Genomic DNA, 72,089 nt, shown 5'->3' on the forward strand with positions numbered 1-72,089 from the left:
TTGGCCTATCGCAGCTAAAGATTCCAAGAAAAAACTGTAAAACACCTAGTTGTTGGCAGATTTTCATGAAATTTGGTGTACCTCGGTATATCGATCTAGGAAATTCGAATTTGACGTTACTTTCAGTCTGAATAAAAATTCAAGATGGCGGAAAAAGGATGGCGGCAATAATTTGTTAGATACTTGTTTATCGACTGATTTGCATGAAACTTGGTATAACCCTGTATTTAGCCCTGGAGAATTTGAATTTGATGTCGAATTTAACCGGAATTGAAATCAAAGGTGGTGGGAAGAAGGTGGTGGCCATAATTTTTTTAAAATTAAAGATGGCGGGTACAATTTGAAAACTACCTATTTATCGGCAGATTTTCATGAAACTCGGTGTATCCTGATATTTTGATCTGGTAAATTCGAATTTGACGTTACTTTCAGTCTGAATCAAAATTCAAGATAGTGGAAAAAAGATGGCGGCCTTCATTTTTAAAATATCTGTTTATCGGCTGATTTTCATGACATTGAACATTACCTAGTATTTTGACTAAAGTTTGTCGGTTTTGGTTTGAAAACTTATAATATGAGGTAATAAGACAGGGTAAAAAAGTAATTGAGGGGCTCGGAGGACAAGGCACATAAGTGCAGATTTCGAAAAAAATGACACATTGGTGGTTCCAACTAATTCTAGGTTTAAAATAAAGTCTGTGAAAAATTCACCGGAAGCATCCAATGCTTAAGTGTGAGTTTGAACTCTCTTTCTGCCATAAGGCTGTGTATAATAGTTAGCAACTTTAAACATGTTTTTCTCGAAATAGCTCGACGAGGTCCACCTATACACCTCGTCCTCCAAGCTGTTTAATTGAGAGTATAAGTGTTAAAACGTAATTTTTTCAGTATCGTCGAATATTTAATTGACACAGATTAAGAAATACAAAGCCGAGTATTGAAATAAAATATGTACTAACTTTTTACTTGGTCTATTGAAAGCTAAATAATCTCTTATATAAAGTTATACGATTTACCCCGCGACCCCCAGAACATCGGTCCCCGCCACGCCGTCCCAGCGCGTCCCGCGCCCTTGATGTTCGTTCGGCGGACCCCCCGCGGCCGGGTCTCCGTTCTCCCCGCGGGTTTTCCTGTTCCCACCTCCAGGGGGGTTGCTACGGGCCCCGGGGGTGCTTCCGTTTTTCGCCCGTCCCTCGGCCTGGCGCGCGTCTTTCCGGTATCGCTTCCACGTGCGGTCGCGTCCCGGCTATCGGCTCCTTGTCCCTCCGGCTGTTTCGTTTTTTTGCGAATCGGGGGGGGGGGGGGGGGCGCGGTGCCCCTCGGACCGTTCCGTCGGCCGATTCCTTGTAAGGGTCACTTCGTACCTCCCCGTTCGTCCCCCGGGCTCGGGGTTCCGTCTGCGGACGGGTCCTACTGTGCCGACGTCCGATAAGGTCGGATTTCGGATCCGGCGACCCGGGAGGGGCGCTGGGGCCCCGCGACCGTTTTCGGAAAAACCGCCACCGCTCCCGTCACGTTCGGCCCGCGGCCTGGGGTTTCGGTCAGCGCGGGCCCCCTAGGGTGCGTCAAAAAAAATGAAAGTCTGAAATGTTCAGCTCCCCAGGCGGCAATCGATGACGTTTGGTAAAAAAACATGTTTGCCAAAATTTGGGCCAATTTCAACCATTTTAAATGGTGCCAAAGGTCAATTTTGTGATGAAATTATGATATTTTGGTTTAGACCTCGATTTCGTACAAGAAACTCGATTTTACGCTGAAAGCGTGCGTTTACGAGAAAAATGCCAAAGAACTCGACTTGTAGAGGATGAAATTCTACACTAGGAAGACGTCTTTGTAACCGATAAAAATCAAATTGAACTAGAAAAACTCAACTCGGTATTTATTTTTTTGGTCCTCAGAATTTCCGAGGTCTTAGAAAGTAGAGGTTTAAAAGACTCATTTTTCACGAAAATAAGTCGAAAGAGGGTATAAATGAACTGGAGGCAAGTGTTGAGGATGCAAATGTCATCAGAACTTCCTCAGTTTCAAAAAAAGTTCCAACTATTTTGCACAATCCTCCAAAAAGTGCACGGCTCGAGAAGCAGGATCGTGCTATAATAGTAAGGGGAAAGTGCGGTTTGACCGGGAAAAATTGCGTAACAAACTTTCCCTATGTAGCCGTCATCAGTATAGGTCCCCCTGAACAACTTCCTAAAAGTTAAAAATGGCCCGATCCCGGAATACCCCTCAAAAAAGTTAAAATTGAAAATGGCGGCCGTAATGAGAGGGTCCGGGAAATCGGTATTTTAAAATGCTCATTCTGTCTCATCATGTGAGGTATCATTTCCTATGTAATTTTGGTCGTAGATTTCATAAATGAATTCCACAAGGCCCTCCGGCCAAAGGGGGCACTCTAAATCAAAGATGGCGGCCAAATGTGAAAGGCAGGAGGTTGCATTTTTTTAAATATTCACCGAAGGAACAAGGAAAGTGAATTGTCTTTATTTTCATGTATTTATGGCCCAGAAACTTAAATTTGATGTTATAAGTGTATTTAATAAATTAAAATAAAGGAAACATACGACTACCGAGAGAAACGTAAGCTTAGAAGGGGCCTTGCGGAATTCATTTATGAAATCTACGACCAAAATTACATAGGAAATGATACCTCACATGATGAGACAGAATGAGCATTTTAAAATACCGATTTCCCGGACCCTCTCATTACGGCCGCCATTTTCAATTTTAACTTTTTTGAGGGGTATTCCGGGATCGGGCCATTTTTAACTTTTAGGAAGTTGTTCAGGGGGACCTATACTGATGACGGCTACATAGGGAAAGTTTGTTACGCAATTTTTCCCGGTCAAACCGCACTTTCCCCTTACTATTATAGCACGATCCTGCTTCTCGAGCCGTGCACTTTTTGGAGGATTGTGCAAAATAGTTGGAACTTTTTTTGAAACTGAGGAAGTTCTGATGACATTTGCATCCTCAACACTTGCCTCCAGTTCATTTATACCCTCTTTCGACTTATTTTCGTGAAAAATGAGTCTTTTAAACCTCTACTTTCTAAGACCTCGGAAATTCTGAGGACCAAAAAAATAAATACCGAGTTGAGTTTTTCTAGTTCAATTTGATTTTTATCGGTTACAAAGACGTCTTCCTAGTGTAGAATTTCATCCTCTACAAGTCGAGTTCTTTGGCATTTTTCTCGTAAACGCACGCTTTCAGCGTAAAATCGAGTTTCTTGTACGAAATCGAGGTCTAAACCAAAATATCATAATTTCATCACAAAATTGACCTTTGGCACCATTTAAAATGGTTGAAATTGGCCCAAATTTTGGCAAACATGTTTTTTTACCAAACGTCATCGATTGCCGCCTGGGGAGCTGAACATTTCAGACTTTCATTTTTTTTGACGCACCCTAGGGCCCCCGGCTGGCCGGCGTCCCGTCCCCGCTGAATTTTCGACCCCGAACTCCCGGAGTGGACGCGGTGCCCCTCGGACCGTTTCGTCGGTCGATTCCTTGTAACGGTCACTTTGTACCTCCCCGTTCGTCCCCCGGGCTCGTGGTTCCGGCGGCGGACGGGTCCTACGGTGCCGACGTCCGATAAGGGCGGGTATCGTGATCCGGCGATCCGGGGAGGCGCTGGTGCCCTTCGAACGTTTCTGGGAAATTCGTTTCTGCGCCCTCCTCGTCGGTCGATCGGGGCCGCGTTTTTGCCGTGCGGTCCCTTCATTCGTTGCGCGTTCGGCGGAGCTGGCCTTCGGCCGGCTTTGGTGGGGGGGGGGGGGGGGGGGCGCCGCGAGTCCCTCCGCGTAGGCGTCGCGGCTACTCTGATGGTCTACTCTGAAACGACGACCGGAGCTCGGTCGCCCTTTTGTTGTATACGGAACGAGCGTTTCTACGGCTACCGTTCCGATTGTTCGAGTGTTGCGGTGTTGCCGGATCTTTCTCAGCGGTCGGAGAGTTCTGTTCGTGCACATCGTGTGGAAACGGGAAATTCCGCAACTGCTCACATATGTTTTTTTTGCCATTTTATTTTTACGTTATTCATATGGAATTTCCATCCTGCGAATTTCCATCGCCAACTGTTTGGTGCTCAGTCGGGAACATCGAGGTTTCCTTTCTGCAGACTCGCCGCACTCCCCACGCGCCGAAAGATTTTCTGTCAACCCTAGTCTTTCGTGCCAAGCAGGAATCTTTTTAACTCAAACCAACTTTAACGCCCTTATTTTAAAAAATAAAATCAATAATATTGTCACACCCCGCCAAGAAAATCATTGTTGAACAATTTCTGGCAATTCTCATGGAATATTCACGTTAATGTTTAGGGCCAATGCGGGCGGGACCCTTAAAAATTCGATTTTAAAGTTGACATTTTGCATAGGGCTTTTCAATGGTCTATAAAGTGATTTCAGACCGGAGGGCACCAATTTTCTAAATTCGTTTTTTGATATTTGTTTTGTATGAAGCTGATTCGTCTAAATTTGAAGATTTCCGAATAGTATCTCAAGATGATGTCGAAGCCATTCACATATTCGGTAGGGATGGATTTGTATGTGAATGTTTCTATGTGGTCATTCTTTTTTTATATATATGTTTTTTTTCCTTTTGGAATTGCTCGGATTGCGAACGGAAATTTTTCCTTGCAGTATGGCAATGAAAACGTCCTTACGTCATTGCCGTACTTCTCTGCTTTAACATGATTTTTTGGAGTAACTATTTCTACGAATCACCTTAACTAAATAAAGTGCCAACATTTTCATTTATCAAACTATCAAACTATCAACTATCAAATTTCAAACTATCAAATTTCAAACTATCAAAATTTCCAACAATGACAAAAATGATTATATACCTATAATGTAACAAAATATACACGCTCTAATCATTTAATTTGTATTACCTTTATGTTATGTACCTACATGTTATACTATTTTTGTAATAAATTTTGCCAACATGCTTTTCAATTCATTCTGCAATTTCATTCCCACGTGGTAATAATGATTTATAATGCCTATAATCCATTATAATGCATTATAATAGTAATGCCGCATTATAATGTCGTATAATACATCGCAACGATTCATGTCCTACTGATTATTGATTATTGTGAGATGAATTCTGTTTTCTCTGATTGTATGTTTCATACGTGCGAAGCACGTACGGGTCGCTAGTATTAAATAATGTGCGAAATGATGCCGCATATTCGGCTGACAAGATGCCGAGGGCAGTAAAATTTTAATGTTTTTATTATTTTCCTTCTTATTTACTTAGATTTCACCATTTCACACGAGCCTGCGGTACGTCACGTAAAGCATAGGTGTGCATACCCCTCTCCCCTGTTGACAACCCCGCCCCCCGCTGACATCTGTGCTTTCGTTATAATCCTTGTTCGCGCTTACGCTTGAGTTGGCCGCCCAAAAGTTCCAAACCTTCAACGGTGTGTTGAATGTATCATAATAATAATTAGTTTTACTATTGATTCCTCCGACGCAAAAAGACTCGCTCCCCGAGCTGCCGCCATTACACAGCCCAATCCCTCACGTACAGCGCTTCCCGGCGGCGCGGCGGCTGTGCTTGCATTGTAACTTCCCTCATATGTGAGATGTCCCATTCCGCAATATTTTTAAAAACCCTTAAATGTACAGATTTCGCCAAGCTCTGTCCTATTCGTTTATTTTTACGTGATTGTATGCATAAATACGATGAAATTTGTCTTCACTTTGTATGCGTGAAGTATCTGTTACTTCCGTACTGGCGGTCATAATATATCCATTTGCGCTCTTTGTAGAAAGCAGGGAGGAGGAGGTGGGTCAGTTTCCCCTCCTATTATTTATTTTATATTACGTTAATTAATTTTTGCTCTCCAGAAATTATTTAAATAACTTCTCACGATTGATGGAATATTTGCTGTATTGATACGACCTTTTGAGGGATGGTGTTTTGGATAGAAACTCAACTTTCTGTAAATATCGTCATTTTTTACAATTTTAAATAAAGCCGTGTCAAACCCAAAAATTATGGAAATTTTTGAAACAAGGTACCCTATCTTATTGTAAATTTTATGTACTTTCACGTGGTTATAAAGGTTTTTTGATCAAACACTTTTAAAATGCTTAAAAATTAGGAAAATGGAGCTAAAAACGGACTTTTTTCAGAAAAGTGTCATTTTTGATCCCAGAAGAAATTATCCTACCGGCAAATATAATTACTTAAAAGGATGTTGAACATACTATTCTATACCAAAATTTAACGTACTTTTCAGTTACATCATTCACTTTAACTTTAAAGCTCATTTTAAAGCAATAAAATCTCAAAAATAACAAAAAAGTTAAATTTCATCATTTTTTTCTTAACTTTTTTTAAACCAAAATTCAGTGCTAAGACCCCGCAAAAAGGTTTTACGGCAAGTTTTAATAGCCCTAGGTTATGGGAAATTTCATGAACTTTTCATTTCACACCTTGTTTTTTTTCTTAAACGCCTTTTAACACGTAAAAAATAAGAAAAACCGCGGGAAAATTGTTTTCGGACAAATTGCAATTTTTTTCAACATTATTGCCTCCGTATTTTCACGAGGGACGCCAAAAATACAAATAAAGGTATAATTCTTACACAAAATTTTACTAGCTTTTCGATGATTACCATGGTTTGATTGAAAAAATTGTTTGCAGCCATGAAAAACCACAAGAACATGAGACAAAGCCTTGTTATTGAACAATTTGTACATTTTTAACGTCTCAAAAATTGGCTTCTAAGTACACTTAAGTATCTTCAAAAATGCATTCATTAACATTTTTTTAACTTTTATGTGCTACTACATTGGTACCATAAAATTTACTTCAAACAAAAATGACAAAACTTGAAAATTTTGGGTATACGTTAAGAAAAAGGTTCTAAACACAGCAGCCGGGTTTTCCAATAAACAACTTTAACGCCTTATCTAACTCTCTTTAAAAAATTCGAAACAGTAATTTCAGGAATGCAAGTTTTTTGAAATTTTATGCTCTAAACAATTATTACCATCGTTGAATCGTATCGTTAGTTTCCAGCTGTCAAAAAGCCGAAAATCGTTGAAATTCTGCAATTTATAGAGAAATCATTTTTTAGCGTAATTCCCTTAAATACGCTTTTCAGGTACATGTTGTAAAATTTAAAGAAAAATCAGTGTGTTATTTGTCTTGCAAATTTTATAACCTTTCAAAAAAGTATGTATAAGTTGTACTTTTGTTGAAAAATAATTGATCGAAAGCGCTGGAAACAGAAGAAAACAGCTGAATTTGTTGTTAAATATTGACTTCATGCTTTTGAATGATTAGTCTCACAATGAGGTCATAAAAGATGAAAAGGTAAAATGAATAGGTATACTTATGCAAAATTTAGCGTACTTTTCAGTGGAGTCGTTGTTTTTAACCTTTAATTAATTATTTTGACCTAAAAATGGTCAAGAACGCGAAAAATCGTGAACTATCAGCAGATTTTGCCGGTTGTTGTTTTTAAATAGTAAAATTTGGAAAGAAAAAAAAAATAATAAAAGCCTATTAAGTTTTGTATATGATTCTTAATCAAAATTTTATGATCTTTTAATCTGATCTCTTGCAATTTTTTTGTTTAACGCATTATTTTTGAGTTATGAATGAAAATCCGTATGCGCGTCCTCTTTGAAAATCGCCGCAAGCCGCCATTTTGAAAAACTGCGATTTGCCCACTTTCCCGGTGGAATTTTTTGGTAAAATTTTTTTTCTGTCTTATTGGGTACCTAGAGACCCTATATACCAAAGGAAAAGTTTGTGCTAATTTGTCCAAGGTAAAAAGCTAGAATGACTGGACTACTTGTACAATACGGTCAATATTTCTGTATTTTCATTAATACAATTTGAAGCGAGATAATGGCGGTCTCTTCTTCCATTATGTCATCATAGAGTAAAGTATAGGGGTCATTTTATGTAGTGAATGGGGACTTTACGAGGCGGATGGCTTATGGACGAACGATGAAAACAAAGGAGTAGGCGAGACGCAAGAAGCAAATACGGGAGAGTGGTGTCATCGTCATCTGAATCAGAATCGTGACAGTACCTACAGAAAATGAGCATTGATCTTATTAGGCCAGAATACTGCCAGCGAGGCCGAAACTCATGAACTAATCAGAGAGGAGCAAAAGGATGGCAATACTCTCCAGTACCTAGGTGAAAGACACATAACCTAGATGTAGGCAAATTCTACTAAGCTCCGAATAAGGTTATCACCAGTGGTAAAGTTTTTCAGAGAAAAAAACGCGAATCCTAGACTTACAAAGATAATTATGGAGTAACTATAAACTACACAGCGAAGAGAGTTTTAGGACTGTTATTTATTTTCCACGCTAATTTGTATTCAATCGTATTCACAGAGGTATTATCAGCTAATCAAAAAAAAAAAAAAAAAAAAAAAAAAAAAAAAAAAAAAAAAAAAAAAAAAAAAAAAAAAAAAAAATGGTGTTCCGGGGATCGATAAGTTGGTGCGCCATTTGACCGCTGGAGCGCCCTTCTATACTAGAGCTTGTCGAAAGCAATAAGCGCCGCCAATCGGCTGAGCGCTTAAAAAATGCGCAGCCTCCAGTTCTACGAGAGGGCTGAGAAAGAGAATGAGGACGAAAAAGAAAGGAGGAGTATCGTTTTGGGCCTTTTCCGGCCCCACCTGGATTTTGCTGAATGTTTCATATTTTCAAAGTACTTGTCCTAGGTAGACTTTATGCCAAATATTTTACCGAACGGAGCCCATGCAAAAGTGCAACAACGCCTCAAACCCAGAATCTTGGCATCGAAAAATAGTTATTTTCGTCGACTTTTTCGACTGTTATCACTGTTCCAGCAGTTGATTCTTATGTAATTTTTTTGTGTACTTTCCGTTTCTGGCCTTTTTAAAGGCTTCCGATAAATTTTAAGGGGCCTTATGGCCCATTGTTGCCATTTTTGGCCCATTTTTAAGGGTTTTTTCAATTTTACCAACGCAGAACTCAATTTCAACTAAAAACCGTATACGTTTTTGAAAAGAACGCAAAAAAATGAATAAAAAATGTCCAGTACAATTTTTTTCTACGTTGCCAAATTTTCGACAAAAATCGTTCCAAAAAGCCAAAAATGGCAAAAATTCGATAAATTGCCACGCTTAAGGTTCAAAAAAGTGGGGTACAACTTTTATATTGACGTACGTAACAGCTCTTACCTGTATATACAACATATCAAAAAATTATAGTTGTACCTGGATTCCCACGATGTGAAAATTGACCGGGATGTCGATTTTAGCGGCCTTCTTTTACTTGAAGATAGCTCTTTTGAATGCTTTTCGACCTTAGTCACCTTCTTTGAGTGTGTTCTATATGTATTTTTCTACGTACTTTTCATATCTGACCATAAAAATGGCCTCCTGTGAATTTTAAAAGGCCTAACGGTCCATTGTTGCCAATTATCACCAATTTTTAGGGGTTTTCTCAAGTTTACGTGTGTGAAACTTAATTTAATCTAAAAACCGTGTACATTTTTGGAAAGAACGTAAAAAAATGCGTTTACAATGTGCTTCGTAACTTTTCCCTACGTTGCCGAATTTTTGAGAAAAATCGTCTTGAAGCGTCAAAAATGCCAAAACTTGGATTAATTATCACGTCGAAGGTTCTAGAAAGTGAGTTATGACTTTCACGTGGATCGTGGGACACTTTCCTCACGCAGTTTCTGTTGTTTGATATCTTTCGCCTTTAGCAGGCATCTTGAGAACTAAGGATTATCTCCAGGTTACAGGAATAAAGAGGTGAACTGGAGTGAAGGATAAAGTAAAAGTACCTTCTGAGCCATTACATGTTCCGTAAGACGCATTGCAATTTTCCATTTTCGATACGTTATTTGTAGTGAAAGAAAACTTAAAATTCACTTCCTGGAACCTTCGACGTGATGATAAATCCAATTTTTGGCTTGACTTACTTTCCTTCTTTTTCGCCCGATGAATAATATATATTCATCGGGTGAAAAAGTAAGAAAGTAAACCAATTTTTGGCATTTTTGGCGCTTCAAGACGATTTTTCTCAAAAATTCGGCAACGTAGGGAAAAGTTACGAAGCACATTGTAAACGCATTTTTTTACGTTCTTTCCAAAAATGTACACGGTTTTTAGATTAAATTAAGTTTCACACACGTAAACTTGAGAAAACCCCTAAAAATTGGTGATAATTGGCAACAATGGACCGTTAGGCCTTTTAAAATTCACAGGAGGCCATTTTTATGGTCAGATATGAAAAGTACGTAGAAAAATACATATAGAACACACTCAAAGAAGGTGACTAAGGTCGAAAAGCATTCAAAAGAGCTATCTTCAAGTAAAAGAAGGCCGCTAAAATCGACATCCCGGTCAATTTTCACATCGTGGGAATCCAGGTACAACTATAATTTTTTGATATGTTGTATATACAGGTAAGAGCTGTTACGTACGTCAATATAAAAGTTGTACCCCACTTTTTTGAACCTTAAGCGTGGCAATTTATCGAATTTTTGCCATTTTTGGCTTTTTGGAACGATTTTTGTCGAAAATTTGGCAACGTAGAAAAAAATTGTACTGGACATTTTTTATTCATTTTTTTGCGTTCTTTTCAAAAACGTATACGGTTTTTAGTTGAAATTGAGTTCTGCGTTGGTAAAATTGAAAAAACCCTTAAAAATGGGCCAAAAATGGCAACAATGGGCCATAAGGCCCCTTAAAATTTATCGGAAGCCTTTAAAAAGGCCAGAAACGGAAAGTACACAAAAAAATTACATAAGAATCAACTGCTGGAACAGTGATAACAGTCGAAAAAGTCGACGAAAATAACTATTTTTCGATGCCAAGATTCTGGGTTTGAGGCGTTGTTGCACTTTTGCATGGGCTCCGTTCGGTAAAATATTTGGCATAAAGTCTACCTAGGACAAGTACTTTGAAAATATGAAACATTCAGCAAAATCCAGGTGGGGCCGGAAAAGGCCCAAAACGATACTCCTCCTTTCTTTTTCGTCCTCATTCTCTTTCTCAGCCCTCTCGTAGAACTGGAGGCTGCGCATTTTTTAAGCGCTCAGCCGATTGGCGGCGCTTATTGCTTTCGACAAGCTCTAGTATAGAAGGGCGCTCCAGCGGTCAAATGGCGCACCAGTTTATTTCTCTTATTATTGTTGTTGTTTTTCTGATTACGTAGGGCATTTTTGGGTAAATGTCGTATTTTATGCCGTCTATTTTGGTGGTAAGTGTTGGTAGAGTTTTGTCTTTGCAATAGTTACATCTGAAGTTAACTTTTTGGTGTAGGCAATATATGTTCAGAATATTTTCGTAGAACGGGAATCTGTAACAGAATGTACATTTGGATATTGTTGTGTTATGTTGGCATTTCAGTTCGTCTGTTGGTTTCTGTTTAATTGAGTTTTCTGTGCTGTCTTCTCTTGTGGGCTTGTGAAGTTGCTGTAATGGTGAAAATCTGTTTGAGGTTCTGGTTTTATTGTCCATTTTAGTTTTGTAATTTGGAGGTCTTAGTGCTTTTTCGATTTTTGATAGTGTGTTTCCAAATAATCCATCGATGTAATTTGCGGTATTATTGTAGTTAATTGTTTGGCTGGTTGATGGTGTCTGTAGTGTTTGGTTTCTTTCTTGACTGAGGTCAGGTGTGTTTGGTCGATTATTTCGATTATTCATATTGTTGATTGTATGATTCTTGGGTCTGTTTTTGAGTGTTGTCGGGGTTGTATGTTGATGGATAGTGAAGATATGATAAGAGTTCTTCTACTACTTTTGGGTCTGATTCTCTCTGGCATCTTGCGATTTGTTTCTCGTATTCCTGAATAAATAGTGGGCATTCTCTGCTTGTTGGTGAATGGTTGAATGTGCCTTTATTTCTGTGAGCTCTTAAACAGTTGGTACAGTTTATTGTTGTTGCTTTGCATGCACTGATTTTGTGATCGCAGGAGCCACATTTCTTGCATTGTTCTTTTTCTTCACATTTGGATGTGCTGTGAAAGGCAAAACATTTTAAACATCGTGAAACGTAAATTATTGGTGTGATTGTTATTGTTCCGTAGTGGTTTAATGAGGGGTGGAAATGTCGTTTTGTGTTGATTTTTTCTAACAGTGGTGAATTGACCCTCATGTAGACTATCATTTTTGATACGTCGAATCTGGAGGTTGTTTTTCGGAAAATTTGTATATTCTCTTTTGCGTAGTTTTTGTTTATTTGTGGGTCGTTCAAGTTAGTGACTATCATGTCTATTATTTGTTCGTCCGAAAATTTACTGTTCAGTGCAGTTATTTTCATGACTTCGGATGTTTTTTTCGTTTGAAGTGTCATATGTGCTGAATTTTCCGATGATCCAATTGCTTTTTTGAATTCATTTTTTAACGATTCGATCTCCGCTGAGCGTCCTACTATCTTTACTGCTGTTCCATCTCTTATGACTCGTATGAAGTTGATTTCGGTATCTTTAAATTTGGATGTTGATACGTTTTTGCTCAGAAAATTTATAAAATCTTGTTCTTCTTCTATCATCAGATTGTTTTGGAATGTGATGATAAATTCGAATTTGTTTGAGTTCTTCGTTGCTATTTGTTTGTATTGCAGTTGTTTCTTGCATTTTTCTGCGTAGGTTGCTATTATGTCTGGGAATTCTTCTTTTTTGTTTTGTCTACCAAGTTGTTGTGTCGTTTTGTCAATCTGCTTGATCGTATTTTGAACTGATTTGTTGTTTGTTTCTAACATTTTCTTTATTTCTTTAACGTCCTTTGTGATTTCTTCTTGCTTCTGTTTTGATTCGATTTGCTCCTGTTTGATTTCTTGTATTTCTTTGGTCAGTTGAATTGTAGAGTTATCTTGTTTCTTTGTTTGGTTTGTATCTTGTTCTTTTAGAAATTTGTAGATGTTACGAAAATGGCGTTGTAGGGCGTTTGCGTCGGGTGTAGGGTATGATTTTATATATTTCTCCCATAGGGTCTGAATCTGGTCTGTTGTATCGGTGTTCTTATTTATTTGGTTCTCATCGTTTTCTTTGGAGGTATTTTCTGTCGTTGTTGAAGGTTTGGGATTCTGGTTAGGTTTGTTTGCGTTTTCTGTTTGTGGTTTTTGGGTGTCGTTTGTTGGAGGTGGTGTGTTGATTGTCGGTTTTGTTGTTGTTTTTCTTTGAGAGGATTTTGGTTTAGGAGTTTTTGAGTTGCTTCTCGGTACTCTGAATTTTTCTCTTCCCCTGGCGACCAAAGTGAATCCTACTTTGTCTGTTTCAGATTCAGTTTTCCTTTGTGATTCAGATTGTCCATCACTTTCTTGGGTTTTCTGATCTGGTTTCTTTGGTAATAAGAAGGAAGTCATTGATGAGTTTTTTAGTTTCCTGTTCGGTTGTGAAATATCTGATTCGCTAAAGGATCGGTTAAGGTTTGATTCAGAGGCTGTTCTTTTCCTTGTGCCAATTTCTATATCCATCCCTTCTGGAGTTGATGTTCTAAAATTTTCGGCGATTCTTGGGTCATATGATGGTAGTGTTTTAGTTAATTCTTCTTTTTTCTGTTCCAGCAGCTTAACCATTTTCAGGATCTCCTCTTTTTCAGAACTGGAAAGATTTTGATTTTTTGAGCTATCTGAAGCCTTTGCCATTTCTAATGCGAGATGTGTGATTTCTTCTCTGATCTTCTTTTCTGAATCCTGTGTTTGTTCATCTTGGGTGCGTTCTTCTGTCCCATGAGTATTAAGGTCTGTGAGGAACTCGTTATCGTTGGCTGTACTTTCTACGGTTGAGCCTTGAGCGGTTTGAGTTGGATGAGCGGTTGTTGCCTCTGTGTTTGAGAGAGGTTGGTTTTTTTCTGGGTTCGGTGTGTTGAAAGTGGTTTCAGTATATTCTGGGCTTGACATTGTTGAAGTTTGTCGAGCGTTCTTGATCAAATTGAGTTTGTCCCTGAAACAATCGTTGTTACTGCAATCTGTTATGTTGTGAATTGCGCATTTACAGTATTTGCAGTGGTAAACATCATGTCTCAGGCATTTCCTCATTTAGTTGCGGCGATGATGTCTTCTGCAGTGGAGCGGCGGTGCGGCGGCGGCGCGTAGCGCGTGGCGACCGTGATGCTGCCCGAGAGGAGTCGCGGGGAGCAGCACGGAGGCGGCGGTGCGGCGGTGGCGGTGTTGGTTGTGAAGCAGCACTCGGCGGGTGCGCGTGGCGGTGTGCGACGCGTGTAGCGCGTCGGGGCTCTCGATGTGACGCTTGACGAGAGATTGAGTAGAGTCATAAGAGTTCGTTGTTGTCGTCACGTCTGTAAACGTTGAATCCGATTGTTGAGAGTTCGGTGTTTTGATGGTATGACTTTTATCCTGATTTGCATCGGATGCTTAGATTTTTATCTAAGCAGTGTTGCCATGAGTTCTCTCCAACGCGCGTGCGCGAATTTGAGAAAATCGGTGAGTGAGTGGGTAGAATTGGCAATTTTTACGTTGCGCAACACTTCCACTCACTGCACTTCACTCAGGAAAACACTATATTAAAGTCCCTGAGGGTCTAAGGGATCATGAAAAGTTCGTCAGGATTGAAGAGGGACAAAAACTGAAAAGACTGATACCAAACAGAATAGATTCTGTTTGGTATTTCGATTAGTTTTAGGTTAAAAACTGGGAGCCTGGTAAAACACGTCCGTACGTTATCAGAGCGCAGTTGCCAATCCCCTTTTAAGTAATTATATTTGCCGGTAGGATAATTTCTTCTGGGATCAAAACTGACGCTTTTCTGAAAAAAGTCCATTTTTAGCTCCATTTTCCTAATTTTTAAGCATTTTAGAGGGGTTTGATCAAAAAACCACTGTAACCACGTGAAAGTACATAAAATTTACAATAAGATTAGGTACTTTGTTTCAAAAATTTCGATATTTTTTGTGTTTGACACGGCTTTATTTAAAATTGTCAAAAATGGCAATATTTACAGAAAGTTGATTTTCTATGCAAAGCACCATCCCCTCATTGGAATGGGCTGTATAATGAAGGCAGCTCGGGGAGCGGGTCTTTTTGCGTTGGAGGAATCAATACTAAAACTAATAATTATAATAAATTCAATACAACATTGAAAGTTTGGAACCTTTGGGCGGTCAACTCTTGCGTAAGCGCAAATAAGGAATAAAACGCGAGTACAGGTGTCAACGCGGGAAGGGGATGTCAACAGGGGAGACGGGTAGCACCTGTGCTTTAGGTGACGTAACACAGGCTCGTGTGACTTTATGCCCGGCTTTTCTTTTGAATGAAAAGTTCATTAATTGAAAGTTTACCGACCTACCTCCTGTCGTCTGCTTTTCGATCGCTACGAGAAAGGAATCGAACTCAATCTTCAACGGATGAGTAAAGTCAAAGTATTGAATCTACTTCTACATTTTTCTAAAATCTGTATTGTGTTATAATAAGTCCAGAATGAACCTTTCAATATATTCAATAAGTATGCGGGCCTCCTGTGTTGCTTACTAAATAAGATGTGAGATCTGGTTCACCGAGATCAGGAAACCTGTTGCTAAAGCCAATTGTAAATCAATGAAACATGTTAGCAAAAAGGAAGCGGAAAATGAAGATAGTTAGTAATTCAAATATTCCTTTCTGAAATTGCTTAAATGATGTAAGAATGAAAAATTCCCCTCTCTTTCCTCCACCGGATTATCAATCAATCTATCATTGCAACAGGGAAACAATGAATCGATTCTGATGCTTAGTAAAAGAGAATAGGTAAGGGTTTTCGAAAACTCGTTGGCTTTGAATCTCAACTAAGAACTAAAAGTAATGACATATTGTGAGGAAGTAAATTTTCAAAACAACTTGGGTATGAAAGTTTAAAAGGCCGTTTTCTCTGGAATTGCCTTTATAATTTTGTTTCATCTTGGAGAGTAGGTATTCTTCGATGAGGTAAAATAGTGCGTGTCATCCTCAGCTTATGAGAGCATTTCGAAATTTCGACAAATTAAAACGTGTTAAAAGTTTCTAAATTATATGAAGCCTCATGGTGGAGAGAAAGTTCCAACTCACGTGTTGATGCTTAAAAATTGGATTTTATCAGTGAATTTTTTACAGAATTTATTTCAAACCTAGATTTAGTTGAAGTCACTAATATGTCGATTTTTTCGAAAACTGCTCTTATGCGCCTTTTCCTTCAAGCCTCTCAATTACTTTTTTACCCTTTCTTATTAACTTTTTATGTCATCAAACCGAAACCGACAAACTTTGGTAAAAATACCGGGTAATACTAAGTGTCTTGAAAATAAGTCGATAAACAGGTATGTTACAAATAAGGGCCGCCATCTTCTTGCCGACATCTTGTATTTTGATTTTAACTACAACTAATATCAAATTCAAAATGTACAGGTCAAAATACCAGGGTATACTGAGTTTCATGAAAATCCGCCGATAAACAAGTAGTTTCCAAATTATGGGCGCCATCTTTAATTTTTAAAAATTATGGCCACCACCTTCTTCCCGCCATCTTTGATTTCAATTCTGGTTAGAACCGACATCGAATTCAAATTCTCTAGGCCAAAATACAGGGTTTTACTAAGTTTCATGCAAACCAGTCGATAAACAGGTATCTAACAAATTACTGCCGCCATCTTGTTTTCCGCCATCTTGAATTTTAATTCAGACTGAAAGTAACGTCAAATTCGAATTTCCTAGGTCGATATACCGGGGTACACCAAATTTCATGAAAATCTGCCGACAAATAGGTGTTTTACAGTTTTTTTCTTAGAATCTTTAGCTGCGATAGTCTAAACAGTGAACGGATCAGATAAGCCGCCGCCCCCCCCCCCCCCCCGGGTTGACCACCCCTCTAAGGTGCTTCTCCCTTTACTATGTACCACGGCTATCAAATTAATAACAAAATTTATTTCAAAAATAGTCGAATACTCGTGAAAAAAGTTCACACTGATCGAAATTCCAGCCAAAATTTACAAAAAGTAAAAAATGTCAAATTTGACACCATTACATAAAGGCCCTATAAAGGTCTTTTACCTTCAGTTAAATTTTGATGTAATATGTGTTTTCAAAAGAAAATTTCACGCTCTTTCCAATGGTACCAACAGTTTTGAGAGAAAAAATTCCTCCATTCCTGTATCTTAAAAGTTACAAACCAAACCTGAAATTTCAAGAAAATTCTAGCCTTTTTTTTCGGTGTCTGACCTCGTAGCTCGGCACCAACAAGTCAAAATTAAAAAAACTAACATATATTCGTGAGCAGAATTTTATACTCTAAAAAAGCGACAAGTATGATTTTTTTCACTGGATGCACCAGAATCACGCAAAATCGGGAAAACGATGACGAAGTCAACAATCAATTTATACGTTATTCAGACGGCCGCCATTTTGTTAGAAGCAATTTTGACTGTGTTCCCGAGGGGGGCCAATGGTAAACTTTTTTTTGGGGGCTCTAGACATGTTTTGGAGCGCTTTAAAACATAAGAGAAGTTTGTGCTAATTTGTCCGAGGTTAGGCCCTTTTTTTGGCTAGAATGACTGGACTAGTACTAAGAGGAGCCGAATCCTTGGACTCACCCGGTATGCCATTTTACCTTTCCCTCAAAAATGGTCGGCAAGGGTCGTAAACAGGTGAATTCTATAAGAAATCGACTATACTAATGCCAAAGTACCAATTTCTAGACCTGCGCCTTATTGGATACTTTATAGACCTTTAAAAAAAATAAATTCCTTTTTCACAATGATTCTTGATTTTGACACATCGTAGCATATTTTGAGGGAACTGAACTTAGCTTTTTTCAAATTTCAAAATTAGGAGACACTCTAGCCTGAACGGTGCGACGAGACTGAATATTGAGGGTCGCGGAGGCAGCTCAATAAGTTCACGGAGAGAAAAACTTCATGCGTGGGACCTGAGTTGAGGTCATATGGATCTCTGAAGTTTTCGGATCACGTACCTAAAAACTTGAGGTCCAGCTGCCGAAGGTCGGGTCAGACATCTGAGGTACTTCTGTATATACCGAAGGGTTCGGATCACACGTCTGAAGCACTCCGGCACGTACCGAAGTACCTCTCTGTCTGACCCGAACTTCAGTCAGCTCGGCCCAAAGTTTTCGAATGCGTGATCAGAAAACTTTAGAGATCCATATGACCTCAACTTCGGGTCCCAGGCACGAAGTTTTTTTCTCCGTGTTTATTCATCAGAAAGAAGAAATAAAATTTCAATATTTCGACCACAGAACATAACTCATGTGTTTTGATTTGCCATTTATTTTCTGATCATCATCATGTTCTAGCACCGCACTTGAATTGCTCGATTTTCTCTGGTTGGTTAATGCATTTATATTTACAGGTGCCTTAACATTACATACACATAGTCATTACCTAACACCTAAAAATAGAGAAACCACTGGAAATGTGCAAAAAATAAAACAAGAGAACAAATCCAACATGAATATGTTGGCAAAGCGTGTCAAATAACTGGAATGTTATGGACACATGCTTGTTTCATATTCCATTGCTTTTTGTATCGATTGGTAATTTTTGCTAAATTTGGGAGAAAATGTATTCATGAACGTTGAATGTCAATTAATTTTATGGAACAAATATAGTAACATCATAAATTTGGGTCGATCAGAGAAAAAGCTGAAAATACTACATATTAAATAAAATTAAGGCGTCCTGCCATGAACGGCAGGAAACATTGGGCGTCGACGTTTAAAATTTTGCCATAGATCGTAATTATTTAAGTATTGTGCTTGTGCACTCGTCCCAATGACCAAAATATAACCCTGTAATTAACTCAACTTGTACATTCTAAAAACACTTAGTTCTCTATATAATAACACGTTGTTTTTTTAACGTCATAACTAATTTCTCCTCTTTCGAAATATTGCTGATCTTCTGTTTCTGAGAGCGAAAATAGTATTACCTACACATGAATTGAACGGTGCAAAAAATTGTCGAGAAATTGTGGAAGGTCACAGCATCTCCTGTTAACTTTTTGTTGACTCTCGACTGATATCTATAAAATTATGAGGAGGTAGATATTGTTAGCGGCCCTTCGGTGACACTGGCGGTGCCTTCCTAGCTGATCGGATACGGCGGTTCGAGGGCGCGCAATTAAAGATTAATGATTATAAACCGGGGCGTGCTACCGCCGTGTTGAGGAATAACGCCGTACCGACAAACGTTGCCAAATTTATTCTGATGATTTAAAAAATTTTACAGAAGACTCACTTATATTTTTCCTTTGAATTTACCACAATATTTCAGTGGCAATTTAAATCGGGTCTTTAGGGCACGAGTCTCCGGTTTCCAAATCGAAAAAGAATATAAGGAAAAAGATGAAAAGAAGAAAAAATGAGAGAGGAGGAAAAAGCAACCGAAAAATAGAATAGGAAAAAGATGAAGCGGAATAAATTCTTTCGATTGTGTTTTCCAAAGAATAGGTATCCACTACAAAGTTCTCCCTTATGATGAAACGTAGACCTAATAATACGATGGATTCCTTGATTGTTGATCGGGCATTTAACATTGAATTCATAGCGACCATCTACTTGGATCAACAAGCCAAGTATATAAATTATAAATACTAAAACAACTTTATCGTCAAAAATTGGTCAAAGAACACATCTTTATGTTGGATCAGGTTAGAATAGGTTTTCTCCATGACCAAAAATTTTTTTTACCAACATTTGCAGGAATACAGGGTGTAACAAAAGTCCGTGCCACTCCTGCTAACTTTTGAACGAATTAAGGTAGGGGAATGAAACTTTGGGAATGTTCCTATCTCAAAAGGGACCATCTTTTGGGGGGGGGGGTCAAAATTTTGGTCCCCCCTCAGGGGGAGACGGGGGTCTCCCAACTTTTTTTTCAAATGGCTACCCCTATCTAGTGAAACCTCATTCGAAAGAACATAATAATTTAAGAATTTTGGCGCAAATTGCAGATCAATATCTTAATTTTTGACCGAGTTATGATAGGTCAAAGGTCAAATTTGACCTATTTTCAAAAAATCATAACTCCGGTTCAAATTATCGTAAAGACAAAAATAAAACGGGAAATTGTACCAAATTGTGTTTGCTTTTTAGTAAAAATTGCAGAAATCACTTTGATTTAATTTTAAGGGGGGCGGTTCGGACCCCCAAATACGTCAATTCAAACGTCATTCAATTTTCCCGCGAAAGAGCCAATGTCCCCTAGATTTGCTTCCATATTATCTCAGTCAGGTCAGAATGAATTCAACTTTACGTTGGCAAGTCCCCAAATTTTGGGAAAAGTTAAAAAAAAAAGAAATTTAAACGGTCAAATTTAATAACCTTGAATTTCGTTTTTTTTAACTTCTCCCGAAATTTGGGGACTTGCCAACGTAATGTTAAACTGATTCTGACCTGACTGAGATAATATGGAAGCAAATCTAGGGGACTATGGCTTTTTCGCGGGAAAATTGAATGACGTTTGAATTGACGTATTTGGGGGTCCGAACCGCCCCCCTTAAAATTAAATCAAAGTGATTTCTGCAATTTTTACTAAAAAGCAAACACAATTTGGTACAATTTCCCGTTTTATTTTTGTCTTTACGATAATTTGAACCGGAGTTATGATTTTTTGAAAATAGGTCAAATTTGACCTTTGACCTATCATAACTCGGTCAAAAATTAAGATATTGATCTGCAATTTGCGCCAAAATTCTTAAATTATTATGTTCTTTCGAATGAGGTTTCACTAGATAGGGGTTGCCATTTGAAAAAAAAAGTTGGGAGACCCCCGTCTCCCCCTGAGGGGGGGACCAAAATTTTGACCCCCCCCCCCAAAAGATTAGATACCAACCCCCCCCTTTGAGATAGGAACATTCCCAAAGTTTCATTCCCCTACCTCAATTCGTTCAAAAGTTAGCAGGGGTGGGACGGACTTTTGTTACACCCTGTATACAACAGCGTGCATCAATTACATCGATGGCGAGACTGTAGAAGTGCATATTTAGATTTTTGACAGTTTTGAGTCAGCTGCATAAACGTTGTTGTTGAAGATGTTTTATATCTGGCATTAAGCGATTATAATCGGAGAAATCGGGAGACGTCTAAAACCGTAGAAATTGTTTCGCATACCTCGGGCTCGTTGCAATAATGCGTACCCACCCCACCCTGGTCCTCTCATTTGATTCGGCGTGCCTTATGCACAACGCGCGTCTCTCGGCATTTCCCGCCCTCAGTATTACATCAGCTGATCAACGCTCTGTATTTTCTGAGTTCTCGGCGATTGCAATAAGCGTGCCGTATGTATACGCTCAATAATTTGGTTGTTTTTGCACCACGAGGGGAAAAGAAGGGAGGACGTTTAATTTTGTTCCCGTGATGAATGAAGCTACGGAACCTTAGGCGCGTCTGGACGCGGCGTCCTGGACGCCGGCGGAAAATGCTGCTACCGAGTCGAGGGCGAGAAGACGCTCACATTTTAGAGCACGGCACCTTAGGAGCGGAATCCGTGGATTTTTTCCGCTCTGTCCGCCGTCAATTTCTCGAATTTTCGTTGATCGGACAGTATGCTCTGGGCCGCGAAAATGGCTGTACGCGCTTTTTCTTTAGGAGGGTGTGGATTCGATCGACAAAAATCGACCGAAAAATAAAAACGTGAATCGATCGACACCAATCGATGGACAAATTACTAAAAAACGGGTTTCGATTCGATCGACAAAAAATTAGGATCGATAGACGAGAAATGATTGACAATTAAAAGGAAAACCGGTATCTAGTCAATCGACATGAATCGATCGAAAAACTAAAACGTGAACCAATCGACGTAATTCGATCGATTCACAACTTGGTCGATCGATTCACGGGTTTGTCGATCAAATCACAGGTTTTGTCGATCGACTCATAGGTTTTTCGATCGATTCGCAGGTTTGTCGATCGACTCATAGGTTTGTCGATCGATTCACAGGTTTGTCGATAGACTCACAGGTTTGTCGATCTATCCACGGCTTTTGTCGATTGACACGGGTGGGTCGGTCAATCCACGGCTCTTGTCGATCGATTCACGGAATTTTCGATCGATTCGCGGCTTTTGTCGATCAATTCACGGCCTTTGTGATCGATTCGTGGGTTTGTCGAACTAAACACATTCAAAAATCGGTAGGAAAGGCAGCGGACTGAGCGGAATTTCTCGGCGTCTTCGCTCCGATCTGTTCGCGACAGATCGGAGCGTCCTCGATCGGCGTTTTCCGCAGCGTCTCTTCGCCGCTAAGGTGCCGTCCCCGCGCATAAATCATTAGACAGATTTATCGGCGTCTAGACGCCGCGTCCAGGACGCCGCGTCCAGACGCGCCTAAGGTTCCGTAGCTACACGTCTACCAAGACTGGTTTCCCAATTAATTTGAGCAAGGTCGGGTAACGCGTTTTCTAACGGTGATCATTTATTGTACGTGGGGGGGGGGGGGGAGGGAGGAACGCTTTGACTCGAGTAAAAACGAACACATTCAGCTGATAATTAAATGCTGGTTAGGAGACAAAGCGACTGATTTTCCACAAAATTTCAGCAGAATCGGCTCACTCGTTTTTTAACAGAACCAACTCAATGGTTGAGAGGCGGATCACGCAAAAACACAAATAAAAAGGAGTTTCTTAAGCTGAATTTAAAGATATACCTGACCATAATGTTGAAATATTTAAGTTGTGAAAATCGTCAGACAGTACACTCATGCCGCGGTAAATGCATGATGGACCAAAATAAAACCGTCTCCCCTTATCGTAGCCGACAGCCTTATAAAAAATACTGCGGCAGTGTTCTTTTATCTTTATTTGTACCCTTGTTTCCTCTTCTTCTTTAACCTTTTCTCCTTCTTATTATGTTCCCTCTTCTTTCTCCTCTTTTACTTTTCCTCCCTTTACATGTTGTCCATCCTCTATTTCTTCTTCGTCCTCTTTGCCAACCTTTCTATCTCCTCATCTTCTTTCCCCCTTTTCTTCCTCCTCTTTTTCTTCTTATTCTTATTCCTCCTCTTCCTCTTCTTTCTCTCTTTCGTCCTTTTTCTTTTTTTCCTCTTCTTATTATCATAATTCTATCTTCTCTCTCCACCTTCGTCTTTTCCTTCTTTTCCTTTTCCCTCTTTTGAATTTTCCTCGTCGAGTATTGCTTTGGCAACGTCTGAACGGTGATACGTGGTTTTTTTTTCAGCGCGGCGGTATTTACCCGCCACCGAGGGCAACTTTTAACGACCCGCGTACATAAAAGGAGGTTGCGATACTTGCTGTCTCCTCCTGTCCTATTTTCCATTGAACATTTCACGCGCAGAACATTTTTTTTTCGCTCCCCCTGTTGGCGGCCTGTAACAACCCCCCCCCCCCCCCCTCCTGTTAATGGGAGAAAAAGATAATAATCCAGCATCTCGGCATCTCATTTTCCGTCGTAAAAAAGTTCCTGGAAAACGGGGCAAGGGCGCGAGAGTTCCAATTAAGGATTTATCAGTCGTTTATTCGGGATCTTTATGATTGGACCACACGAACGTGGATTCGTTGCTGCGGTCCGAATTGATTAGCTTGATGAGGTTAACATGAAAAAAAAAAAAAAAAAAAAATCTTAATTCTCGCCATCGACTTCTCGTTGGCCCACGCAACCATGTCGCTTCATTGGATTCTTTAAGTTTAACGAAGTTTGAGGTGGCAAAAGTAGAAAGGCTGTAGTCTCTTTTAATTATCGCACTACCTTAACCCTAAGGTGATACACGAGTATGGCTTTCCAAGGGGCATCACAACCAACAACCAGAGACGTATTATAGGGACCTGGCCCGATTAAATCGGGCGAGTCGATAATACCTTGTTGGATTTAAAGATTAATATTTTGTTTTCACAGATAATAGGATGGGCAACTTTCGAAGAATTACTCTGCCTAAAAGCTTGCTTCGGCAGACGAAGGTCTTCATCTTCGAGGTTCATGAATCACTAAAAAAGAATTGCATTAAAATGACGAATACATTAAAAAACAGGTCGAAGTTGCAATGTATGAGACGTGGTAACATTTTTGCATTTCAGGAAACATCAACAAAATTACATTTTTTGACGAATGCTTTATGCATTTTAGTAATGTAGAAGTGGAAGGTTGAGGGCAGTACACATGCAAAAAACCACCGCAAATATCGGAGGAAAAACGTTCTAAAAAATCACACAACACCGACCAATGTACACGCCACGGAGAAAAAAAACAGCTGTAATGTCACACGGAATTCCACGGTAGTGGAACCGTAGATTTTGGTAATATTATTGATGAGCACGGTAGCATAACCATGCTCATAATAGTATGTCTGTGCCTGCAGTAATATTACGGTAAACACGGTCATATCACCGTGCTTATCGTTACGAGAATCAAGATCCACGGTTCTACTACAGTGGAATCCCGTGTGACATTACTATCGTTGTAACGGTATAGAATAACTGTGTTTTTTTCTCTCGGTGTACCTAATGCTATTCCATCACTTCCCTTCCTGACAACACCTTCATTGCTGCGTAATGTTAGATAAGACCCCTTTTCACCTCTACTGGACAGTGTGAACATTCAAACACGCATTCATGAAATTAACTCGGCAGAAGTTTGTATTGAAAAACTTATCAATAACCGCAATGCTTGATCTCTGCGATGGACTAGTGCATGTGCATGCAGAGATAGCCTGTGGTGGCGGGGGAAAAAATAAAAATATGCCTCGACGAAAAACATGAAACACTCGTAATTACGGTTTTTATTGCCAACAGACATTAATATGCATTTTACATTGTTCCACAACGTCCATGTGTCTGTAACAATAACGGACTGTGCACACATTATCGATGAGACGCATTTTATGATGCAAGCTGATACTTTCCATGAGTAAAGATAATACGTGCGTTAAAATTTCAAGCAGCAGAGTTGATTATTTTTTTTGGAATGTATTCGCTTTGGCGAGCAATAAATAAATGAATGTATCAAGTAACTTAACATTGTGAACTTCATATTTTATCAGCCTCTCGCGGAGGAGGAATGCCAAAAGCATACTCTTACTTTTAATTTACTTTTTATTTCTTCCCCCATGAGCTTGACATTGTTGACGGGAAATACTCAACAGAGGCTACTGATGATTCGATTAGTAATTTTTCTCCGCACCGTCTGACTTTTATAGTGGAAAAGAAGGTCTACTGACCTCTCCATTTCATAACGGAGACTAAAGTTATGATGAACTACTCGTAAAATCAAAGTGGTGGATTTTTTTGAAAGTTGATAGACTCACTGCATCATAGTTAAAACGATGTCCTAAAGAATATTGCCCGTTACAGTATCCCAATGGTGCTAAATTTTCCTACGAACTTATTGTCATTAATTCACAAATAAAGGTTCATTTCAGAAAAAGACACCAGCGGTTGTCCATAAATCGTCACTTCTCTGACGTGAGAGCGCATTTATATTTCCTTATGAGTCTTGGAAAGCACACAGTTATACAGAGATCAGGACTCACGTGGAAATAGAGATACGCCCTTGCGTCAGAGGAGCGACGAAAATACGCAAAGCCATTTTTTCAAATTTAATTATACCCTTCCACCCCTTATAATTCTATCGCGATCAATGGCGGATCCAGAGTACCTAAGTTGGAGGGGGGGGGGGGGGGCATTTGCTGATGTCGAGTGGAGGGTCTTAAGCCGATACACCCCAGAGCAAGGAGGATTGGGGGATCTCCCCCGGAAAATTTTCAAATAAATAGCCCCTTTCAGATTGAATTTTAGGAAATTTTAGCATACAATTTGTACATTATTTGAAAATTAAAAATTTGCGAATAATACCTATTTAGAAAAATTTAATTTTGGCAAATGGCCTGTTTATTTCCGCGGTATTGAGCAACTTTTGGTTTTAAAAACTTGGTTAAATAGTTCTGAAGTTCTGTCTAGACAACATTTCAGTATTTGGGAGCACTTCATTTTCTCTCCCTCCCCCCCCCCCCCCCTGGATCCGTTACTGGTCGTAACGATGGTCCATACACGTCCAAGACAATTACGTAATGTTTATCTCAAAATCTCCCTTCACAAATAATGCCTAAAAATGATATCGTTTGGATGTCCTCCATAAATTGACAAGGCTAATAAATAAAATTCAAATATTATTGGAGAAATGAATTGTTAAACACTGAATTTTATAAGAAGTATGTATTTAATTAGAGCTAGAAATGCTGAGAAAAAACAACTAGCAGTAACTCCAGCGCACTGCCACTGGAGAGCGGCTCTGGGCCGCTCATACCCAAGACATATATAAACTACTAGCCGTGTTCAGCTCGCTGTGCGAGCTGTCTCGCCTAGCCGGGGAAAGCCCCTGGGCCCCCTATTCCCCGCTTCGCGATGAACTTACGACTCGTTCCGCGAGCCGCCCCTCATAGCTATTAACTTTTAAAAGAACGAATTTACTTTTTTTAACGAAGTATGGTGAATAGTGGCGAATATGTTATCTTTGTCCTCATCCACAATCAGCAGACTTAGCATTCTAAGCCACGGCTGCCATCTTGGATTTTGAAATTTTGAAAATCTGACCGAAAATTCGAGTTTCCCGTTGAAAAATGCATCCGGATACCGAGTTTCACGAAAATCGAGTGAACAGGACCCGACTTGGCATTTGAGGCCACGGACGCCATCTTGGATTTTGAAATTTTGAAAATCTGACCAAAAATTCGAGTTTCCCTTTGTAAAATACCTCCAGATTCCGAGTTTCACGAAAATCGAGCGAACAGGAGCCGACTTAGCATTTTAGGCCATGGCCGCCATCTTGGATTTTGAAATTTTGAAAATCTGACCAAAAATTCGAGTTTCCTGTTGAGAAATACCGTTGGATACCGTGTTTCACGAAAGTCGAGTGCACAGGACCCGACTTAGCATTTTAGGCATTAATACATAACAACGCCGCGCCGCTAGGGACGCTCCAACCACGGCATTCTTCCAAAAAAGCGCGAAAACTTGTCGTTTTGAAAATTCAGATTTTAAACGTTAAGTACATTTTTTTCAATACTAGATTAAAGCACAGACCAGTCTAAAATTATCAACAGTATCACCATGATTCCAAAAATACACTACACAACATATCATTCGCTTACAAGAAAAAACAATGAATTAAAACAAAATCATGGCAAGGTCCACAGCCGAAAATGGCGACGATTCCCATCTACCAACGCTCGCTCTAACCAATGGTAGATGTAGCATTGGTAACATCCACTGCAGAGACCGACCGGAATAGCAGCTCTAAGTGGTAGCACCAGAGCCGCTAAATTCTTGCGAAAAATACACGTGTAAGCAACACCAGCTCTCACTAGGTCAATAGTTATATTATTACTAGCCGTTCTGGACGCGCTTTGCGCATCCGTCAAGGGCAGCCAAAGGGCTGCGCCCCCTGGACCCCCGATCACTCGCTGCGCGAGTGACATTCGGCTCGCTCCGCGAGCCATTTACTCAGTGATTGGACATTTGATCACTAAGATGTATACATTTTGGAGACTCTAGAGGCAAAAATGATTTCGTCACAGAACCTTGTTGCCAGAGCGTGCCATCATTTGCACATGAATAGATGTGTGGAGATGAAGCGATGATGGGGATCGATCATTTCTTCAAAAACGCATTTGACTGGGACGTCATCCCATCGGATGGCGGAAAAAGACAATCCATGGATCTCCTTCCGCGATTTGACTTGCTGAAGTGGCAAAAGTTCATCTTTACCTCTTGAGAAGATTATCGGTGGCGTAGGGGTCTAAAATTTGCTCAACTATAGTATAGTTCGAGTTCCGAATCGCAATGAGCCCACTCGTGGTTTTTTTTTTTTTTTTTTTTTTTTTTTTTTTTTTTTTTTTTTTATACTTTCATCGCATAAAAATTTCTCTGATGTTTTTGTTTTATTCTCTCTGATTGCATATTACTATAATTATATCCTCATTTCATTTCCTTTCCCTTTCTGTAGCATCTGTGTCCATTTACAATTATTATTTTAAAATAGCTTTCCCTTAGTATACAATTGATGCTTCAAACGGAATCAATTGTTTTAATGACATTTTCGGCAAAATCGTGGGTTTTCCCAGGATGGCAGCCTCTCGTCCCTCCCGGACTGTATTGTTGCCAGATAAGTTGCTTTTTTAGCACTTTTCCCAATTCAAATCAATGTAAAATATTCACATTCATCGCACAATCTGGCAACCTCTCGAGTGAAATAGAAAAAGATAGAATCGCTGAAAGTCTGAATCCTTCGAAGTTTATATTAATGATATTAATGGCACGCTCCCTCAGAAAACACACAAAAAATATTTCTTTGCGAAACAAGGAGAGGTAAACCCAACTTAGCCAGTTCACCTTTAATTTTGAGTGTAGACATCATGGACTACCACTTGGTCGAATCGCTATATCACCATAAACGCCATTCTACAATTGGAACACACAAAAACGCGAATAAGTGGCTTTAACGCTACAACCCAGTTAGCAGCCTAATATTCTGAGAACGTTCTGATGATATTTCGATGCAAATTCAAGATATTCTGCCAATGTTGCGAGAATATTCCGGAATATTCTCAAAACATTCTCAGAACATTTTCGTGAGATAAAACGAAATCCCCAGAATATTCTGGGAATATTTGAAAATCCCCAAAATATTGTGTGGACATTCTAGGGATATTTGAAAAAAATCCTTGAAAAGTCCACAGCATATTGTCAGGATGACCTCAGGATATTCGTGAAATCCGCAAAATATTCACTGGATATCGTGTGGACATTGTCATGAAAGTATTATTATAGGCCTCCCTCCCTTTCCAGCAGTGGATGAAATGAGCCCAGAATTAACTCCCTTGAGGGCGTTGAAAGAAAATTTGCCATGGCCCATCCAACCTTTCCAGCTTGTGCAAATATCTCTTCTACTTTTCACAAGGATAGCTACTTAAAACATTATGACAAAACTGAAAAAAATTGCTTCGTTCAAATTTAAACAGGATCACTTGATTTTAGTTTTTCATTCACTCATGTAGGTATAGTTGAAAAATCAGCGAATTTTTGTTGAATTTTTTATGTTTTAGGTACTGTTGTCAGGAAAAGAAGATAATATATTTTTACTAGCTGGAAACGTTGGATGGTCCGTTGTAAATTTTCTTTCAACGTTCTCGACGGAGTTAATTCAGGGCTCATTTCATCCACTGCTGAAAGGCGAAGCAATATGTTTTTCTGTTGTCCTGGAGGAAAGCAGAAAAAACATGCGTATCATCGAAAATCACTGGGATGGATAAGAAACAGGTGTATCCCTTCAATATCCTAAATTTTACGATGAAAATTAGTCGTTGAAAACAACATTCAAAGCCATGAAAACAAGATTGCATCGAGACGTTGCAAGTCTCAATGAACAATATTTTTTCTCAAAATGTTGCAATTCTTTCTTGTTTCATGGCATTGCAATTTGACACCTACTTGAATGACTGTAGCTGACTCATTTTATACGTTAAAAGTTGGGTATAAAATTTTTTCTGAGAGATTCAAAAGGACATTACTTACATACGTAATACAAAACTGAACAGCTGTCAAGCAGCTTGCCATGAAAAGGGCATGGTTTTAGCTGTTAAAAGAGAATACTTATGTGTATGAATCCTTTTTTGCACATGATATGCATTGGAACCTATCTCCATTCTCCATGGAACTAAACAGAAAGTACGATTGGAAAAACATACGTTGAAAGCAACATTTCAAGAACAAAAGAAGCTTTATTCATACTTAGTATTTAAAATGTAGTAGTAATCATAGAAACAAAATAAATGAATACTTGTAGATAGTTAAACAGTATTTGAAAATCTTTACACTCTTCAAAATAATTAAATTTGGTACAAAACAGCAGACAAACATTTACGAGAAGTTATTTCTTGTTGGATTTATAGGTTCCAATTCATCATAATCGCAGACGAAGATACCTTGACTATTGGGAGCTCATCACATTTACGATTGATGTTGTTGCCATTGTGATTGAACCAACAGGAATGAAGTAAGTAAGGTATGAAATAGAAATAACAGGTTTGTCCACTCTGAAAATGAAAATAAAATGAAACATTTAAATGAGTTACGCAGTGGGCTATTTTATTGTTTCAGATAGATTTTCATGATCGGATTTAGCCTCAGTCATTGATCTAAGTTGAAAAAAACTCAATTTGTTGGTAGAAAGGCAAAAAACACTTGACCGTCGATAGGTATGATTATTAGACACATGGTCAAGCTGCGGAGAACTAGATTCAGCGCTCCACACCAAATACAGGAAAAAATATGCCTTTCCTACCTTCAAAATTGTGTAGTCGCCTGGCTTCACCAAGTATGAATACAATTTTTCTGCAAAACTAGCTGTGCAAGATCCCAAATCTGACATCCGTATTTACTCCTACATGCAGACTATATTAGTACTAAGTGTAAAATTTAGGCAGTAGGCACACTGTCACTAAATGTGACACGATCACTAAATGTGACACAATCACTAAAATGTGTCTAGAAATCAGAATATTAAGTACTAGAAACAGATTGGCGGAGGAAAATGATGAACTAGCAAGGTTAGGTTTCATGACGGATCAAATCGTGCTATGGTCGTAGTAGAGAGATGGAAATTGAAGTTCCTGCCTATCTTACGGACAGAATTCTTTCCAGAGTTCATACATTGATAGAATGAGACGGAATGCAAGTCATATTTCGAGGATTTCAAGAGTTTGAAATACAGGGTGCGGCAAAAGTCCCGGAACGGCTGCCTATTTTTTAAACGGCTACACGTAGAAAAACGAATTTTGGGGGATGTTCTTGGGTCAAAGTGAGCTACTTTTTGGCACTCCCCAAAATTTTTTTGGGGGCCCCCCTAGGGGAGGGCGGGGGGCAACTTTTTTTTTCAAATGGCAACCCCTCCTTTGTGATACCTCATTCGAAAGATAATAAAAAAAGAAAATTTTTGGCGCAAACCGCAGGTCAAAATGTTCATTTTTGACAAAATGGCGGCCGGTCAAAGTTCAAAATGGCGGAAATTTGGCATCTCCGTTGTTTATTGACGGATTGGTGTGAAACTCGGAATCCTAGGGTTTTTCGAGATGAGAAAAACGATTCTGGCATTGGTTTTCCAGAAAAGTCAGTCCTTTTCAAAATGGCGGCGGTCAAAATGGCGGCCTCGAGCGGGAAGTGGATATTCAGGTTGCATATCGTTGGATTTGCATGAAACTTGGTACCTGGGGGTATTTCGGCACGAGAAGAACGAATCTTTCATTGGATATCTGAAATTTTGACAAATTCCAAAATGGCGGCGGAAAAATTGCGGGAAATCAGTTTTACGGCTCTTTACCGATGGATTTGCATGAAACTATTTGATACTTCAAGAATCTAATGAAAGATTCCTTTATAACGAGCCAAAAACCGCCAGGATATCGAATTTCATGCAAATCCATCGGTAAAGAGCCGTAAAACTGATTTCCCGCAATTTTTCCGCCGCCATTTTGGAATTTGTCACAATTTCAGATATCCAATGAGAGATTCGTACTTTTCGTGCCGAAACACCCCCAGATACCAAGTTTCATGCAAATCCAACGATATGCAACCTAAATATCCACTTCCCGCTCGAGGCCGCCATTTTGACCGCCGCCATTTTGAAAAGGACTGACTTTTCTGGAAAACCAATGCCAGAATCGATTTTCTCATCTCGAAAAACCCTAGGATTCCGAGTTTCACACCAATCCGTCAATAAACAACGGAGATGCCAAATTTCCGCCATTTTGAACTTTGACCGGCCGCCATTTTGTCAAAAATGAACATTTTGACCTGCGGTTTGCGCCAAAAATTTACTTTTTTTATTATCTTTCGAATGAGGTATCACAAAGGGGGGGGGGGTTGCGATTTGAAAAAAAAAAGTTGCCCCCCGCCCTCCCCTAGGAGGGCCCCCAAAAAAATTTTGGGGAGTGCCAAAAAGTAGCTCACTTTGACCCAAGAACATCCCCCAAAATTCGTTTTTCTACGTGTGGCCGTTTAACAAATAAACAGCCGTCCCGGGACTTTTGCCGCACCCTGTATACATATAAGTATAGCTTTGTATCCGTGTCCGCATGGAATGGGTTTCAGTCGAACACAAAAGTTATTCTACAACAGTCAAAATGAACATGAATGATGTTTACTTACCTAGTGTTTAGTCGTGGGTGAATAAAGAAATTTTTCAGAAGTACAAATGTGAATAATGTGAAATAAAAAACCTACAAACGAGAACACTACAGGGTGATCCAAAAGTCCCTTCCACCCCCTCTAACTTTTTACCTAATTGAGGTAAAGATTTGAAACTTGGGGGATATTCCTAGGTCAAAGGGAGCTACTTTTTGGCCCCCCTAAAATTTTCAGGGGGCCCCCCTTAGGGGGGCAACGGCCCCCAACTTTTAATTTTCAAATGGGAAGACCCCCTTTGTGATAGCTCGTTCGAAAGAGCATAAATAAAGAAAACTTTTCGCGCAAATCCGAAGTCAATATCTCAAACCGTCTCAAAATGGCGGCCGGTTAAAGTTCAAAATGGCCGAAAATTCACACCGGTTATTTGTCGATGGATTTGCGCGAAAATCGGTATGTAGGGGTATTTGACACGAGAAAAACGAATTTGACGTTAGATTTTCAAAAAAACCAAAATTTCCAAAATGGCCGCCAGTTAAAATTCAAAATGACAAAAAATTGATTTTTTTAGAAATTTAAGTTCAAATTTGTTTATCTTATGCCAAACTACTCTCAAATTCCAAGTCTTAGGCAAATGCATCAGGAAAAAACCGAGGTGACAATTTTCGGCCATTTTAAACTTTAACCATCGGCCATTTTGGAAATTTTGGTTATTTTGAAAATCTAACGTCAAATTCGTTTTTCTCGTGTCAAAATACCCCTACAAACCGATATTCGCGCAAATCCATCAACAAATAACCGGTGTGAATTTTCGGCCATTTTGAACTTTAATCGGCCGCCATTTTGAAACGGTTTGAGATATTGACTTCGGATTTGCGCGAAAAGTTTTCTTTATTTATGCTCTTTCGAACGAGCTATCACAAAGGGGGTCTTCCCATTTGAAAATTAAAAAATGGGGGCCGTTGCCCCCCTAAGGGGGGCCCCCTGAACATTTTAGGGGGGCCACAAAGTAGCTCCCTTTGACCTAGGAATAACCCCCAAGTTTCAAATCTTTACCTCAATTAGGTAAAAAGTTAGAGGGGGTGGAAGGGACTTTTGGATCACCCTGTATATGATTTCCAGTAGCCGGCGCTACGATTGTTTTTAGGTAGATTTCGAAGAAATATCTACCTATTGCAGACGGTACGACCTCATAATTTTAGGGAATTTTCGCTCAAAGAGCATCGATCCAGAAGCCCTGAGTTGAAAAATGTAGGTATAAAACTGGGATCTAACGAACCTTTGCGACCGTTTTTTCCGGAACTATCCGTACGATCAAAACGAAACTAAGCATGGTTCTTCACTACTATGAGGTCTAGATCAAGTTTCCTTTTTCGTGAAAATCGCTCCACCCCTTATCCGGAAAATCTCAAGTCCAAAGGGGGATGATTTTTCAAACTCGTCCGATCTTACAAGGGGAGGCTACCGATTGTCCCCCTCAGATCGGGTTCAAATTTGGCAGAGAGGTAGAACAGATTAATATAAGAACCCGCAATTTTTTTAGGTGCCAATGCCCAGCCGTTTTTGAGTTATGAATTTTTGAAGTTGCCGTTTTTTCGTGTCAGCGACGCGCTCAAGTTGAGCCTACTGTGCGCGCACCTTTTAATGCGATCCGAATGTCACAGAGTTTATCTGAGACAGTTGTCCGAGCGGTAGCGCGCTCGTCTATGGTGCTGCAGTTCGATTCTTGTTCCGCGACTTTGATTTTTATAATTGATTATTTTGTTTTTTAATCGCTTCATCACGGAGATAGTAAGTCACCTTGTAGACGTTATGATTCTAATTATTTTTTATGTATATTTTATTTTTTTTTTAATGAGTGTTTGTTAAAAAAGGAAAAAAACATAATTAGCATCACAACGTCTACAAGGTGACTTACAATTTCTTGTGATGAAGCGATTAAAAAACAAAATAATCAATTATAAAAATCAAAGTCGCGGAACAAGAATCGAACTCCGAGCCTGCAGCACCATAGACGAGCGCGCTACCGCTCGGACAACTGTCTCAGATAAACTCTGTGACATTCGGATCGCATTAAAAGGTGCGCGCACAGTAGGCTCAACTTGAGCGCGTCGCTGACACGAAAAAACGGCAACTTCAAAAATTTATAACTCAAAAACGGCTGGGCATTGGCACCTAAAAAAAAATACGGGTTCTTATATTAACCTATTCTACCTCTCTGCCAAATTTGAACCCGATCTGAGGGGGACAATCGGTAGCCTCCCCTTGTTAGTCGGCGATACGTCCAAAAACTCGTCTCGTCGTGGCCTTCAAAACAACCTATATTCACCTACCCTCTAAAACCACCCCTTATCCGAAAAATCTCAAGTTCAAGGGGGACGATTTTCCAACCTGTCAGGCTCATTAGGCGCAATTGTTTTCACAGAAACGTTTAGTCGAAATCTACCTCTCGTTTCCACTGTGGCTGGAAAGTGTTTTTTTGTTGTGTTGACATGTTGACGAGCGCCGCTAGAGAGCGAGCAGTTTTTGTAACGCCTTCAAATGGGCGATTATGTAACCCGTGCAACGGCAGACGGGATATTCTGAGAATGTTCTGAGAAGATAATAAACTTGCACGTTTTCATAACATTTTCAAAATATCCTCACAATATTTATTTTGTTTGGTTTTTGTGAGGATATTGTCATAATATTTTTAAATAATGCGCGGGATTTTTCAGGGATAGGTATTCGCCGAATATAAAATGCTAACTGGGAAGCTGCTTCAGCTCGCTACGCTCGCTTGCGCCGCCAGCCGCGGGCTTCGCCCCTTGGACCTCGCTTCGTGAGCCAAATGCTACTACAAGTAATTAAAGAATTTCCTTGAATACGATGTTTTTTGTACGCCTACCTTTAGGGACAATTTCAACTTTTACTTTTTCATGAGACATAGCCCTCGAGAGTGCAACGTAAAGTTGTACATGGGTGAATGCAGGCTGTGGCAGGTGAATGCCAACACGATCTTATGTTTGAACCTGGGCTTTACTGTCGTCGCAAGGTGATTTCGAAGCTTACTTTTGTGAGGCTCCATGAAGTAGGAAGGCTAATAAATTGAATTCAAATATGATTGGAAAAGTGAATATTAGAAGCATCAAATAAAGAAATAAGTGTATTTTTAAGTTGAAAGAAAAATGTTGTGAAACGGTACCTAATAAAAATAAAATGCATTTTTGAAGGAAGAGGAAAATAAAAAAGAAAATATACTCAATAATGCCGCATGAAGAAAAACAAGCAGTGAACTCCAACACAATGTGTTGATAAGGCGCGTCATTAACTCAGACATATCAACCCCTTTAGTTTTCATTTACAGAGATTTCAAAATAGGCAAGCAGCACAACAAGAGAATTCACGATCCAACACTGCGAGGTCAACGACGCACCTTGACGAGACCGTGTATTGTGAATCTAGAAAGCTATTCGAACGAATTTCAATTTTTTGATCTGCCTGAAGAAAAATCTTATCAGATTCTTGAAGAAAAGTACTACGAAATAATTTAAGCGAAGAAAGGAAAAATTCTGTCGAACTCCTAGCAGATAAAGTTGATTTTAAGGTATTTTGGGGCTAAAATACCCAAATCATCGGTAGTATAAATCCCGTTATATTATTGAAAAAAAATTGACTCGATATAAATACAATTGCATTAAATATGTCTACATTTTGTTATTTTAAACGTCTTTCCATGCAAAGAAGTTCAACCGTGTCCATGCTTTATTCATTCATGAATTGAAAGTAAGAAATCTACATCCCGAAAATCTACCGATTTGCCGTAAAATATCGCAAAAACTTGATATTCCAAGTCGATGTACCCACTCGTTGAATTTACGAATCAATTTTGTGAGTGCACATATGTAAAAGTCAATATGCTATAGTCATTTTGGGTGCATTTATTTTCATGAAACAATAATATGTAAGTAATTTCAATTCCGAAAAACTCTGAGGTCACTTATATTTAATTGTAATTTATATATTTCTTTTTTTCCCTTCATTTTATTTTTTTTATGGAGAAATCGAGGTTTCGTTGATTTCTTCGGATTTCGAATACGGTAACTTCTCTTCTATTCGGCCGATTTGTATGAATGATGCCTCCTTTTATTCGTGTTTTTACGGAGAGTAAGGAAAAAATTGCTAAATACACGCGAAACAATTTCTTTTTGAAAATTGGATGAATCCTAGCGTAACGGCGAAATGGTTAATCAAGCGTAAGTAATTGGGCGAGGGACTGAGGATCCCGGCCGCGGCCCAGGCGACCGTCAGCTATTGTTCGTCGAGATGCCGACGCAGTTATCAGGAGCGTGGGGAAGAGAGGGCTAAGTGGATTCCTGTTGGAGCCACGTTTAGCAAATGGTCTAATAAGTCTCGAGGCTCATCACAGATTGCACTTGCGGCTGACCTGGTTGGCCCGGGCTATCAGAGCAGTGGTACCAAATTTTGAAAAGCATAACAGGGGTGTAGAGATCTGTCAAAGCAATGTTTTGAACACAACGGATGAGTAAAATTCTCATTCGAAGAGTGCCGACTTGCTCAGCCATCCTCGAATCAGTTCGCTTGCTTCTGCTTATATGCATATTTTAAATCAGCGCTGAGAATTCTTAGGCTTTTTTTTAAAAAACCAAGTAACGTAGACTCCTGGTATTCATTGCAAATAAACTAGAAAGCCCCAGAATGCGAAAATACTTTAAATCATAATTATTGACGGATAAGTAAACTTTTTACATGCTTTGGAAAATCTCAGAAGTTCGCGGTAGTCACTTACCGGTAAGGAACTAAGGGACTCGGTTATTGTATTGAGTGGGGGGTCGAAACGATCGCAAAGGCGGTATACTACGTATACGCGCCAAAAATACTTACATGAAAAAAAGTTGAAATCCGGTTGGTATCTACACATACCGTTACATAAGGCTGAGCCTAACACGCCCTCCCAGCCCCTAGTCTCACTCCGTCATCACGGTATGAAGACCGACTAACCCCTTTGTGCGTAGGTATTACGTAATTTGACAGCCCCCTTATGCATGTTTCACGTAGCCAAGATTAAGTAACATTTTATGGATTCCTACGTCGATCGGATGAATTCCATTTACCCTCACTTTTTACTCTGAATCTCTTTGAAATGCTCCACCTTCATGAGATAGTTTTCTGATATATTTTGAGGAAATTCAAGATAAGGAGTACAGTAGGTACGCGCCATTTGAGCCACAAGACTTTGTTAAATTTCATTACAGGAGCTGAAGCATTTCAGAAAAGCCTATGAATATTTAAATGCTAATTTTTCAAAGGTCTTCATTTGTAATTAAATCTGAATTATTGAAGCATTTCAAAGAAAAATATACATAACTTTCTTTGAAAAAATTTGATCGGTTTATTCCAGAAATGTGCCTCTTCTGAATGATTTTTAAATTTTTAGCGGTAGCGGTTTTAATGTTTGGCAAAGAAACAAAAATCATTATTCAATTATTTGATATCAAGCTTTTTTGGTTATTAAATTGAATTTAACTAGATTTAAATTTAAATCCAACAAAAAATTAAGATCACTTCTCAGCCAGAGAAAATATTTAATTTGATTGAAAACACCGTGGTACCATACAACTTTACTTCACGTACATAATAGCAGGACTTTTCTAACAAGTTAAACGCAAGATGTGAATCCCATTATTTCCCTTTTTTCTTGTTCCTAATTCTTTGCCGGGACTTGAGGCACTTGGAAACCGACCCGAGCAACGAGGTCGTAGCTTTGCAGTGCACCGTAGTTGCCAGATTTTGCAGAAAAGCGATAATTTTTTTTTAAGAGTCTATTGCAAGACATACGAACTTCATGACCTTTCGGCAACATCACGGGCACCGCGACCGTATATCGAACTGTCCGCTTTTGTTGCCACGATAATTCATTTTTAATTTTTTCATCTTCAACAACACGCCGGGATCGCCGGAAGGAATGCGTTTCCCTAACTTTTGACGGGAGGGAGATGAAGCTTGGAACACTCGCAATCAGTTAAAATGTTAAGTGTACCACACGCATTGAAGAGAAGTCTTAACGATATTAGTATCTTTAAAAAGTTTTCTGAGAACTTTACAAATATATTCCTACCTCGGATATGTCATTTACTTCAAAAGGAAAATACTTTAGGAACCGTCCTAATCCTGGACGAGAAGATAGCCTCGAATAGCCAACGCGTGGGCAACCGCCCCTCTCAAAAACTGTTTTTATTATTATTATTATTATTATTATTATTATTATTTTTTTTTTTTTTTTTTTTTTTTTTCTTCTCACAGGATTTTTCCTGGTATTAAGAGCCCAAGACGAGTCAAAGACTAGAGTCTTGGGTCCTGTTTATGCCCTAACAATTAAGATTTTCAAGAATAGAAAACTAAAAACCAAAAAAGAAATTAGAGAGATGAAAGAGAGGGGACTATTCCATGTTAAGGAAACTCCGAACTATATTGCAGGTGCTGAGAATAACTGACTTCTGCATGGTGTGGAGAAGGTGATCCGGGAGTTTCAGCTCTTTTAGGTGTTTAATTAGGCTCTCCGGTACGACTCCTGTGACGGACATGATAATAGGTCTAATATAGACAATGTCCATGGCCCAAATTCTCTTAATTTCCACAGAGAGAGGCATATATTTTGATATCTTTTCCTCATACTTCGACAACAAATTGTGTCCGTTAGGGATGCTAAAATCCAAGAGCTGCACAACACGCGCCTGTTTATCTATCAAGATGACGTCAGGTCTATTAGCCATAACCATCCTATCAGTTAGGACTGGGTTGTTGCAATACAGGCGATATCGCTGATTCTCAAGTACAGGTGGCGGATTATACCGATAGTAAGGTTCCGGATTCTCCAACAGATCGCAATTACTTGCCAAGGCTTGATGCACTATTTTTCCCATGGTGTCATGACGCTCCGTATATTCCTTCGCCGCAAGCTGAGCACAGGCAGAAGTGATATGATCTATTGTTATTATTATTATTATTATTATTATTATTATTATTATTATTTATATGCGAAGTTATCTCCAGCTTTGCTGGGTAGTTGGGCTCTCTTCACGTGAGCAAACAATGCTCATTGGTAGAGAGAGTATAGTGGGTTGAGGCCGGTGTTAACTTGGCTATGAATGGCCAATTTACAGCCGACGATAAGGTTTGCAGTAACCGGGGTGAGAACTGTGTCCTAAGACGCCCATCCAGAGGTTGCTTCTCGTCGATGATGGTGGGGTAGGGGTTTAGGTTGTGGGGGAAATTATTATTATTATTATTTTTTTTTTCATATTCACTGCTGTCACCAGCTTTGCTGGGTTGCTTTAAGCCCTCACACAGGGGCAAACAATGCTCCTAGGTATGAGGGCTGTTTGTGGTTTGGGTGGCCGGGTGGTGGTTATTTCACTCCCCCTTGGGGGGTGGCTCGTCACGGACTAGGATACCTGTTTTAGGAACCGAGGCAGGGTAGGTGTCTGGAGGACGCCTGCCTAAAGGTTTCTTTCCTGAGGTGGTAGGCGGTAGGGGTGTTTTTGGTGTGTGGGAACGTTCTAGGTGTATTCGCGCTGCTCCACCTAGCTTAAGACCTTCCGGAGGATTCTGGCAGTGCCTAACACAGCAGACTTCTGGGCCAATACTAGCGAATGTTTCCCAGGGATTTCGTTCTTCAGTTTAGTCCAGTCTTTAGAGACTGCTCCGGTAGCTCCTATCACAAAGGGTATGACTCGGGTTTTGGTCTTCCACATCCTGCTGATTTCGATCTCTAGGTCTTTATACTTTAGTTTCTTCTCAGCTTCCTTTTTTGTGATGTTCCTGTCTGCTGGGATAGAGACGTCAATCAGCAGACACGTTTGGCCTTTCCTACGTAGGATGATGTCCGGTCTGTTTGCCTCAACAGTTCTATCGGTTCTGATAGGGAAGTTCCACAGGATCGTTGTCTCTCCATCTCTGGTTGTTGCAGTGTTTTTCGGTTTGTGTTCATACCATTTATCTGCGTCGACTTCGATTCCATATTCTTTGCAGAGGCTGTAGTGAAGTTGGGTGCATACTCTGTCGTGTCTCTCGATATAGTCCTTTTGGGCTAGAATTGGGCAACCTGATGTTATGTGCTCAATGGTTTCTTCGAACTGGTGACAGATTCTGCATTTGCTATTCACATGTTTCTTGTGGATTTTCCTCTCTCGGTACCTTGTGTTTAAGGCTTGATCCTGTGCCGCTACAATTAGGCTCTCTGTTTCTGCTTTTAGTACACCTTTACTGAGCCAGATGGTAGAGAGATTACTCTCGATAGAGTCATTTTCTAGCATCAGTGGATACTGCCCGTGCATGATCTTTCCTTTCCATTTGGTTCTGATGCTTTCTGAGATTTTCTTTTTGATTTTTTGCTTCCTGCTGTTTATGGGGGCCACTTCAAAGTTTTCTCCGAGCTCGGCTTCAAACTTGTTTGCTTCTTTCGCAATGTGGTCTTTGTCTAGAGCAAGGTTGACGGCATATACGGCTTTGAGAAAAGGGTCTTCGTTTTTTTTTTCCTGGAGGTAGTACTTCGCATTGATGATGGAAGATTTGTATGTTGATTCAATTTGCCTAAGTCCTCGTCCTCCTAGTTTTCTGCTCACGTATAGCCTGTCAACGTCTGCGGATGGGTGGTGCATTTTATGCATTGTCAGACATTTTCTTGTTTTTATGTCTAGCGCTTTTATTTCTTTTATTTTCCAATTCAGAATTGCAAATCCGTACTGTAGAACGGGTACGGCTAGCGCTCCGATTGCAGTTATCTTGTTTTTTGCCGTTAGCTCTGTCTTTAGTACTGCTCTTACTCGACGTATGTATTCTCTCTTTACCTTTTCTTTTATTGTCTTATGTTGGATACCTATACTTTCTTCCATTCCGAGGTATTTGTATGTTTCACCTGGGTCTAACTGTCGGATGCTGGTGTCGACGTCTATATCCATGTTTTCTCCGTGGATGTATTTACCTTTCTTGAAGGTTACCTTGGCACACTTATCTAGGCCAAATTTCATACCTATGTCGTCACTGAATTCTTTCACCGTCTCGAGTTGATTATGCAGTTTCTCGTCGCTGCTGCTGAACAGTTTCAGATCATCCATATACAGGAGGTGCGTCAGTTGTTTATGGCCTGCCTTGATGTTATATCCATTGTTCATGTTGTTTAGTCGTGTAGAGAGGGGTATTAATCCAACGCAGAACAGAAGGGGGGAGAACGCGTCCCCTTGGTAGATTCCTCGTCTTATTTTAATTTCAGAGGTGATAATTGTATCTGTTTTTCCTCTTAGTTGGATGCATGTTGACCAGTGCTCCATCATGTTCTTACAGGCGTTTACTATATTCGGGTGCACTCCCATGAGTTCCAGTGCACGGATGATCCAGCTGTGAGGCATGCTGTCGAAGGCTTTTTGGTAGTCCAGCCATGCGATCGATAGGTTCTTCTTGTTCTTCCTGCAGTCCTCAATGATGGTTTTGGATATTAAGAGTTGGTCAAGGCACCCTTTAGCTCCTTTGCGGCACCCTTTCTGCTCTATAGGGAGTAGTTTGGCACTTTCTAGGTATTTGTACGTTTTTCCGGCCAAGAGTGCCGTGAAGATCTTATACGCTATGTTGAGGCAGGTTATGGGCCTATAGTTTTTGGGATTTGCCGTTTCTCTATTCTTTGCTATCAGATATGTAGTCCCTTTGGCCAGCCATGGTGGGAATTCTTTCCCGTTCAGTAATTTATTGTACTCGGCTGTTAGGTACTTATGGATGCTAGGGATTTTTTTGAACCAGAAGCTTTGTATCTTATCTGGGCCGGGTGCTTTCCAGTTTGCAAGGTTTTTTATGGTAGTTATCAGTTCATCATCACCGAGATCTGTCCATTCCATTTTGTTGTTCGTGACCTCTGAGTCTTTGATCCACCCAGCCTCCGAGTTGTGCTGAGTAGGGACTTCGTAGATTCCTTTCCAGAACTCTTCCACCTTTTCTTTCTCTGGGGTTTCACCGATGTCGGAGGAGTCACCTTTGATGTTCCTGTAGAAGCTTTTGCAGTTGGTTTCGAAGCTTCTGTTGTGAGAGAATTGATTTGATCTTTTCTGGTATCTTCTTATTCTTTGGCTAAAGACAGCAATACGTTGCCTCAGTTGCTCCATTACATTGTCTATACTGCTTTCTTCTCCTTCCGCGGTGTATTTATCCAGGATTGACTGGACTTTGTGGGTTGTCTGTTGTCCTTTTTCCTTGCTCGTTATTTTGAAGTTAGCTAGTACTGAAAGGTTCCTCCTCAGATCTTGGATTCTGAACTCAATTCTTTTTTGCCATAGGGGCTTACTTTCTTTCTTGTTCATTTTAGTTCCTTTTGGGCCGTTCGACTCGTCACTGATTGTGAGGGCTGCAGCGTAGAGCAAGCAGTTGATTTTCCACAGGTCGAGATTTTCTTCGCTCTCAAGCATATTTTGTACTTCATTGTTAGTTCGCATGATGATTTCTTGGTCTTTTTTCGCCCCCTTTATTTTCCTTATCGGCTCTCTTTCTTCCAGATTCATCTCGAGAACTTCTTGATACACGCTTCTTAGCTTTGATGTAGAGGTCGTTGTTTCTAGTGTGCTCGCCGTGTTCTGCTCTTGGGGAGTTGTTTCGTGTTCTGGTTCTGGAGATGGTATTCTTAGCTGCTTACTTCTTCTGGGAGTTTCGTTGGTTTGAGGTATGTTTGGCGTTGACTCTGATTCCCTGGTGTCAGTTGGATCATTCCGTCTCGACGGGCGGTTCTCGTCGTTTGTGGCATCACCTGGTGAGCTTTCAGTTGTGTGTTGGTCAGTGGATGCTTCTATGGTGGAGTGAACATCGTCTTTAATTTCTTGAAGCTGTTGTTCGGTTAGTTTTTTCTTGTTCTCGATGTATCTTCGTTGCGTGGCTAGCTTATTAGCGTTGAGATGCAGGCGGGCATTAGGGTTTCGTTGCCTCCATAGCTCGTAGGTGGCCTTTATGTTGTGGATGCCCGTGTTTTCCTTAACAAACCAATGGCACCATATGACTTCTTTGTATTCCTCTTCGGTCCATTGTACTCTCTGGGTGTGGTTGGCTGCATTATTCATTGTGGTAGGGGAGTTTTGGTTGTTATTGGTATTTTGGGTTTTTCTGGTGACACCCGGTTCACATTGTGTTGCTAGGTTTGCGGCTACATCAGCTTTGATTTCTTCAATTTGTGCCTCACTTAGTTTTTGGTTTTTCGCAATGAATCGTCTTTGTGTGGCGAGCTTGTTTGCATCGATATGCGGGCGGGTGTTCGGATTCCTTTTTCTCCAGAGGTCATAGTTGGCGTTTATATTGCAGCTTTGAGTGCTCTCTTTGATGTACCAGTAGCACCATATTATTTCTTTATACTCTTCTGTGGTCCACTTCACTCGCTCTGTTGCTTGCCTACGCTGTGCGTTTGTGTTCTTACCGGCCGGGCTAGTTGGTGGTGGGCTTTGGGCCTGTGGTGTTTGATTCAGCTGATTCTGCTGTTTCTGCGTTCTTTTCCGTGTTGTCCCAGAGACCTGAGTCAATTCTTCTGCATTATCATCGGTTCGGTCGGTTTTTCCTTTGTAGTTTTGGGTTTTTCTTGCTTTAGAGTTGCGCGTTTCCATATTTGTTCCCACGAGTAAGATGAGGATTTAAGAGGGTCCACCCGTAACCTCTTTCCGGGTAAGGCTATATTAACTCTGGGAGGGCGCCTGGTATCCCAGGGCTCCGTAGGTCGACACCAACATAAGCGCCCTGGTGCCAAGGGACCCGATGGGCACGGTTCGCATAACACCCCGGGTTGGGCTTTTCATTAAGTACTCCTTGGCACATAGAGTGTGCGTCCAGAGTAACTCGGGAAAGGAGGTGCGTCAATACCCCAGACCATAGGCAGTCCTCCCTGCAGATTTATTATTATTATTATTATTATTATTATTATTATTATTATATATGCGAAGTTATCTCCAGCTTTGCTGGGTAGTTGGGCTCTCTTCACGTGAGCAAACAATGCTCATTGGTAGAGAGAGTATAGTGGGTTGAGGCCGGTGTTAACTTGGCTATGAATGGCCAATTTACAGCCGACGATAAGGTTTGCAGTAACCGGGGTGAGAGCTGTGTCCTAAGACGCCCACCCAGAGGTTGCTTCTCGTCGATGATGGTGGGGTAGGGGTTTAGGTTGTGGGGGAACAAATGAGTATGGATTCTTTGGTTAAGGTTTTCAACTTAAGACTTTCCTCAGTATCCTAGCAGTTCCAAGGATTGCTGCTTTCTGAGCTGTGACAAGAGAGTGCTTCCCAGGGATTTCTTCCTTAAATTTCTTCCATTCTTTCGAGACTGCTCCCGTCGCGCCGATTACGAAGGGTATGACTTTCGTGTCCGTTTTCCACATTCTACTTATCTCGATTTCTAAGTCTTTATACTTGAGTCTTTTTTCGGCTTCCTTCAATGATATGTTCCTATCCGCTGGGATTGACACGTCGATAAGCAAGCAAGTTTGCCCCCTTTTTCGCAGTATGATGTCAGGCCTGTTGTTCGGAACCGTCCTATCAGTTCTGACAGGAACATTCCATATGATAGTTGTTTGCCCATCATCCGTTGCTGTGATAGCTTTTGGCTTGTGCTCGTACCAGTTTGTTTCGACTGCTATATTGTACTCTTTGCACAGGTTATGATGGAGATGGGTGCACACTCTGTCATGCCGTTCTATGTAGTCCTTTTTGGCAAGGATCGGGCACGCCGATATTATGTGATCTATAGTTTCCTCGTGCTGATGGCAAATTCTACACTTACTGTCTCGGGCTCTGCCGTGTATTTTCCGATCTCGGTACCTAGTGTTAAGAGCCTGGTCTTGGGCTGCTGCAATTAGGCTTTCGGTTTCTCCTTTTAATGCTCCTTTGCTCAGCCACATGGTTGAAAGAGTGCTTTCGACTCTGTCTTCTTCCAGTAAGCGAGGGTACTGACCGTGCATGTTCTTTTCGGTCCATTTTGATCTTAAGGTTTCGGCTATTTTCTTCTTGATTATTTGGTTCCTGCTTTTAACTGGTGTTTGTTCAAAGTTTTGTTCTAACTCAGTTTCAAACTTGTCAGCTTTTTTGGTAATCGAGTGTAGCGTGTTCAGCTGGGTGTCCGCCTCGTGTACCGATTTAAGAAACAGATCTTCATTTCTCTTCTTTCTCAGGTAGTATTTCGTACTGATAATGGTGGACTTGTACGCTGCTTCTATCTGTCTCAACCCTCTTCCTCCCAGTTTTCTGCTGACGTAGAGTCGGTGAACATCCGCGGATGGGTGGTGCATTTTGTACATTGTCAGGTATTTTCTTGTTTTGACGTCCAGAGCTCGGATTTCTGTCATCTTCCAGTCTAGGATTGCAAATCCGTACTGAAGCACGGGAACTGCAAGTGCTCCGATGGCCGAAATCTTATTTTTTGCTGACAGCTCTGTCTTTAATACTGCCCTAACTCTTCGGATGTATTCTTTCTTGACCTTCTCTTTGACTGTTGTATTTTGCACTCCTGAATTCTCTTCCATGCCCAGGTACTTGTAAGTTTCACCAGGGTCTAGTTGTCTGATGCTGGTTTCATTGTCGATGGTTACATTTTCACCTTTAAAAAACTTTCCTTTCTTGAAAGTCACTTTGGCGCACTTATCCAGGCCGAATTTCATTCCGATATCGTCACTAAATTCTTTTACTGTTTTAAGCTGTTGTTGAAGCTTTGTTTCATTGCTACTGAAGAGTTTCAAGTCGTCCATGTAAAGAAGGTGTGTCAGTTGTTTGTAACCATCCTCAAGGTCGTATCCATTCTGTTGTTCGTTCAGCTTCTTCGATAGGGGTATTAGTCCTATGCAAAACAGAAGGGGCGAGAATGCGTCTCCTTGATAGATTCCACGCCTGATTTTGATTTCCGAAGTTACGATTTGGCCCGCGTTTCCGTTCAGTTGGATGACAGTTGCCCAGTGTTTCATCATGTTCTTACACGCGTTGACTAGATTTGGGTGGACTCCCATTATTTCCAGTGCTCGTATGATCCAGCTATGTGGCATGCTGTCGAAGGCTTTTTGGTAGTCTAGCCATGCTACGGATAGATTTTTCTTCCTCCTTTTGCAGTCTTCAATGGCAGTCTTGGATATAAGGAGTTGATCTAAGCATCCATTTGCTCCTTTTCGGCACCCTTTCTGCTCTATTGGGAGGAGTTCAACACTTTCTAAATACTTGTAAGTTTTGCCAGCCATTAAAGCGGTGTATATCTTGTACATAATGTTAAGACAAGTGATCGGGCGGAAGTTCTTTGGGTTCGCTGTTTCTTTGTTTTTCGGTATCAGGTACGTGCACCCTTTAGCTAACCAAGGTGGGAACTCTTCTCCCCCCAGTAGTTTTATGTATTCTGTTGTTAGATACTTGTGGATGGGGTGCATTTTTTTGTACCAGAAGCTCTGTATCTTGTCTGGGCCGGGTGCTTTCCAATTCGCAAGATTCTTTAAGACATTCGCTACTTCTGCCTCATTTAGGGGAGTCCATTCCATCTGATGTTCGACGTTTAGATCCTTAATCCAGTCCGCTTCGGTGTTATGCTCTGTGGGAGTTTCGTAAATTCCTTTCCAGAACTCCTCTATTTCTTGTTTCTTAGGGGTTGCACCAGTTTCTGCTCCGTCCCCTTTGATTTTTCTGTAGAAGCTCTTACAGTTAGTTACAAACATCCTATTTTCCCTATATTGGTTAGATCGTTTTTTGTATCTCCTGATCCTTTGGCTGAACACTGATATGCGTTGTTTAAGTTGCTCGGCTACATTGTCAATATTGTATTCTTCTCCTTCGTCAGTGTATTTTTCTAGTATTGATTTAACTCGCTGTGTCATTGGCTTCTCGTTAGACTTGCTAGTCTCCTTGAAATTAGTTAACACTGAAAGGTTGCATCTCAGCTCTTTTATTCTGTTATCGATCCTTTTTTGCCACAGGGGTTTCGTTTCTTTCGCGTTGTTCTTTTTTACTGGTCTTGGGTTGTTTGCTTCATCACTGACTGTTAGAGCTGCCGCGTAGAGTAAGCAATTTATTTTCCAGAGGTCCAATTCCTGTTCAGTTTCTAGTATAGTCTTCACCTCACTGTTGACCCGTGCAAGGATTTCCTTCTCCTTTTTTGCGCCGTTCAGTTTTCTGATCGGTTCTCTTTCCTCTAAGGTCATCTCCAGTACTTCTTGGTAGAGTCTCCTAATTGGTGACTCTGGCTTTTCGTTTTGTGATGACTTGGGTTCTGGCGTTGGGGCTAGCGGCTCAGGGTTGGTCTCTGTCAGCTCATCGCTCGTAGGTTGCTGGTTTCCAGGAGGAGTTTGTGACGCTTGGTTTGAGATGTTTAGCTCGGCTAGGATGTCTTGGGATAGGATATCATCCAGTGCATCAGGTGCCACTTGGGGGGCTTCTCCGGCATGTTCCTCAGTTGATGCTTCTAGTGTGGCAATAGCATCTGCTTTAATTTCTTCAAGCAACTCATCGCTAAGTTTCCTTTTGTTTTCTATGTATCTTCTCTGCGTGGCTAGTTTATTCGCATTGATGTGTAATCGGGTGTCAGGGTTCCTAGCTCTCCATAAATCGTACGTCTCCTTTATGTTGCAAAAGCCTGTACCTTCTTTAGTATACCAGTGACACCACATGACTTCTTTGTACTCTTCTTGAGTCCATTTAATTCTTTGTGAGGATTGGGCTACTTGAGACGATATTCCCTCATCCTCTGGATCTTTTTGGTTGGCTGAGCTGCTTTGCGAACGTTCTGTCTCATTTTCTGGGCTCTGAGATGTCTGTCCAAGGTGGAGACGGACGTCTGCTTTGATTTCGGAGAGTTGCATCTCATTCAGTTTCTTTTGGTTCTCTATGTACCTGCGTTGGGTTGCAAGTTTATTTGCTTCAATATAAGGACGGGTAGCTGGGTTTCTCTTTCTCCAGAGATTGTAAATGGACTTCATGTTGCAGCTGCCTGTGCTTTCTTTGATGTAGAGGTAGCACCACATGACTTCTTTGTATTCTGCCTCGCTCCATTTTGTTCGCGCCCTTGTATGGTTGGGCTGAGAGTCTGGCTGGCTACTCAAAGGTTGTACTTGAGTCGGGCTGAGAGTTTGTGGCGTGTTTGTAGGCCCATTTCTTGGGTCCGCTCGGTTTGTTCTCGAGTTTGTTGGTCTGTTCAACTCTTCATCTCTGTCCCTATTCGCTAGGGTGATTTGAGAGTTCTTGCGTTGTTTAGTAATTTTTCTGGAATCCATGTTGTTCCCACGAGTAGAGGAGGATTTGGACGGTCCGCCCGGCAGCCTCTTCGCCGGGTAAGGCTACGTACTCTGGGAGGTCGCCCGGTATCCCAGGGCACCGTGGGTAGACACCTTCAGAAGCACCCGATGCCAAGAGACCCGATGGGCACGGTTTGCTTACACCCCGGGTTGGGTTTTTTTATTGAAGTACTTCCTGGCACAAAGGGAGTGCTCAGAAAGTGACTCGGGACTGGAGGTGCGTGAATACCCCAGACCATAGACAGTCCTCCCTGCAGTTTTATTATTATTATTATTATTATTATTTATATGCGAAGTTATCTCCAGCTTTGCTGGGTAGTTGGGCTCTCTTTACGTGAGCAAACAATGCTCATTGGTAGAGAGAGTATAGTGGGTTGAGGCCGGTGTTAACTTGGCTATGAATGGCCAATTTACAGCCGACGATAAGGTTTGCAGTAACCGGGGTGAGAGCTGTGTCCTAAGACGCCCACCCAGAGGTTGCTTCTCGTCGATGATGGTGGGGTAGGGGTTTAGGTTGTGGGGGAACAAATGAGTATGGATTCTTTGGTTAAGGTTTTCAACTTAAGACTTTCCTCAGTATCCTAGCAGTTCCGAGGATTGCTGCTTTCTGAGCTGTGACAAGAGAGTGCTTCCCAGGGATTTCTTCCTTAAATTTCTTCCATTCTTTCGAGACTGCTCCCGTCGCGCCGATTACGAAGGGTATGACTTTCGTGTCCGTTTTCCACATTCTACTTATCTCGATTTCTAAGTCTTTATACTTGAGTCTTTTTTCGGCTTCCTTCAATGATATGTTCCTATCCGCTGGGATTGACACGTCGATAAGCAAGCAAGTTTGCCCCCTTTTTCGCAGTATGATGTCAGGCCTGTTGTTCGGAACCGTCCTATCAGTTCTGACAGGAACATTCCATATGATAGTTGTTTGCCCATCATCCGTTGCTGTGATAGCTTTTGGCTTGTGCTCGTACCAGTTTGTTTCGACTGCTATATTGTACTCTTTGCACAGGTTATGATGGAGATGGGTGCACACTCTGTCATGCCGTTCTATGTAGTCCTTTTTGGCAAGGATCGGGCACGCCGATATTATGTGATCTATAGTTTCCTCGTGCTGATGGCAAATTCTACACTTACTGTCTCGGGCTCTGCCGTGTATTTTCCGATCTCGGTACCTAGTGTTAAGAGCCTGGTCTTGGGCTGCTGCAATTAGGCTTTCGGTTTCTCCTTTTAATGCTCCTTTGCTCAGCCACATGGTTGAAAGAGTGCTTTCGACTCTGTCTTCTTCCAGTAAGCGAGGGTACTGACCGTGCATGTTCTTTTCGGTCCATTTTGATCTTAAGGTTTCGGCTATTTTCTTCTTGATTATTTGGTTCCTGCTTTTAACTGGTGTTTGTTCAAAGTTTTGTTCTAACTCAGTTTCAAACTTGTCAGCTTTTTTGGTAATCGAGTGTAGCGTGTTCAGCTGGGTGTCCGCCTCGTGTACCGATTTAAGAAACAGATCTTCATTTCTCTTCTTTCTCAGGTAGTATTTCGTACTGATAATGGTGGACTTGTACGCTGCTTCTATCTGTCTCAACCCTCTTCCTCCCAGTTTTCTGCTGACGTAGAGTCGGTGAACATCCGCGGATGGGTGGTGCATTTTGTACATTGTCAGGTATTTTCTTGTTTTGACGTCCAGAGCTCGGATTTCTGTCATCTTCCAGTCTAGGATTGCAAATCCGTACTGAAGCACGGGAACTGCAAGTGCTCCGATGGCCGAAATCTTATTTTTTGCTGACAGCTCTGTCTTTAATACTGCCCTAACTCTTCGGATGTATTCTTTCTTGACCTTCTCTTTGACTGTTGTATTTTGCACTCCTGAATTCTCTTCCATGCCCAGGTACTTGTAAGTTTCACCAGGGTCTAGTTGTCTGATGCTGGTTTCATTGTCGATGGTTACATTTTCACCTTTAAAAAACTTTCCTTTCTTGAAAGTCACTTTGGCGCACTTATCCAGGCCGAATTTCATTCCGATATCGTCACTAAATTCTTTTACTGTTTTAAGCTGTTGTTGAAGCTTTGTTTCATTGCTACTGAAGAGTTTCAAGTCGTCCATGTAAAGAAGGTGTGTCAGTTGTTTGTAACCATCCTCAAGGTCGTATCCATTCTGTTGTTCGTTCAGCTTCTTCGATAGGGGTATTAGTCCTATGCAAAACAGAAGGGGCGAGAATGCGTCTCCTTGATAGATTCCACGCCTGATTTTGATTTCCGAAGTTACGATTTGGCCCGCGTTTCCGTTCAGTTGGATGACAGTTGCCCAGTGTTTCATCATGTTCTTACACGCGTTGACTAGATTTGGGTGGACTCCCATTATTTCCAGTGCTCGTATGATCCAGCTATGTGGCATGCTGTCGAAGGCTTTTTGGTAGTCTAGCCATGCTACGGATAGATTTTTCTTCCTCCTTTTGCAGTCTTCAATGGCAGTCTTGGATATAAGGAGTTGATCTAAGCATCCATTTGCTCCTTTTCGGCACCCTTTCTGCTCTATTGGGAGGAGTTCAGCACTTTCTAAATACTTGTAAGTTTTGCCAGCCATTAAAGCGGTGTATATCTTGTACATAATGTTAAGACAAGTGATCGGGCGGAAGTTCTTTGGGTTCGCTGTTTCTTTGTTTTTCGGTATCAGGTACGTGCACCCTTTAGCTAACCAAGGTGGGAACTCTTCTCCCCCCAGTAGTTTTATGTATTCTGTTGTTAGATACTTGTGGATGGGGTGCATTTTTTTGTACCAGAAGCTCTGTATCTTGTCTGGGCCGGGTGCTTTCCAATTCGCAAGATTCTTTAAGACATTCGCTACTTCTGCCTCATTTAGGGGAGTCCATTCCATCTGATGTTCGACGTTTAGATCCTTAATCCAGTCCGCTTCGGTGTTATGCTCTGTGGGAGTTTCGTAAATTCCTTTCCAGAACTCCTCTATTTCTTGTTTCTTAGGGGTTGCACCAGTTTCTGCTCCGTCCCCTTTGATTTTTCTGTAGAAGCTCTTACAGTTAGTTACAAACATCCTATTTTCCCTATATTGGTTAGATCGTTTTTTGTATCTCCTGATCCTTTGGCTGAACACTGATATGCGTTGTTTAAGTTGCTCGGCTACATTGTCAATATTGTATTCTTCTCCTTCGTCAGTGTATTTTTCTAGTATTGATTTAACTCGCTGTGTCATTGGCTTCTCGTTAGACTTGCTAGTCTCCTTGAAATTAGTTAACACTGAAAGGTTGCATCTCAGCTCTTTTATTCTGTTATCGATCCTTTTTTGCCACAGGGGTTTCGTTTCTTTCGCGTTGTTCTTTTTTACTGGTCTTGGGTTGTTTGCTTCATCACTGACTGTTAGAGCTGCCGCGTAGAGTAAGCAATTTATTTTCCAGAGGTCCAATTCCTGTTCAGTTTCTAGTATAGTCTTCACCTCACTGTTGGCCCGTGCAAGGATTTCCTTCTCCTTTTTTGCGCCGTTCAGTTTTCTGATCGGTTCTCTTTCCTCTAAGGTCATCTCCAGTACTTCTTGGTAGAGTCTCCTAATTGGTGACTCTGGCTTTTCGTTTTGTGATGACTTGGGTTCTGGCGTTGGGGCTAGCGGCTCAGGGTTGGTCTCTGCCAGCTCATCGCTCGTAGGTTGCTGGTTTCCAGGATGAGTTTGTGACGCTTGGTTTGAGATGTTTAGCTCGGCTAGGATGTCTTGGGATAGGATATCATCCAGTGCATCAGGTGCCACTTGGGGGGCTTCTCCGGCATGTTCCTCAGTTGATGCTTCTAGTGTGGCAATAGCATCTGCTTTAATTTCTTCAAGCAGCTCATCGCTAAGTTTCCTTTTGTTTTCTATGTATCTTCTCTGCGTGGCTAGTTTATTCGCATTGATGTGTAATCGGGTGTCAGGGTTCCTAGCTCTCCATAAATCGTACGTCTCCTTTATGTTGCAAAAGCCTGTACCTTCTTTAGTATACCAGTGACACCACATGACTTCTTTGTACTCTTCTTGAGTCCATTTAATTCTTTGTGAGGATTGGGCTACTTGAGACGATATTCCCTCATCCTCTGGATCTTTATGGTTGGCTGAGCTGCTTTGCGAATGTTCTGTCTCATTTTCTGGGGTCTGAGATGTCTGTCCAAGGTGGAGACGGACGTCTGCTTTGATTTCGGAGAGTTGCATCTCATTCAGTTTCTTTTGGTTCTCTATGTACCTGCGTTGGGTTGCAAGTTTATTTGCTTCAATATAAGGACGGGTAGCTGGGTTTCTCTTTCTCCAGAGATTGTAAATGGACTTCATGTTGCAGCTGCCTGTGCTTTCTTTGATGTAGAGGTAGCACCACATGACTTCTTTGTATTCTGCCTCGCTCCATTTTGTTCGCGCCCTTGTATGGTATGGCTGAGAGTCTGGCTGGCTACTCAAAGGTTGTACTTGAGTCGGGCTGAGAGTTTGTGGCGTGTTTGTAGGCACATTTCTTGGGTCCGCTCGGTTTGTTCTCGAGTTTGTTGGTCTGTTCAACTCTTCATCTCTGTCCCTATTCGCTAGGGTGATTTGAGAGTTCTTGCGTTGTTTAGTAATTTTTCTGGAATCCATGTTGTTCCCACGAGTAGAGGAGGATTTGGACGGTCCGCCCGGCAGCCTCTTCGCCGGGTAAGGCTACGTACTCTGGGAGGTCGCCCGGTATCCCAGGGCACCGTGGGTAGACACCTTCAGAAGCACCCGATGCCAAGAGACCCGATGGGCACGGTTTGCTTACACCCCGGGTTGGGTTTTTTTTTTTTATTGAAGTACTTCCTGGCACAAAGGGAGTGCTCAGAAAGTGACTCGGGACTGGAGGTGCGTGAATACCCCAGACCATAGACAGTCCTCCCTGCAGTTTTATTATTATTATTATTATTATTATTATTATTATTTATATGCGAAGTTATCTCCAGCTTTGCTGGGTAGTTGGGCTCTCTTTACGTGAGCAAACAATGCTCATTGGTAGAGAGAGTATAGTGGGTTGAGGCCGGTGTTAACTTGGCTATGAATGGCCAATTTACAGCCGACGATAAGGTTTGCAGTAACCGGGGTGAGAGCTGTGTCCTAAGACGCCCACCCAGAGGTTGCTTCTCGTCGATGATGGTGGGGTAGGGGTTTAGGTTGTGGGGGAACAAATGAGTATGGATTCTTTGGTTAAGGTTTTCAACTTAAGACTTTCCTCAGTATCCTAGCAGTTCCGAGGATTGCTGCTTTCTGAGCTGTGACAAGAGAGTGCTTCCCAGGGATTTCTTCCTTAAATTTCTTCCATTCTTTCGAGACTGCTCCCGTCGCGCCGATTACGAAGGGTATGACTTATTATTATTATTATTATTATTATTATTTTTCATATTCACTGCTGTCACCAGCTTTGCTGGGTTGCTTTAAGCCCTCACACAGGGGCAAACAATGCTCCTAGGTATGAGGGCTGTTTGTGGTTTGGGTGGCCGGGTGGTGGTTATTTCACTCCCCCTTGGGGGGTGGCTCGTCACGGACTAGGATACCTGTTTTAGGAACCGAGGCAGGGTAGGTGTCTGGAGGACGCCTGCCTAAAGGTTTCTTTCCTGAGGTGGTAGGCGGTAGGGGTGTTTTTGGTGTGTGGGAACGTCCTAGGTGTATTCGCGCTGCTCCGCCTAGCTTAAGACCTTCCGGAGGATTCTGGCAGTGCCTAACACAGCAGACTTCTGGGCCAATACTAGCGAATGTTTCCCAGGGATTTCGTTCTTCAGTTTAGTCCAGTCTTTAGAGACTGCTCCGGTAGCTCCTATCACAAAGGGTATGACTCGGGTTTTGGTCTTCCACATCCTGCTGATTTCGATCTCTAGGTCTTTATACTTTAGTTTCTTCTCAGCTTCCTTTTTTGTGATGTTCCTGTCTGCTGGGATAGAGACGTCAATCAGCAGACACGTTTGGCCTTTCCTACGTAGGATGATGTCCGGTCTGTTTGCCTCAACAGTTCTATCGGTTCTGATAGGGAAGTTCCACAGGATCGTTGTCTCTCCATCTCTGGTTGTTGCAGTGTTTTTCGGTTTGTGTTCATACCATTTATCTGCGTCGACTTCGATTCCATATTCTTTGCAGAGGCTGTAGTGAAGTTGGGTGCATACTCTGTCGTGCCTCTCGATATAGTCCTTTTGGGCTAGAATTGGGCAACCTGATGTTATGTGCTCAATGGTTTCTTCGAACTGGTGACAGATTCTGCATTTGCTATTCACATGTTTCTTGTGGATTTTCCTCTCTCGGTACCTTGTGTTTAAGGCTTGATCCTGTGCCGCTACAATTAGGCTCTCTGTTTCTGCTTTTAGTACACCTTTACTGAGCCAGATGGTAGAGAGATTACTCTCGATAGAGTCATTTTCTAGCATCAGTGGATACTGCCCGTGCATGATCTTTCCTTTCCATTTGGTTCTGATGCTTTCTGAGATTTTCTTTTTGATTTTTTGCTTCCTGCTGTTTATGGGGGCCACTTCAAAGTTTTCTCCGAGCTCGGCTTCAAACTTGTTTGCTTCTTTCGCAATGTGGTCTTTGTCTAGAGCAAGGTTGACGGCATATACGGCTTTGAGAAAAGGGTCTTCGTTTTTTTTTTCCTGGAGGTAGTACTTCGCATTGATGATGGAAGATTTGTATGTTGATTCAATTTGCCTAAGTCCTCGTCCTCCTAGTTTTCTGCTCACGTATAGCCTGTCAACGTCTGCGGATGGGTGGTGCATTTTATGCATTGTCAGACATTTTCTTGTTTTTATGTCTAGCGCTTTTATTTCTTTTATTTTCCAATTCAGAATTGCAAATCCGTACTGTAGAACGGGTACGGCTAGCGCTCCGATTGCAGTTATCTTGTTTTTTGCCGTTAGCTCTATTATTATTATTATTATTATTATTATTATTATTATTATTATTATTTTTCATATTCACTGCTGTCACCAGCTTTGCTGGGTTGCTTTAAGCCCTCACACAGGGGCAAACAATGCTCCTAGGTATGAGGGCTGTTTGTGGTTTGGGTGGCCGGGTGGTGGTTTTTTCAGTCCCCCTTGGGGGGTGGCTCGTCACGGACTAGGATACTTGTTTTAGGAACCGAGGCAGGGTAGGTGTCTGGAGGACGCCTGCCTAAAGGTTCCTTTCCTGAGGTGGTAGGCGGTAGGGGTGTTTTCGGTGTGTGGGAACGTTCTAGGTGTATTCGCGCTGCTCCACCTAGCTTAAGACCTTCCGGAGGATTCTGGCAGTGCCTAACACAGCAGACTTCTGGGCCAATACTAGCGAATGTTTCCCAGGGATTTCGTTCTTCAGTTTAGTCCAGTCTTTAGAGACTGCTCCGGTAGCTCCTATCACAAAGGGTATGACTCGGGTTTTGGTCTTCCACATCCTGCTGATTTCGATCTCTAGGTCTTTATACTTTAGTTTCTTCTCAGCTTCCTTTTTTGTGATGTTCCTGTCTGCTGGGATAGAGACGTCAATCAGCAGACACGTTTGGCCTTTCCTACGTAGGATGATGTCCGGTCTGTTTGCCTCAACAGTTCTATCGGTTCTGATAGGGAAGTTCCACAGGATCGTTGTCTCTCCATCTCTGGTTGTTGCAGTGTTTTTCGGTTTGTGTTCATACCATTTATCTGCGTCGACTTCGATTCCATATTCTTTGCAGAGGCTGTAGTGAAGTTGGGTGCATACTCTGTCGTGTCTCTCGATATAGTCCTTTTGGGCTAGAATTGGGCAACCTGATGTTATGTGCTCAATGGTTTCTTCGAACTGATGGCAGATTCTGCATTTGCTATTCATATGTTTCTTGTGGATTTTCCTCTCTCGGTACCTTGTGTTTAAGGCTTGATCCTGTGCCGCTACAATTAGGCTCTCTGTTTCTGCTTTTAGTACACCTTTACTGAGCCAGATGGTGGAGAGATTACTCTCGATAGAGTCATTTTCTAGCATCAGTGGATACTGCCTGTGCATGATCTTTCCTTTCCATTTGGTTCTGATGCTTTCTGAGATTTTCTTTTTGATTTTTTGCTTCCTGCTGTTTATGGGGGCCACTTCAAAGTTTTCTCCGAGCTCGGCTTCAAACTTGTTTGCTTCTTTCGCAATGTGGTCTTTGTCTAGAGCAAGGTTGACGGCATATACGGCTTTGAGAAAAGGGTCTTCGTTTTTTTTTTCATTATTATTATTATTATTATTATTTTTTTTTTTTTTTTTTTTTTTTTTTTTTTTTTTTTTTTTTTTTTTTTTTGTAACTCAGAAGAGGGAACACTTCCGGCACAAGTATTACTGACGGGCCACAGGCCAAAGTCAGTAACACATACTATCTTGCTTGAAAAAAAGGGTAAACGTTATTTTAAAGTAAAATTTAAAAAAAAAAAAAAAAAAAAATTAAAAAAATTAAATTTTAAGCGAAATCAAAAAAATTATTCGATATTAAGAAACGACCTGACAATACTTGACGTGCTTATAACGACGGACTTCTGCATTGAATGAAGCAGGTAACTGTTTATTCCGAGGTCTCGAAGATGTTGAACTAAACTTTTTGGAACTATCCCCGTTACTGACATTATCAGGGGCTTGATACAAACAATATTCAGGTTCCATAATCGCTTCATTTCTGCAGCTAAGGGCAGATATTTTACCATCTTTTCCTGATACTTCAGCTCCAAGTTATGATTATTAGGGATGCTAATATCAATGATGTAAGCGGTGCGATCTCGCTTATCAACAAGCACTATGTCCGGTCTGTTTGCCATGATGGTTTTATCGGTTAGGATCGGGTTATCCCAATAGAGCCGGAAGCGCTGATTCTCCAGGACCGTGGCTGGGCAATATTTGTAGTAGGGTTCAGCAGTATCACATAGTTCTCGATCGTTGGCCAGCGCTAGATGTATAATTTTAGCCATGTTGTTATGCCGCTCGGTATATTCCTTCCCTGCAAGCAATGCGCAACCAGATGTAATGTGATCTATTGTCTCGGATGCAGCATTACACTTCCTACACTTATCGCTCTCGATCTTCTCCTTCAGTATATATCTCTTGTAATTCCTGGTACTGATCACTTGGTCTTGTATTGCGAGAACAAATCCTTCCGTTTCTGGATACAGCTGCCCTTTCGATAACCACAAGAAAGACTTTCCTTCACTAACATGATCCTGCGCAACTGAATGATAAAAGCGTCCATGCAGCGGCTTGGAGGCCCATGCCTCCAACTGGCCAGCAACTGGGTCTGAGGGTTGTTCTTCATTCAGATCGTGACAAGCGAGGCGCAAAGGCGTGTAGGATTTATCTATGGCATTTACTGCAGCGTGCAAAGTGCTGTCGTTTCTACTGAGGAAGTAATTTCGCAGGTTACGGACTTGGCTGTGGCAGACCTCCTTCACATCAAGGATACCTCTTCCCCCCTGTTTGCGGGGGATGTGTATTCTCTCCTTCGCGGCTCTTGGGTGATGCTTATTCCACTTGGTCATCAAGGTTCTGACTTTCCTATTAAGCCCCTCAAGCTCCGTGTCAGACCATGGGACAACGCCAAATGAGTACGCTAACGCAGGAATGGCGAAGGTGTCGATTGCCTTGGTCGTATGTTTTGAGTTTAGAGAGGTCTTAAGTATCGCACTCAGCCGATCAACGAAGGTGTTAACCAGGTGCTCTTTGACTCTCACCTTCTGGATGGAAGAGCTCTGCCACATTCCAAGGTATTTATAAGCATCCTCCATTGTCAAGCTATTGATGACGTCACCAGAATTGGTCACAAAACCATCCTCCCGCACTATAACGCCGTTTTCTATATGGAGCGTCGCGCATTTAGGTACTCCAAGCATCATGCCAATATCATCACTGACCTCTTCAATCACCTTGAAAAGTTGATGCAACTGGTCTCTTTGGGATGCATAGATCTTAATATCATCCAAGTAGGCTAGGTGGTTGATGACGTGGAGTACTTGTCTGTTCCGACGCAGAGGGAACCCTACCTTCATCTCTCGAATGCAATTTGAGAGGGGATTGAGGCCTAAACAGAACCACAATGCACTAAGACTGTCACCTTGAAAAATACCTCGCAGGATGTGGATGACCTCAGTTTCCAATTCACTCGCCGATCCTTGTATTATGATTCTGGTGCGCCAAGATGCCAAAATGCTCTTCAGGAAATGAACAATGACAGGATGGACTCGGTAGATATTTAAAACGTGAATTAGCCAGCTGTGCGGCATTGAATCAAAAGCTTTTTTGTAGTCGATGTAACCCACATGTAAGTTACGACGTTCCTTTACAGCCTGCTTGAGCACAACCGAATCAATTATTAACAGCTCTTTGCACCCGAAGCTTCCCTTGCGACACCCTTTCTGCTCTTCACACAAAATTTTCCACTTAGCTACATGTCTCCCAATTAATCGGGTTACAATGGATGTGATGACTTTATAGAGCGTGGAGAGACATGTAATCGGTCTATACTCAGATGGGTCCTTCGAATCGCCTCCTTTATGTTTCGCAAACGTCACTCCTTCAGTCAGAAATATCGGCATTTTGTCAGGATGAGTAATAATATCTTGAATGCTTCTTGAAAGCTGCGTATGCACACATGTTAACTTTTTCAGCCAGAAATTGTGAACTTTGTCTGGTCCGGGAGCCTTCCAGTTATGAATATGCAAAGTTGCTCTCCGCACATCTTCCTTAGTGATTTCAACCTCACCTTCATGTGTAATGTGGGCATGACGCACTGTTTCCTGCTCAATCCAAGGAGCTGTGCTATTATGCTCCTTGGCCTCTGACCAGATGGATCGCCAAAATCGCGTTACGTCATCTTTCGATGGGATTTCTTCGGGAGCGTTTCTCACATCCGCGGCGTTTCCCATCCTTCGATAGAAGGCTCTCTCATTACGCTGAAACAGAGCATTATCTAAATGGCGCTGGTATGATTTTTTATATCTTCTGAGTCGGGCAGCTTGAACTTTTAACTTCTGCTTCAGTGTATCAAGATGGGTTAAAAGGTTTATTATTATTATTATTATTATTATTATTATTATTATTATTATTATTATTATTATTATTATTATTATTATTATTATTTTTCATATTCACTGCTGTCACCAGCTTTGCTGGGTTGCTTTAAGCCCTCACACAGGGGCAAACAATGCTCCTAGGTATGAGGGCTGTTTGTGGTTTGGGTGGCCGGGTGGTGGTTTTTTCAGTCCCCCTTGGGGGGTGGCTCGTCACGGACTAGGATACCTGTGTTAGGAACCGAGGCAGGGTAGGTGTCTGGAGGACGCCTGCCTAAAGGTTTCTTTCCTGAGGTGGTAGGCGGTAGGGGTGTTTTTGGTGTGTGGGAACGTTCTAGGTGTATTCGCGCTGCTCCACCTAGCTTAAGACCTTCCGGAGGATTCTGGCAGTGCCTAACACAGCAGACTTCTGGGCCAATACTAGCGAATGTTTCCCAGGGATTTCGTTCTTCAGCTTAGTCCAGTCTTTAGAGACTGCTCCGGTAGCTCCTATCACAAAGGGTATGACTCGGGTTTTGGTCTTCCACATCCTGCTGATTTCGATCTCTAGGTCTTTATACTTTAGTTTCTTCTCAGCTTCCTTTTTTGTGATGTTCCTGTCTGCTGGGATAGAGACGTCAATCAGCAGACACGTTTGGCCTTTCCTACGTAGGATGATGTCCGGTCTGTTTGCCTCAACAGTTCTATCGGTTCTGATAGGGAAGTTCCACAGGATCGTTGTCTCTCCATCTCTGGTTGTTGCAGTGTTTTTCGGTTTGTGTTCATACCATTTATCTGCGTCGACTTCGATTCCATATTCTTTGCAGAGGCTGTAGTGAAGTTGGGTGCATACTCTGTCGTGTCTCTCGATATAGTCCTTTTGGGCTAGAATTGGGCAACCTGATGTTATGTGCTCAATGGTTTCTTCGAACTGATGGCAGATTCTGCATTTGCTATTCATATGTTTCTTGTGGATTTTCCTCTCTCGGTACCTTGTGTTTAAGGCTTGATCCTGTGCCGCTACAATTAGGCTCTCTGTTTCTGCTTTTAGTACACCTTTACTGAGCCAGATGGTAGAGAGATTACTCTCGATAGAGTCATTTTCTAGCATCAGTGGATACTGCCCGTGCATGATCTTTCCTTTCCATTTGGTTCTGATGCTTTCTGAGATTTTCTTTTTGATTTTTTGCTTCCTGCTGTTTATGGGGGCCACTTCAAAGTTTTCTCCGAGCTCGGCTTCAAACTTGTTTGCTTCTTTCGCAATGTGGTCTTTGTCTAGAGCAAGGTTGACGGCATATACGGCTTTGAGAAAAGGGTCTTCGTTTTTTTTTTCCTGGAGGTAGTACTTCGCATTGATGATGGAAGATTTGTATGTTGATTCTATTTGCCTAAGTCCTCGTCCTCCTAGTTTTCTGCTCACGTATAGCCTGTCAACGTCTGCGGATGGGTGGTGCATTTTATGCATTGTCAGACATTTTCTTGTTTTTATGTCTAGCGCTTTTATTTCTTTGATTTTCCAATTCAGAATTGCAAATCCGTACTGTAGAACGGGTACGGCTAGCGCTCCGATTGCAGTTATCTTGTTTTTTGCCGTTAGCTCTGTCTTTAGTACTGCTCTTACTCGTCGTATGTATTCTCTCTTTACCTTTTCTTTTATTGTCTTATGTTGGATACCTATACTTTCTTCCATTCCGAGGTATTTGTATGTTTCACCTGGGTCTAACTGTCGGATGCTGGTGTCGACGTCTATATCCATGTTTTCTCCGTGGATGTATTTACCTTTCTTGAAGGTTACCTTGGCACACTTATCTAGGCCAAATTTCATACCTATGTCGTCACTGAATTCTTTCACCGTCTCGAGTTGATTTTGCAGTTTCTCGTCGCTGCTGCTGAACAGTTTCAGATCATCCATATACAGGAGGTGCGTCAGTTGTTTATGGCCTGCCTTGATGTTATATCCATTGTTCATGTTGTTTAGTCGTGTAGAGAGGGGTATTAATCCAACGCAGAACAGAAGGGGGGAGAACGCGTCCCCTTGGTAGATTCCTCGTCTTATTTTAATTTCAGAGGTGATAATTGTATCTGTTTTTCCTCTTAGTTGGATGCATGTTGACCAGTGCTCCATCATGTTCTTACAGGCGTTTACTATATTCGGGTGCACTCCCATGAGTTCCAGTGCACGGATGATCCAGCTGTGAGGCATGCTGTCGAAGGCTTTTTGGTAGTCCAGCCATGCGATCGATAGGTTCTTCTTGTTCTTCCTGCAGTCCTCAATGATGGTTTTGGATATTAAGAGTTGGTCAAGGCACCCTTTAGCTCCTTTGCGGCACCCTTTCTGCTCTATAGGGAGTAGTTTGGCACTTTCTAGGTATTTGTACGTTTTTCCGGCCATAAGTGCCGTGAAGATCTTATACGCTATGTTGAGGCAGGTTATGGGCCTATAGTTTTTGGGATTTGCCGTTTCTCTATTCTTTGCTATCAGATATGTAGTCCCTTTGGCCAGCCATGGTGGGAATTCTTTCCCGTTCAGTAATTTATTGTACTCGGCTGTTAGGTACTTATGGATGCTAGGGATTTTTTTGAACCAGAAGCTTTGTATCTTATCTGGGCCGGGTGCTTTCCAGTTTGCAAGGTTTTTTATGGTAGTTATCAGTTCATCATCACCGAGATCTGTCCATTCCATTTTGTTGTTCGTGACCTCTGAGTCTTTGATCCACCCAGCCTCCGAGTTGTGCTGAGTAGGGACTTCGTAGATTCCTTTCCAGAACTCTTCCACCTTTTCTTTCTCTGGGATTTCACCTATGTCGGAGGAGTCACCTTTGATGTTCCTGTAGAAGCTTTTGCAGTTGGTTTCGAAGCTTCTGTTGTGAGAGAATTGATTTGATCTTTTCTGGTATCTTCTTATTCTTTGGCTAAAGACAGCAATACGTTGCCTCAGTTGCTCCATTACATTGTCTATACTGCTTTCTTCTCCTTCCGCGGTGTATTTATCCAGGATTGACTGGACTTTGTGGGTTGTCTGTTGTCCTTTTTCCTTGCTCGTTATTTTGAAGTTAGCTAGTACTGAAAGGTTCCTCCTCAGATCTTGGATTCTGAACTCAATTCTTTTTTGCCATAGGGGCTTACTTTCTTTCTTGTTCATTTTAGTTCCTTTTGGGCCGTTCGACTCGTCACTGATTGTGAGGGCTGCAGCGTAGAGCAAGCAGTTGATTTTCCACAGGTCGAGATTTTCTTCGCTCTCAAGCATATTTTGTACTTCATTGTTAGTTCGCATGATGATTTCTTTGTCTTTTTTCGCCCCCTTTATTTTCCTTATCGGCTCTCTTTCTTCCAGATTCATCTCGAGAACTTCTTGATACACGCTTCTTAGCTTTGATGTAGAGGTCGTTGTTTCTAGTGTGCTCGCCGTGTTCTGCTCTTGGGGAGTTGTTTCGTGTTCTGGTTCTGGAGATGGTATTCTCAGCTGCTTACTTCTTCTGGGAGTTTCGTTGGTTTGAGGTATGTTTGGCGTTGACTCTGATTCCCTGGGGTCAGTTGGATCATTCCGTCTCGGCGGGCGGTTCTCGTCGTTTGTGGCATCACCTGGTGAGCTTTCAGTTGTGTGTTGGTCAGTGGATGCTTCTATGGTGGAGTGAACATCGTCTTTAATTTCTTGAAGCTGTTGTTCGGTTAGTTTTTTCTTGTTCTCGATGTATCTTCGTTGCGTGGCTAGCTTATTAGCGTTGAGATGCAGGCGGGCATTAGGGTTTCGTTGCCTCCATAGCTCGTAGGTGGCCTTTATGTTGTGGATGCCCGTGTTTTCCTTAACAAACCAATGGCACCATATGACTTCTTTGTATTCCTCTTCGCTCCATTGTACTCTCTGGGTGTGGTTGGCTGCATTATTCATTGTGGTAGGGGAGTTTTGGTTGTTATTGGTATTTTGGGTTTTTCTGGTGACACCCCGTTCACATTGTGTTGCTAGGTTTGCGGCTACATCAGCTTTGATTTCTTCAATCTGTGCCTCACTTAGTTTTTGGTTTTTCGTAATGAATCGTCTTTGTGTGGCGAGCTTGTTTGCATCGATATGCGGGCGGGTGTTCGGATTCCTTTTTCTCCAGAGGTCATAGTTGGCGTTTATATTGCAGCTTTGAGTGCTCTCTTTGATGTACCAGTAGCACCATATTATTTCTTCATACTCTTCTGTGGTCCACTTTACTCGCTCTGTTGCTTGCCTACGCTGTGCGTTTGTGTTCTTACCGGCAGGGCTAGTTGGTGGTGGGCTTTGGGCCTGTGGTGTTTGATTCAGCTGATTCTGCTGTTACTGCGTTCTTTCCCGTGTTGTCCCAGAGACCTGAGTCAATTCTTCTGCATTATCATCGGTTCGGTCGGTTTTTCCTTTGTAGTTTTGGGTTTTTCTTGCTTTAGAGTTGCGCGTTTCCATATTTGTTCCCACGAGTAAGATGAGGATTTAAGAGGGTCCACCCGTAACCTCTTTCCGGGTAAGGCTATATTACTCTGGGAGGGCGCCTGGTATCCCAGGGCTCCGTAGGTCGACACCAACTTAAGCGCCCTGCCCTGGTGCCAAGGGACCCGATGGGCGCGGTTCGCATAACACCCCGGGTTGGGCTTTTCATTAAGTACTCCTTGGCACATAGAGTGTGCGTCCAACTCGGGAAAGGAGGTGCGTCAATACCCCAGACCAAAGGCAGTCCTCCCTGCAGATTTATTGTTGTTGTTGTTGTTGTTGTTGTTGTTGTTGCTGTTGTTGCTGTTGTTGTTGCTGTTGTTGTTGTTGTTGCTGTTGTTGCTGTTGTTGTTGTTGTTGTTGTTGTTTTTGTTTTTATTTATCCTTGTTTCAACTCTTTATCAATAAACTCCTAACCCGACTGCTTACAAAACATGATTTTTTTAAAAATTTAGAATTACTAGTTCTGACGTAAGAGCAGATCCTGAATGTTATTTGATACAAAGTAGGTACGTAATTAAATACACTGGAAGGGGTGATTATTAGAGGACTGAACTTAATTGCGACATTTTTAAGTTTCTGCTGGTAACTTACTTCGTTATCCTCATTTATTCACACCGAGAAATTCAAGGATTTCTAGTCAAATCACTTGCAGAAGAAAATTCACAATGATCTTAGTCGAAGATACAGTTGTCACTTTTTAATCATCCTAACAATTCTTACGTGCGTTTGGAAAGATTCTTGTGATATGAGTTCATTTTTCTTCTCACTTTCGGGTGATGCTCTCTCCGGTAACACGGTAGCTTAGGTATCCTTTGCAATCCTGGATTTAAGGTGATTCGTCAAGCTCAAGTGACGTGCTCGAACTGGCTTGCGATACATCGCAATGTATAGTTAAAAAATCTCGGCAGATTTTCAATATTTAGCCAAACAAAGGACGATAGCCCCTGCGCAAGAGCCTAAAGAATCATTCTATGCCTAAAAATCGGCAAAATTCAGAGAAGTTAAAGCAGAATAGTATTTGGAAAAAAACCTCGCATTTGATACAGAAATCGATAGCTGAATCGAATGCGAGGTTTTATCCCAAACACTATTCTGCTTTCATTTCTCTGAAATTTGTAAATTTTTGGGTTTAGAATGATTCTTTATGCTTGCTTATGCGCAGGGGCTATTGTCCTTTTTTTTGCTAAAATTTTAAAATCTGCCGAGATTTTTGACCTAATCGATGCGATATATCGCATGCCAGTTCGACCACGTCAATTTGAGCTTGACGAATCACCTTAAGGTGTCTTATCCATTGATTACAAGGGCCACAAAAGCCGAGTTTCCTCGACTGAAGAAGACAGTAAGATGGAAACGACGTTATTTTCGTGCCTTTGTTAAAGGAAATGAAGATGGCTATTATTGTGTTTATAGATAATTAAAAAAGTTTCCGTGATGTTTTCGAAGGGGTAGAATCCCAAACTGGCGTCTCAACAATAGGTAGAGGAAAATGTGATCCTGCGGTGCGGAGTGTAGAATATAATTAAAAATGAGCAAGTTGCGAGTTTAATTTTTCTGCCCAAATTAATGGACTGGTAATTGAATTTTCATCCCTTTGTCACCCGCGATCAAGCGCAACCCTCACCCCGCGTCGGTCCCTCAAAAGGGTTGAACGGGGGATCAAGGGTGAAAGGGGTGGCGTTAGTGGTCCTATGACAACATCGCATCGCGGGGGAAGAGACGAGGGATTTAGGAGGATTTCGGAAATTTTACGAGGAGGACGGCCTTCGATCATAGTGAGATCTCCTTTTTTGTTCCGTCGGTGAGAAGGCACTGACACATTATCATTCGGAATTTCTTAGAAAAACCACTAATAAGGCTTATGACTTTTGATTAGCCGTGGAGAGTTCTAGGATATCTGGACTAAACTTCACCTCATAGGTATTCCCCTTCCGCCAATTTTGGGTTATCTCAAAATTACTTGTCGTGTAAGGAGACTATGAATCTAGTCCTGCATGACTATTATCAATGGATTTAAACAAATACTTATATTTTTAAATACCGTCCTGAACACATTTTTCGGGACGCGGGACGGGAGAACAAACATTTTTTGAAGTATGTTCTTCTCCATCATTCTAGAGTCCCTTCATACCCAGGGTTACGACATCTCACTTCTGGTCGGGCTGAAAGTGGCCTAAAAAAAATCAAATTCTGATTGGTTCTCGCTCATGGAGTCTTAAAAGAGAGCACCAAGATGGCGGTGGCTCGAATGCAAACAACAAAAATGGAAAAATAACCTAATTGTGATTTATTAAGAGTAACTTGTTTTATACATCGCATCAAAACGAAAATACCTAGATTAAGAAATTATTATCAAATCAATCTCATTTCATTTTATTGCAATTGTTTTGGTTAGATTTTGATCAGCTTTGTTGATGTTGTAGTTTTTGGATGACAGACATCGCAGGATTCCTTATCCTTATCCCTCAATATCGTTCGTTTGGGTGCACGCTTTTGTGACACCATGGCCAGCCTAGGCCAGCTGATAATCGATGTTTTAACTCTGGGTATAACTGGGCACGGTGCGCTTGAACTCACTTTAAATGACTTGAATTTCATGTGAGTCAATGAGTTTCGAGGGCCTATGAATAAGTCAGAGATATATTGTTCACTTATTTTTACGGTTCTTTATCGCCCACATTTTGCCCATGTTGAGCTGTAAACCGATACTGAGCCAGTTACTATTATTCAGTCTCTTTAATTCTACCTTCCTTGTGGTCGGGTTCTCAGCAACCTGTAAATCACAGGGAATTTAATATGGCAGAGGATCTCATGAACAACACTTAAGGAGCAAGCGGGCACCCTATTCCTGCAAGAAAAGATTTTAATTCGGCAAGTTACAAGAGGTCAGGTGCGCCGGTCACAGAATCGTGTTTTGATGCTTGATCCGTGTAAATAAGCTAAAAATAATGAGATCTGTTTATAAACAGCAATTTTCTACGTTCAATAATAGCCGAGATATCGCTCTTTAAAAAGTCAGGTTTTTGACGTCATCCACCTCGGTAATGACACCCTTGGTTTCTTTCACCTTGCTTTCATCCGAGTTTCACGTTGAACAACCAGTGCATAATGTGCGTCACACTGACTGATGAAAGCAAGGTAGAAGAAACCAAGGGTGTCATCACCGCGGTGGTTGACGTCATGATCCGAATTTTTCAAAGGGCGATAATATCGGTCAAGGCAATTCGTCAAGCTTTCTGACGTGGTCGAGCTGACGTGCAATATATCTCATCGATTAGGTAAAATATCTCGGCAGATTTTGAATTTTTATCCCAAAGCCCCTGCGCATGAGCCTGAAAAATCATTTACATATAGACCAACAAATTGGCAAAACTCAGAGAAACGAAAACAGAATCCTGTCTAGAAAATAACCTTGCATTCGATAGAGAAATCGATTTCTAAGAAATTTTTAGATTTTTGTTTTCAAGATCTGCCCCCCCCCCCCCCCCCCCAGGAAATTTTTTATGATGAGAAAAGACCTTTGAAAGGATGATTATCTCTCTGAATGTATAAAGTCTTAAATAAAAACACCGTGTTCATTCACTGGGTATTTTCAAAAATTGTCATCGTGAAAGCCTCAAAATGCGTCCAAATAGAGTTACAATTTCAAACGTTTTCCGGATCTATTAAATGCAACAATTCGAAAGTATTTTTGCTGAAAGTAGGAAAAAAAATAAACGTTATTTTTCAGCAGAAATCAATGGAAAATCTGCATCATGGAAGCCTCAAAGTACGATACAGAGTTTAAATTTCACAAATTTTCGGGGGGAAGTTCCTCGGATACTGGAAAAAATTCCATACCCCCAGACCCTCCAGTGATAGGGGACCAGCCCTCCCCCCTCCTTAGCAGACTGGCTAAGGTACGCCTGTGGGTGGTTTCACGATAACTGGAATAGTTTTGTCGCCGTAACAGACAACACATTTTTCGGTCATATTTTTAGTAGTAATGATTATCACTCGAATTTTTTTGCAGTAATCTACACGGAGTTGCATGTTATAGCGCTTCTCAAAGATTTATCGCTCTACTTTTCAATTTTAATATATAAATGGCCGAAAATGTGCTGTTCGTTACGCTGAATTTTTACCCCGTATAACAGACGGCACATTTTCGGAATTTACATAATATTAATGGAGAAGTAGAGCAATAAATCATTAGGAGGCGTTAAAATACGTGACCTGTTGAAGATTAATGCGAAAAAATTTGAGATTTTTCCATTTCTGCTAAAAATATGACCGAAAAATGTGTTGTCTGTTACGACGACAAAACTATTTCAGTTATCGTGAAACCACCCCTATGCTGCATAATAAGACTTGTATTAAAAGGGTTCTAAATCGGCAATATTGGCACGAAGGAGATACCACGATCTCCGCAATGCACATTACTATTTCATCTTCAATTTTCGAAGTGATCGCAAAATATCGTCTGTCCAGCGTCGATTGCATCCTAAAATAAATCTCTCGCGTGCTGTTCACTGATCTTACCTCGTAGAGATATATAATGTATTAGACTTCACTCGGTGATTTTTTGATGCTAGCTCGGTTTGCTTACTCAAGTTAGGTATCACGATGAAATTAGTGCTAAGTATGATCTAAAAATTATGTATATTATTCCCTGTTAAATTTATTTGGATGGTAAGGGTGGTTTCACGATAACTGGAATAGTTTTGTCGCCGTAACAGACAACACATTTTTCGGTCATATTTTTAGTAGTAGGTAATGATTATCACTCGAATTTTTTTGCAGTAATCTACACGGGGTTACGTGTTATAACGCTTCTCAAAGATTTATCGCTCTACTTTTCAATTTTAATATATTAATGGCCGAAAATGTGCTGTCTGTTACGCTGAATGTTTACCCCGTATAACAGACAGCACATTTTCGGAATTTACATAATATTGATGGAGAAGTAGAGCAATAAATCATTAGGAGGCGTTAAAATACGTGACCTGTTGAAGATTAATGCGAAAAAATTTGAGATTTTTCCATTTCTACTAAAAATATGACCGAAAAATGTGTTGTCTGTTACGGCGATAAAACTATTTCATTTATCGTGAAACCACCCGTAAGTGCTTTTTAAAGAATACGCGCACAGCTTGCCACTACAGAAATAACTGTGGTAATTAAAATTTGAACTAGTTTCTCCTCCATCAATTTTAAAGCTACATGAACTCCGTCTTTAATCGTATCTTTCAATTCCAGAGATTACAAGAAAATATCCTGTCGATTTTAATGCGTTTCTTCTTACTTAATATTCATCTTCACTTCATTCTTTTTCATCATTTCTAGGGATTCTAGAGTGCCTTGAATGATGTAGAATCCCCACACGGTGCGCCTGAACTCACTTTAAATGCGACTTGAATGTACATCAAAAATTCAAGTTGGAGGTTGTAGTGGGGTACTTTCTGATTGGTTTTTGGGCAATTTCGAAATAGGTTGTCGGAGCTCCTCGAAAAATAATCGCATTTTTGTGGTTTTTTAGGGGTAAAATAGGAAAATTGGCCTTAGGGCGACAAATTAAACCCCCTCTCCCTCATCCTTGCACTGACCGATCTGAATTTTTAGTATGTAGTCACCTAGTATAAGATGTGACTTTTCTGAAATTTTCATGCCCATTCACAATTTCTTGCCCCCGCGGCAGCGTTGCCAAGTTGCGGACTCAAAAATATCGAATTTGATGATAAAATGAAGGTTTCGAGGGGTGATTTCCTCCAATATTTCACGAAAAATGTGCAATTTGAAAGTTTTCGATAAGATTAAGCATATTTGAACAATTTAAAGTTGCAGCGTTGCCAGTTTCACGATTTAAAATTCGTCAAAATGATCCAAATCGCGTTACAACCTCAAGGTCTGGATTTTTATTTCGTTTAGAATTGGTCATTACGGCTCTTCTGTACTCTATACATTTGAAAATTATGCCATTACTTACTTGATGGGTGCAGCTAATTCAACAAGAGAGACCGGATAAAGCGACGAGTCGCTGGAAAACGAGTGGTTCGGGTTGACAGATAGTTCTCTTTATATGACACAATATTTACAAAACATCTTTAATTTCTTTGTCTAGTCTACTTTTGTTATGAGGGAATTTATTTCAATATAACTCAAAATTATTCTCATTTTTTGCAAATTTTTGATTCTTTAAGTTGTTGAAGGTAATTATCTGGATTCGAACTATCCAATCCGCTGTGAAAGGAGGTCGAATTCGGGGACTTTCAAACTTTTTTGAATCGTCGTTTTCCACTCATTTCATTTATGTTTTAATTTTTCATGTTTTTGGGAAAAGTTTGGGGGGCAAGATTTTAAATAGAATGTTCAAAGTATTGACAGCAGCAGGGATGAGGTTTGGGGGGTGGGAGAAAGTTCTCAAATTCTACTTTCTGTTGATGGAGTAGATTTAAGAAATTTCTGTCAACCCAAACTGATCGCTTTTCCCCAAATCTTCGCTTTATCCGAACTTTAAATTGTTCAAATATGCTTAATCTTATCGAAAACTCTCAAATTGCACATTTTTCGTGAAATTTTGGAGGAAATCACATCTCGAAACCTTCATTTTATCATCAAATTCGATATTTTTGAGTCCGCAACTTGGCAACGCTGCCGCGGGGGCAAAAGATTTTATATGGGCATGAAAATTTCAGAAAAGTCACACCGTATACCAGGTTAATACATACTAAAAGTTCAAATCGGTCACGGCAAGGATGAGAGAGAAGAGGTTTAATTTGCCGCCCCGTACCCAGTGTGCTATTTTACCCTTAAAAAACCACAAAAATTCAATAATTTTTAAAAAATCTCAAACACTCCATTTCGAAATTGGCCAAAAACCCATCAGGCAGTACCCTACTACATCCTACGATTTGAATTTTTGAATTTGAATGGAAATCACACTTCGAAACCTTCATTTTATCATCAAATTCGATATTTTGGAGTCCGCAACTTGGCAACGCTGCCGCGGGGGCAAGAAATTGTGAATGGGCATGAAAATTTCAGAAAAGTCACATCTTATACTAGGTGACTACATACTAAAAATTCAGATCGGTCAGTGCAAGGAAGAGGGAGAGGGGGTTTAATTTGTCGCCCTAAGGCCAATTTTCCTATTTTACCCCTAAAAAACCACAAAAATGCGATTATTTTTCGAGGAGCTCCGACAACCTATTTCAAAATTGCCCAAAAACCAATCAGAAAGTACCCCACTACAACCTCCAACTTGAATTTTTGATGTACATTCAAGTCGCATTTAAAGTGAGTTCAGGCGCACCGTGTGGGGATTCTACATCATTCAAGGCACTCTAGAATCCCTAGAAATGATGAAAAAGAATGAAGTGAAGATGAATATTAAGTAAGAAGAAACGCATTAAAATCGACAGGATATTTTCTTGTAATCTCTGGAATTGAAAGATACGATTAAAGACGGAGTTCATGTAGCTTTAAAATTGATGGAGGAGAAACTAGTTCAAATTTTAATTACCACAGTTATTTCTGTAGTGGCAAGCTGTGCGCGTATTCTTTAAAAAGCACTTACGGGTGGTTTCACGATAAATGAAATAGTTTTATCGCCGTAACAGACAACACATTTTTCGGTCATATTTTTAGTAGAAATGGAAAAATCTCAAATTTTTTCGCATTAATCTTCAACAGGTCACGTATTTTAACGCCTCCTAATGATTTATTGCTCTACTTCTCCATCAATATTATGTAAATTCCGAAAATGTGCTGTCTGTTATACGGGGTAAACATTCAGCGTAACAGACAGCACATTTTCGGCCATTAATATATTAAAATTGAAAAGTAGAGCGATAAATCTTTGAGAAGCGTTATAACACGTAACCCCGTGTAGATTACTGCAAAAAAATTCGAGTGATAATCATTACCTACTACTAAAAATATGACCGAAAAATGTGTTGTCTGTTACGGCGACAAAACTATTCCAGTTATCGTGAAACCACCCTTACCATCCAAATAAATTTAACAGGGAATAATATACATAATTTTTAGATCATACTTAGCACTAATTTCATCGTGATACCTAACTTGAGTAAGCAAACCGAGCTAGCATCAAAAAATCACCGAGTGAAGTCTAATACATTATATATCTCTACGAGGTAAGATCAGTGAACAGCACGCGAGAGATTTATTTTAGGATGCAATCGACGCTGGACAGACGATATTTTGCGATCACTTCGAAAATTGAAGATGAAATAGTAATGTGCATTGCGGAGATCGTGGTATCTCCTTCGTGCCAATATTGCCGATTTAGAACCCTTTTAATACAAGTCTTATTATGCAGCATAGGGGTGGTTTCACGATAACTGAA

General features: G+C 40.9%; 1 long non-coding RNA gene across 1 annotated transcript; it reads right to left on the reverse strand.

Moving 5' to 3' along the window:
- Window positions 1-29,648: 29,648 nt before the first annotated feature.
- On the reverse strand, window positions 29,649-32,985 carry LOC140223946 (uncharacterized). The gene is made up of 2 exons (XR_011899206.1): window positions 32,094-32,985; window positions 29,649-29,983 (listed from the first exon to the last, which is right to left on the reverse strand). It is a non-coding gene; the product is annotated as an uncharacterized lncRNA (long non-coding RNA).
- Between the last annotated feature and the right edge of the window lie 39,104 nt (window positions 32,986-72,089).

This window comes from Bemisia tabaci, chromosome 2, assembly GCF_918797505.1.
Source record: "Bemisia tabaci chromosome 2, PGI_BMITA_v3".
In the NCBI taxonomy this organism is placed as follows: Eukaryota; Metazoa; Arthropoda; class Insecta; order Hemiptera; family Aleyrodidae; genus Bemisia; species Bemisia tabaci.